This window comes from Diceros bicornis (assembly GCF_020826845.1).
Source record: "Diceros bicornis minor isolate mBicDic1 chromosome 13 unlocalized genomic scaffold, mDicBic1.mat.cur SUPER_13_unloc_1, whole genome shotgun sequence".
Classification (NCBI taxonomy): Eukaryota; Metazoa; Chordata; class Mammalia; order Perissodactyla; family Rhinocerotidae; genus Diceros; species Diceros bicornis.
Window position 1 is genome coordinate 21504427 of NW_026690866.1, and position 72089 is coordinate 21576515.

Genomic DNA, 72089 nt, shown 5'->3' on the forward strand with positions numbered 1-72089 from the left:
CACAACTCCGAGAAGCCCTTGTATGAAAACTCTTCTTGAATCATCCTAGTCTCAGTGTGTCCTCTGTATCCTGCTGAGATTCCTACTGATATGCCAACTCATTGATAGCATAAGGAAAAGACCTAATAGTGAACCATAAATCCCAACAAGATCAGGACCCATCAAGTCTCTGACCACATCATCTTCTACCACTCCTTCCCTGTCCCCACCATGATGTACTCCAGTCACACTGGCCTCCGTGTTGTGGACCTTTGCATGAATAAACTGCTTTAGCCACACAAATTCATATGACTCACTGTCCCAACTCGTGAAGGTCTCTGTTCAAGTGTCCCTTAACTAAGACTTTTTCCCTTCTTATTCCGTGTAAAATAGCAAGATCCCAATCCCTATTAACTGTCTTAAAATACTTTCATTTTCTACATAACACTTATAGTAACATATTTTCTTTATTTTTCTATAATCTGCCTTTCTCCTATTAGATCTTAAGTGCTCCAATAGCAGAAGTGGAGTTTTATTCATTGCTGCAGACACCAGTGTCTCCAGCAGTGCTTGGCATATAGAATATACTCAACAAATAGGCTGGTGGTTAAAGGTATCGACTGTCTGGGCTCAAATCTGGGCTCTACCATTTTCTAACCAGAGAGCTCAGGCAAGTGACATGCCAGTTTTCTCATTATTATCAATTATCAAGCATTTAACGGTGAATAAAACAAAGAGGTTACAGTACAGGAGATCAAGAGAGAGAGACACACGAGGTAGGAGAATATGGAGAACTTAGAAAAAGTAAAACACTTAGAAAGTAGTGTCCTAATGATAGAGCAGTCAGCTGGGTCGAATGACGCTGAGTGGTGAAGTAAAATGAGAGTAAAAAATGGCCACTGATTTGGGCCTCATAGAAGCTGCTGATGTCTTTGACAAGAGCCGATTGAGTGACATACTTGGACAAATCTGATTGAAGTGCATTGAAAAGGATGGGAATTGAGGAAGAGGGTTATTTGAACACGAACAACCCTTGCAAATGTTTGCCTTGAAGATTAGCAGAGAAACGGCAAAAGAGCTGTTGAGAGAGACTTTGGGTTTAGGAGAGACAGACTTTAAATGGAAGATACTGGAACATGTAGTAAGTAAGTGCTGGAGTCCTGGCATAGGATGTAGGTCTAAGGAATAGGTTAGGTGTAAATATATGTGAACTTAGACTTTATCCCATGCCAAACTGGTACGAACTGGATAATGGATATCTATTCCCTGAACTGTGCATGAGACCAGTTCTTCAGATAAGGGTCAAAAAGACCTAAAGGTCAGGTTGGCGATATAGGCTGTAAAGTACCCTTGAGGGTTACCCAAGGCATGGTCAATGACCTCCTCCTTGGGTATCACAGGAATCATGCTAGGCTGTTTATGCTGATTGTAATACCAGCTCTTTGTAATACTGTGTTTTGTTGGATGCAACACCTTTCAGTCAACTGCAAGAAACTGAATGTTTGCCTGGGAAAGAAAAAATCCAACCTCCGTATGGGGTTGTACCCAGAGCCTTGCTGACCCCCAGCTCTGATGACATCTCTGGCACCTGCAGTGGAAGATGTTGCCCAAACATATTTTTCACCTTTGTCTTTACCAGGGCACAGGGTCCCAGGAGCAGAGCCCTAGGGCACGGAGGCCCCCAGAGCTCCTTACTGAGAGCAGTGACCAGTTAGGCCTGGACTAGGGGAGTGACAACAAGAGGAGACCAGAAGCAACTCTGATCCACAGTGACATTGATGGAAGATTTGAGCCAGTATATATCGCTTCTGAAAATGCCCTAGTTCTGATCAATAACTAATCTTCTTTCCATGGTCTTGAATGGCAGAGCACTTTTAGACACGTGTACCCTGCACAGGAGTAAAATTTCCCTGCAGAGGGCTACACTGCAGGTCTCCTTCCAGCTCTGCTCCCCCAGTCACAACTGACTAGAGACCTTGCCTCAAGCTGGTGAGTCAGCTGAGATGTTCTTTCTGCTTCTTCTGCCCCTCCTTGGGAAGTTTCCACATTCCATGTGCATGATGAGTTATTATGATGGCTTTGATTACATAAGGCCCAGTGTCTACAAGGAAGGGGACTTGTTGGTCATTGGGTTTTCCCCCTTCTATACATTGACTCAGGATTCAGAAATGCAGCAGAAATTTCTTTGTGATTCGTCCAAGCAAAGATGTCACATTTTACCTGTAAGTTCATGTGTGTGTGTGAATCCCTCTGACAGTTATGAAAGTTGAATATAAAAGCTGTGTTGAGAATCTCCCATAAACTGTGAATCATCAGCTCCTTTTTTTCCTTTAATAATTATTTGTGGCTTCCTTTTTTTTTCCCTTCTGGAATATTTTCCTTCTAAACAGAAGACAGAAAAAAGCATCTTTTATTTTCTCCTGCCTGCCTTGGAATAATCTCCATTAGTGTTTATTTTCTGAAAGCCTAAAGTATGCAAGCTGCAGGCACAAAAAACCAAGATCCCACTGCAGTGATCCTCATGCCATCCTGCTCCTGACCCACGAAGTGGGAAGGGAGAGAATCCTTGCGCACACCATATCTTGGCTAGAAGTTAGTGCTAAGAGTAAGTCTCATCATAGTATATAGATTATTCAAAAACGAACTTTTTATTGAGATGATATTCATTTTTCTTCAAAATGCATTTACTGAGTATCCTTTATGGTCTAAAATAATTTGGAATATTCTCTGAAAAAGATGTGTTCTTTTCCAGTTTAATGAGATATAATTGAAGTTCATCGCTGTATAAATTTAAGGTGTACAGCATAATGGTTTCACTTATATATTTCGTAAAATGATGACCACAATAAGTTTAGCTAGCATCTATCATCTCATATAAATATAATAAAAAGAAAAAGCAAAAAAAAAGAAAAGATATTTTTTCCTTGTGATGAGAACTCAGGTTTTATCTCTTAACAACTTTATTTGTACTATACAGCAGTGTTAACTATAGTCATGGTGTACATTATTTCCCTAGTACTTATCAAAGATCAAGTGTTTAATATATATATATGATGAAATTTTCTAGATGTCTTTTTATTAATTGCTAGGCTAATGATACTGCGGTCAGAGAATGCACAGTGTATAATTTCAATGTTCAAAGGCTTACTTGATGGCCCAGTGCATGGTTAAATGTATGTATATTCTTTGGTGTTCATAGAATACCACCGTTATTGACATTTTTATGTAAATATCTGTTAAGCTTAAGTCTTCCATAACTTTGTATATTTTCTTCATCTTTAATTTGACCAAAGGTTGTGTTAAATCTCCAAATCTGGTTGTTCATAAATGTACTTATGCACATTGATCTATAAATAATAGCTCTTTCTCACTTTGGGGGTATGTATATTGACTGTTAGCACTCGATCTTCTCTTCCTTTCACCACATATGGTCACCACATAATGTCACATATGACATATGATCACCACCTTTGATATTTCACATGCTTTTTGCTTTGAACTCGGATTTTATCAGATATTAACGAGGATACCCATGCTTTCTTTTTGTTCATATTTAAATGGGATATCATTTCTATCTACTTTAATCACTTCTGTGTTTTGCTTCAAGTATTGGAAAGTATGTAGTTGGATCCAGTGGTAGGTGGAATGTGCCCCCAAAGGTGACCAAGTCCTAATCCTTCGAATCTGTGAATATGTTACCTCACATAGAAAGGAGACTTTGCAAGTGTGATGAAGTCAAGGATCTTCAGATGAGGAGATAATCCTGAATTATCTGGATGGGTCCAATATAATCACAAGGGTTATTTCACAAGTGAAAGAATAAGTCAAGAATGTCAGAGTCAGAGAAGGAGTTATGACAACGGAAACAGAGATTGAAGTGATATGAGGCTGTTACCTAGGAATGGGAGCAGCCTCTAGAAGCTAGAAAATGCAAATAAATGGACTCTTGTCTAGAGCCTCCAGAAGGAATGCAGTCCTGCTGACACCTTGATTTTCACCAGTGAGACTCATTTTAGATTTCTGACCTCCCAAAGTATGAGATAATAAATTTGTCTTGTTTTAGGCCTCTAAATCGGTGGTAGTTTCTCAGAGTAGCAATAGGAAATTAATAAAAGTCCTATTTGTAATCCAATCTGAGTGTTTCTGTGTGACTCAGAATTACAGCATCCCAACGTTTTGGTTTTTAAAGCTGTATTCACCAATGAAAATAATATTTTAATATTAGAGCAACAAACGCCTATGTTCTACTCTGCAATCTTCTGGAATTGCATGCTGTACCTTGTCAATTAATTTGTTTGAAAATTAAAGTTGGACTGAACTTAGATGTGCAAGAGAGGAATCAACCCAAAGATAAGCTCTAAAGCTCACTGCCTATGATGGTTTTCTAATCTGTAAAGAAATAGATGAAAAGCTGCAAGTTTGCCTTGTTCCTTGGACTCTGAATTGTTTTTACTCTTTAGGAAAAACATAGAGTCATAAATTGCTTCTTCCTCTTTATTTTCTCCCTAAGACTATCTCCTTATTTATGATGGTGCATTTCCCTGCTTCTGCTAGTATGTGTTTCCTAAGTCTGTGAGGCAGGCAGTTTTAGAAAGATATATTGCAAGAGTTTTGATGACACCATTCTATATTCGACTTGCCCTTCCTCCAAGCTTTTCTTATGCACTTCCCTGACCTAGCTAGTTTCTTTGTATGGATCATGAACTTTTGCTTCATCTCATTATACCGGCACTTGACCATGACCAACCTCATGTTGCTGGCCTGCATGAAGTAGTGCTTGACTCGTAAACAAATATGTAAATTGTCCTTTCCACTTAAGCACCCTTACAACTAACTCATTTTAGGACATTGGTCTATGTCTTTTGAGTGCAGAGCGGTAGTGCTGGATCTTCCAAGGTTTTGGGAACACCATGTGCATGTGCTTTCTATTCCAAAGTCATGAAGAGACAGTAATTGCTCTGGAATGGACAAGTTGCTTGAGTCAAAATGCCATGCTTTTCCTCCTTTTTTTCCCACAGGAGTTACTCCTAAAGTGCATGACTTGATCATTATTTCTAATACTATGGCTTTGGTACAGGCTGAACTACAAAAATTATCGTTATGTCCTGGTCTTTGTTTTTGCCTTCAAGGAGATCAACAGGAGCCCCCAGCTGCTCTCCAACCTGTCTCTGGGTTTCCATGTCTACAATTCCTTTCACAGTGATGTCAGCACCTTGGAGAACACCATGAGGTAGTCATTGGGTGGGGCCAGAAGATCCCTAATTACACCTGCCAGGTACAGAACAAGGATGTGGCTGTCACTGCAGGAACCACACCAGCATTCTCTGCCCAGATTGGGACACTGCTGGAGCTCTACACATACCACAGGTATGAGCATGTTGGGGGCATGGATCTGCAGGGACTGAAGTTTTCCTCCTTGATGAAATTCTGTGGCCACTCAAGTGGAAAAGAAGAAAGTGCGTTTGCATATCTCCCTAATAGGAAAATACCTACCACAGATAGTTCTTGATATGGTGGATTCATTATTTTGGTGTGTGAAGCTGAGAAGGTATGAAGTAGTCTGAGGCTAGCATCATTGGCTAAAGCAGACCACAGTAGCTTCTGGAAATGTAGTTGCCCAAATTCCCTCAAAGGAGTGGAAGCTGAATATTCTGAAATAAACACACCTTACTTTTTTATCTTCTCGTTAGTAAAATTTTATATGTAAACATGTACTTAAAAACCATGTTAGTTGGGCAAAAGTCCTGAACAGACATTTATCCAAAGAAGATATACAGATGGCCAACAGACACATGAAAAAATGTTCAAAATCATTAACTATCAAGGAAATGCAAATCAAAATTTGCATGAGATATCACCTCCTGCCCGTCAGAATGGTTATAATAACAGGACAGGAAACAACATGTATTGGAGAGGATGTGGAGAGAAGGGAACTCTCATACACTGTTGGTGGGAGTGCAAACTGGTGCAGCCACTATGGAAAACAGTATGGAGATTCCTCAAAAAAATCAAGGATAGAACTAACATATGATCCAGCTATTCCACTGCTGGGTATTTATCCAAAGAACTTGAAAACACCAATGCATAAAGATACATGCACCCCTGTGTTCATTGCAGGTTTATTCACAATAGCCAAGACTTGGAAGCAACCTAAGTGCCCATCAAGGGACGAATGGATAAAGAAGATGTGGTATATATACACAATGGAATACCACTCAGCCATAAGAAATGATGAAATCCAGCCATTTGTGACAACATGGATGGACATTGAGGGTATTATGCAAAGTAAAATAAGTCAGAAGGAGAAGGTCAAACACCGTATGATCTCACTCATTAAGTAGTAGATATTAACAACACCAAAAAAACACATAGAGGCAGAGTTTGGATTGGTGGTTACCAGAGGGGAAGGTGGAAGGGAGGCGGGCGAAAGGGATAATTCGGCACAAGTGTGTGGTGATGGGTTGTAATTAGTATTTTGGTGGTGAACATGATGTAATCTATGCAGAAATAGAAATATAATGATGTACACCTGAAAATTATGCCATGTTGTAAACCAATGTTACTGCAATAAAAATTTTTTTTAACAATGACAAATAAAAAAATTTTACACTCTTCAAATGCTTTACGAATAGTCACAAATTTAATCCTAATAAAAGGCAATGAAAAGGTACCATTATTATGGGAATTTTTAGAGATATAGAAACTAAGATGGATAGAGGTTATGTAACCTTCTCAAGATCGTGAAGCTAGTCATACTAGAGTCAGGGTTTGAATCCAGACAGTCTGGCTTCAAAGCCAAGCTTACACTCAATCACTTCTACCATCAGATAATATTGCTTCACATTCACAGTGTTATGGCCAAGAATATAAGTTTACCTACCTGATCATATGAATTTTCTGAAAATCTGCTTATGTTGCTTCCAGAGAACTCAATACAGAACCTTTTAACTCTTTTGATTCAGATAACCTATGGAGATATTGATCCTGTACTGAAAGGTAAGGACTAGATTTCCTCTCTATCAGATGGCTTCCAAGGACATATTTTTAGTCTTCAGAAGGGTCTCGCTGTTGATACATTTTGGCTGGACCTGGGTGGGAAATTTAGTGTCAGTTGATATAAAAAGTGAACAGTTCCTCTGGGTACTTAGAAGAGAGGTGACTATGAACGGTGCCTGCCTGTTACTAAGATACCTGTGACCAAGAGGACGTACACTTCAAAAGATTGGACCTTCATTGCCAGAATCATAGGCTCATCAGCCAATACGTTTATCATGTATGCTGACACAAGTATATTAATAAGTGTGAGCATTGCAGGAAACTATTATTTAACCACTCAGAAGGTGTGGATCACTACATGCACAATGGGATTCTATTTTTATTCCACTTCACCACTTTTTAGATACTTACCATGGGAGTCTTTCCTTTGCACACCAGAACTTTGAGATATCTGGATTTAAACACTCTCTATGGACAGTTAGCCCCTCTAAATACTAAGAAGACTGTTTCTTTACCAAATTATGGCTTGAAATTTTTAACTGCTCATTTGCAGAACCTGAATGTGGAAAATTTTGGAGTGTCTGCTCAATGCCTCCCTGGATTCTCTGCCAAAGGACAAATTAGACACGACCATGTCTGGATCCAGCTACTACATCTATCATGCTGTGGATGTGGTGGCCTGAGCCCTCCATGAAATGCTTTTGATAAAAGCAGAAATGGTGTCCATAGTGGATGCAGGCCAGCTCATGTTTCTCCCTTAGCAGGTAAAATTTCTCCCTTAAATGTGATCCCATTATTGTTTTTTTAGGAGCCGAGAGTTATTTTATTTGGGTATAGAATTGTGATTGTGACATTGTGACAGATCAGCAGTGACGTGAGCATAATGAATTTCTGTTCTTTCTTTACGGGTTGCAAGTAAATCTCTAATAATTGTAGGGGCTAATTAGCAACAGTGTCAACTCTTTTAACTAGAAATAATCAATTAAAAACTTTCTCTGCGAGAGGTAAGTTTGTAAGATAAAACTTGATGACAATTCATCCCAGGGAATTTAAAAATTCAGGGATTTGCAAAATCTACTTCTGGCCCTATCCCATGATATCTTAAATGCAACTGGGGATAGGACAATTTATTTGAACTTCCTGCATTTTTCTAGAAAGTCTACTGATAGCTAAATGAGTATTTCCTCATTGAAATTTAAAATGACTTTTGGAAGCAAGGAGATTGATCCCCTTTTTACAGATGAGAACCCCAATACGTTGAAATATATTTTAATTTCCCCAAGACCTTTTCAATTCTACTTAGATGAACCTAGACTTTTATAAATCCAAAACCTATGCATAATGTGTCTTGAAATACTTGCTCTTATGTACAAGGAAGTGAATGTGATGTCAGATCTAAATACACACATTTTATTGTGAATATACATTTATTTATGAATATAGAACTTTATATATATTTATGTAGTATATAAATATTAGTTATACATTTACATATAAATTATATCAATTAATGTATGAATATTCTTTACTAGTAGCTTTTATATCTTCTCTCTCATTTAATAAATTATTTTGTTCAACGTTAGTAAGGAGCAAACTTTCTTTCTTTGTCTCTTCTTGAGTTCAAGGAAACTCCCTAGCACCCCTAAAGCAAACCTCATTGCTCAAGGTGCTCAGGTTTAGCTCTACAGCACTCCCTGGACATGGAATCTTCAGGAATGGTTTAAACAAATCATGATGTGCTCTCTGAGGGCAGACAAGAACGCCTTCTTCCTTAAGCATGCAGAATAGTAAACACTCCCGAAATTGAACTTATTCAGAAGATGACTAATATAGAGGGGAAAAAAATCTAATTGCTGGGCAACTGAGTATCCCCACCAGTTCGTATCTGAGTTTTCTGTCCTCACTTTCCATGCTCATTTCATTTCATAACTATGTCCCCCTTTCAGCTCCACCCATTCCTAAAAAACACCCAATTTAAAAACAGCACTGGAGCTCATGTGACACTGGATGAGAAAATAAACTCTGTGTCATAGCATGAAATTCTGAACTATGTCATTTTCCTAAAGGTCTTGGACTTCAGGTGAAAGTAAGGGAGTTTGTTCCCCAGGATCCACGTGGTCAAGATTTCATCATACATGAGGAGTTGATAGACTGGGCCGTCGGATTCAAAAAGGTTGCAGAAAACTCAGTCTTGGATTAATTCTTCCTCTACATCACAAGATAGAGACCATATATGAGAATAATGGTGAAATTATTTAACTCATAACAAAATTCTCATTTATTGATATAATTTTTCTTACTGTTCAAGAGATATTGAAAGTACACTTTTAATTAAGGAGAAATTCCCAAATTTTGAAATGCTTTCTATGCTACAGCAGGACAGTGAGGCGACCAATTTAGTAGGAGGAGCTGATAAATAATTGATGATTTAAATTCCCATTTAAGCTGAAAAAGTGTCAATCTCATTGTTTGCAAATTCATTGCTGTCCATGCATTGTGCCTTGAAGACATAACAGATGCTGACCATCTAGACTTTTGATGACTTGTATATACAATTCAAATTGTCTTTGGCCATTTGGTTTTCTTCCAGAAAACAGATTTTATTCTCTTTAACTAGAATCGAAAGAATTGACATTAAGGTTTTTTTTAATATTTAAATATTTTATTAATATTCCTTATATTTCCATCTCTTCATCCCACCTGTATACATTCTTGTAGAAAAATTCACCATCAGAAAAAAAGATTCCTTTTGCTCTTCCAGGAACTACATTCTTCCTCTTCATCAGATGTCCCTTTAAAACTCAGTCCTGTAAGTCATCCTCCAAGATGCTATATTATATCATTCAAGCCTGTCCCTGTGTCTTTGGTGTATAATCTACCTGACATTAAATATATTACTAAATAAATTCAATAATTGCAATTTGTACTAATCAAACAATTCTCATGTTAATGTATTGTATGAATTTAAATATTATTTATTATTAAGGTAAAATCTGCTTATAGTTCAAAAACGTAATCCAGAAATACCATATTCAGAATCACATTTGGCAATAACAAATATGATTCATGATCAGATGCCCCATTTGCTTAAAACAAACAAGCGTCCTAGTCATTGAGATGGAAAATGTTTTAAATCATTATGTATCTTCATGTTGGGAATTTTTTTGTGCAGATTGACCTTGATTTTATTTTGCTTTCCCTGGGTGCATCAATCATGTCACATCTTAGAGGTGATCTTTGAATTTTTGAGATAATTTAAATAATATTATCAATTATTCAATATTATAAAATAATAAAATATTATCCAATTATATAGTATTGTTCAGTATTATCAATAATTCTCTTCTTTCAAGCTCCCCTCTATGGGTGTAGGATGTTCTGTCAGCCAGGATTCAGGAAAATCCCTCAGGAAGAGAGCTACCTGCTGCTTTGACTGTGTATTGTGCCCAGAGAGAGAAAAATGTAATCAGACAGGTATGAACTGGCAAAAATACACAATCACTTTCTCTCAGGTCTTCTTTGTCTCCAAATAAAATGTAAAGGGTCTGGGATTAACCAATAGCATCGCACTTCTTCTTTATTTTCTATTATTTCATTCACTCATTCAATACATTCATTTAGGTAATCAATACATCATTTCCATGTTGGGAGTTACCTTGATCTGGCTTCTTTATACTCACATTGTTAGGTTATGCTGAAGCAGCTCTTCTCAAGGGAATACAGCTCTTAAACTACATGTTGTGTTAGGCAAACACTTAGAGATTCCGTAGCACCATATACTAATCTTGATCACAGAATAACACACACGGTATTAAGATGGAAGTAAGTGTGGGTGTCTTTAGGACATGCTTCCTATTCATATCATTACACCCAAGGTGACGAGCACTGTTTCTTACAAATAGTAGGTGTACAAAAATCAGAACTAAAGATTCAATAAATGAATGGATATATTATATTATTATTGCTCTGGTAGAAGATATAAACAGTAAACCGAGCATGCAAACTTGATAAGATAAAGGCCCTGCTTTCCAAGAAATCATAGTCAGGTACATGTGAAAAAAGAATAACAGGGCAATTTGAATAGTGCCATAATAAAGGTAGTTAGAAGTTAGCAGAGTCAACAAGAGTAGATAGTCTTACTTGGATGAATCAGATAATTCTTCATGGAAAGCTGATGTTTGAGTTGAGTTTTTAAAAACATGTGGGGATTTGTCAGTTCAAGATGAAGAGGGATTCTTGGCAATAGAAATTTGGACAACAAAAGTTATGCAAGATGAATAAGTTCTGGCAACCTACGGTCCAACATGGGCCTATAGTTAACAATAATGTATTGTAGACTTAAAAATTTACTAGGAGGGTAGATTTATGTTAAGTGTTCCTACCTCAAAAGAAAAAAAGTATTTTCAAAAAGGAGGTTAAAATAAAAAAATAAAGAAGACAGGAGGAAGCATTTGGAGGTGATGAATAGGTTTAAGGACTTGATTGTAGTGATGGATTCACGGGTGTATATTATCTCCAAACACATTAAGTTGTACACATTAAGTATGTACAGCTTTTTGTATGTCAGTCATACCTCAATAAAGTGTTTTAAAATGTTTTTATGTGGTATATTCAGACATATGGAATAAGACTAGTATGGCTGGAATGAGATGATAAAAGACTGATCGTGGATGATGATGGAATAGGTAAATAATGAAAAAAAAATCCCATCATATTTAAAGTACAATATTCCAGTCTTAACAAACAAAACAGCAAGGAATTCATATGTACTAATTACCAAAGTTATCTCTTGCGATTGCTAAATGTTCTGTCCAGTAAAATAATGCATGAAATAACATATTACAGAAATAAATAAGGGCTGGAGGAGAGAGCATGTTTACAAATTATGTTTTTTGTTAGAACGCATCTGGCTATAAATTAAAAAGAAAACAAACTAAATGTGTCTTTTAAAAAATATTTATTATATCCCATAAAAAAGACCAGAGTAATTTACTACGATGATTCGTTGTGCCAGAAAAAATAAAACCACAGTGTTGCATTATAAAGATGGAGAGGGAAATATGTTTCGTTCCATTTGTTATTTACTTAATGAATATTGTCATAAATATCACTTTTCAAAAATAAAAAAAAGTGAAACAATTAAAAAAAATGGCCAGAGATAGAATGACTCGAGGATTAGAGAATTCAGCAGCTCAAAACTATAATCAAGCACAGATGATATTCTCATATTTTGTTCTATCATCTTGTGTTCCCAGCTTTCTCTTCAGGCTGGGCTCCTTGTGGTCTCAAAGGCTGAGCTGTTTAAAGTATTATACCATAGTAAGAGAACAGAAAGATTAAAGGGAGTGGACATCTACTCCCCCTAACTTTGTAAGAGTAACTCAAAAACACATCTTCCAAGTGGGGCCAATTATAATTGATTTAGAGCTGTCAGCCTCCCCTCAATCACACGGCCTCATGCAAGAAGTTGAATGTCAAAGCACAACTGAGCTACTGGTAGAAAGGGGATAGATGGGTCATGAATAAGCCACCAGTGGAATCTGCTTCAACGTTTACTTACATAATGCAAAAAATATTTTAAATTAGAATGCAAAAATATCTAATCAATTAGTGGGATCCAAAATAATGTATCAGGCCGGCCCTGTGGTGTAGTGCTTAAAATTCAGCATGCACCATTTTGGTGGCACGGGTTCATGGGTTCAAATGACAGGCATAGACCTACACCGCATATCAAACATTCTGTGGTGGCCACTCACATACAAAATAGAGGAAGACTGGCACAGATGTTAGCTCACGGCTAATCTTCCTCAATCAAAAGATAAATAAATAAATGAATAAATAATTAACTAAATAAATAAAAGATGAAATTAATGTATCAATAGTAATGATTTTCCCACATATCAATAGTAAAGTGTTTGATAATGCAGTATTAAAGTCTCATTTCTCACTCTCAAAAACACAAAAACGTAATGCACAAAGTACATTAGTTAGAATGTGTTCAGCTCAAAGTGATAGAGAACCTCATAGTGGCCTTAAATCATGACATTTGTTATTTATGTTACAAGAATTTCAGAAATAGACAGATGCAAAGGTTTTTTTTTTTTTTTCCTATCAACCTTTTGATAACAAAGACTCAGGCTCCATATAACTTTTGCTTCAATATGCTTAGTGTGTTGAATTTTATTTTTACAAGTGTCTGCCACTGCTCATCATCCACAGGGGAAAGAAAGAGGAAGAGTGAGCTATAGCATCCTATTAGATGCAGGATTTATTTAGTGCAAGAAAGAGACCATTCAATCAGATTGTCAGTGATTTAGGCCCATGGCGCATAGCTGACAAGTGAGGTGGAGCACACTCTGGGAAAAATTAGCTTAGATCTGCCACAATTGGCTTAGGTCACTCAAAATTGGGGTTCTAATAGCTAGGTATAATGGAGGAAGTGTGCTTGTAGGTAGTTGTTGTATGTTATGCGAAGCATAGTTTTAATTTTTGCTAAAAATGTGTTTGGGAAATGCAAAACAAAATGAACACAGTTAGCGCCATTAAATTTCCCAAACGGAATGTCTGAATATTACAAAAGTCTTTATCCTTTTCTAAATAATTTTTAGCTTTACCGCAATTCAAACCACTTTATCAAAGGAATTTACTTTGAAAGTTAAGAATTTTACTACGTTTTTTATCAAACAAAAATCGAGTTAGAAAAATCGAGAAACAAGATTTATATAGAAAAGTGATTCAAAAAGAAAAGCTGTAATTACGGTAATTATATTGTTCTAATATTATTTGTAGAAATAGGGACGAGAAAAGAATGCCCACTTTCAACAATAAGAATCGCTGCTTCATGCCCTGAGGTCAGAGATGAGTAGTTGTGGCAGAGACCCTATGGCCCACAAAGCCTAAAATATTTGTTCTCTGTCACTTTACAGTAAAAGTTTGCCCAATACAAATTCATAGGCCAGGGCGTAGCCCTTGAATGATGGCTGATGGGCATGCCTGCATATGTGTTGCAGCTGCCTCATCCTCAGCTGAGATGACTTGTTCTCATGTGTTCTTCTTGTCTCACAGTACTCCCCAGAGAGATTGAGCTCTAGGTGAGCACAGTGGTATAGCACTTGATGTCCCTGATGCCCTGCCTTCCTTTCCCTGCCTCACTTTCCCAGTACCTCACTGGTGTGTTGCAAAATCCCCACCACCTAAAATATTCACCCTTAAACCTTTAAGTTTTTGGAAACATCCAACTAACACAAGACCCAAACTTGGAACTTCTGGAGGTGGATTATCACCTACTTGAAGCTAAAAGCATTCTGGCATAGAACGGAACTGATTAATGTGAATATTTTTAACCTAAGTCTCTGCAACTTTGTGTCTCACAACCAAATAAGGTGTGGGCAATGGGCCCTATAATGCCAATGAGACTTTTGTTTTTTGTCTTGGGAATGTGGAAGAGTGGCTGACTGAATCACCAAGACTTTCCTTTGCTTTTCAAATAGAGATCAATGTATAGTGCGTCCAGGAAACCAGTATGCAAACAATGAGAGAAATTGCATCCTGCTGAAAGTTGTGACATTTCTGGCATTTGAAGATTCTTTAGGGAAGACTCTGGTTTTCACAGCTCCTTGCTTCTCTGTTGTCACAGCAGTGGTCTTTGGGGTCTCTGTGAAGCACCGAGACACTCCTGTAATCAAGGCCAAGAGTTGGACTCTCAGCTACATCCTGCTCATCTCCCTCACTCTCTGCTTTCTCTGCTCCTTACTCTTCATCGGCTGACCCAACACAACCACCTACATTATTCAACAAATCACATTTAGAGTTGTTTTTACTGTGGCTCTTTCCACTGTCTTGGCCACAACTATTTTTGTTGTGGTGGCCTTCAAGGTCACTGCACCAGGGAGAAGGATGTGGCAGTGGTTGGTGTCAGGGACACATAACTTCATCATTCCCATCTGCTCCTTTATCCAGCTGAGTCTCTTTGTGATCTGGCTGGAACCTCTCCTTCTTCATTGACACAGATGTACACTCTGAACATGGCCACATCCTCATCGTGTGCAACAAGAGCTCAGTCACTGCCTTGTACTGTGTCCTGGGATACCTGTGATCCTTGGCCCTGGGCAGCTTCACTGTGGCTTTCCTGGCCTGGAACCTGCCTGACAACTTTAATGATGCCAAGTTCCTGACATTCAGCATGCTGATGATCTGCAGTGTCTGGGACATTTTCCTCCCTGCCTGCCACTGCACCAAGGGCAATGACATGGTGGCCGTGGAGAGCCTCTCCATCTTGGCCTCAAGTGTGGGGCTATTAGGCTGCATCTTTGCCCCCAAGTGTTACACTATCTTCCCAAGGCCAGAGAGAAACCCATCAATAGGGTTAAGGAATACAACTGGTTCAGGTGAAAATAAGCAATATATATATATTTTTCACCAGAATTTGCATACACCTGAAAAATAAACTACCAAATTTTTGCAAGCAGACTTTAAGTACCAAGTAAAGGGCCAGCCCCTTGGTTTAGCGGTTAAGTGTGCGCGTTCCGCTACTGGAGGCCTGGGTTCGAATTCCGGGCGTGCACCGACGCACCACTTGTCAGGCCATGCTGAGGTCGCGTCCCACATACAGCAACCAGAAGCATGTGCAACTATGACATACAGCTATCTACTGGGGCTTTGGGAAATAAAAAAAGAAGGAGTATTGGAAATAGATGCTAGCTCAGAGCTGGTCTTCCTCAGCAAACAGAGGATGATTAGCATGGATGTTACCTCAGGGTTGATCTTCCTCACACACATACACACACAAATAGTACAAAGTAAATTTACCTTACATCTCCAATTAATTTATTGTTTTACTTTCTTTTGGCTTTGTACAATGATCCTCGGCATTCAAATGCACAAATACACAAATATGAATATTACCTCAGATTAATTTTCCTCTAAAATTATCTGTGGTAGATTGCATAAATGCCCACACATCAGTTCTCTCCCACCATCTGTGTGTTTTGGTAGAAACCTCCCACTTTGACTCTGTGCGGACTTGGCCTTTTAACTGGCTATGGTCAATTGAACACTAGTAAATGACAACAACACATCTTTAAGAATATATATTAAGGAACAGCAGAGTCAAGATGGCAGTGTAAGCAGACTCGGAACTAACCTCCTCCCGTGGACACAGCCAATTTACAACTACTCATGGGAAAATTACCCCTGAGACAGAACTGAAAACTGCATAAGAGGAACTCCTGCAACAATGGACAATTCTAACTGAGGTAGAAGAGGCAGAGACTCACTTCTGGAGAGGAAAATCGCCGCCTTCACAAGCTGCCAGCTTCACGGCTGCCGTTAGCAGCTCACAGGTACACAGCCTCCCTGGAGGCGTGGGGTCCTGAGCCGGGGAGGGCCCCCGCTGTGGGCATTTTGTGGACCTAGCACAATCGATATGAGAGGCATAAATCTGACTTTGCCTGCTACTAAAACACTGGGTAGTACCCCAAGAAAACCCGGTTCACAGAGAAACTAAAACTGGCTCTTAAAGGGCCCGAGTGCAAACACACCCGTTTCAGAAAGCATCCTAAAATCACCAGAAAGAAAGGTGCACAGTGCTGTGGTGAAAAGAGACTCACCTAATAGGCCCTGAGTGCATCTCGGTGAGGGGTGAGACCTCTCCAGGGACTGGGACATTGGCGGCGGACATTGCTGTGGGCAGGTGTGGGCATGCTGACACAGAAGCCATTGGAGTTCTCCCTGAGGCCTGCTAGCCCAGGTCTGCCCCGCTCACTAGAGCACCGATTTAATCCAGCTCAGCCAGGGCATGCAGCCCACCCTAGAGACTGGCCCCACCCAACAACAAGCCCTCAGGCAACTTGTGGGCCTGCATAGATTGGTGACTGGATTCTCTGCAGCCTGGCAACTGAGCGGACTTGAGCCAGGCAGGGTCTGCACAAGGAGCGGGTGGAGAGTGTGGGGCGGTGGCGGAGTGTGTGGGGCTCCCGCTGTGGAGAGACTGGGTCTGCTTGGGGAGGTCGGGGTGCTCACACGGGGCAGGATTGTGTTGACTGTGTGTGTGGACCTGTGGTCTGCAGGGCTTTTCAGCTGCAGAAGACTTGTGCTTCTCAAAGACCCACATGGAGGTTTGCCCCACCTTCCAAAGCCTGAAATGATTGGGTGATCCTGTGCCTGAGGTCAGACCCACCCAGCTGCAACCTCAGAGAGCTGACAAGAGACTTAATAGGCTAGAGGCTTACAGCAATTGTAAGGCCCTGAGCCTAACAACCTGCCATGCTGGGGGCCTACTCACTTAAAAGAAATACTGCAACACAAATGTTGTATTAGAACTTGCAGTCAACTGTGCTGGGGCTCTCCACACCTGATAAAGAAACTGAAGGGCCCACAGCAACTACAAGCAGCTGAGCATTACAACAGCTGGCCAGGAGCATAACTCGGCCACCCTGGGCGCCTACAGGGAGAGCAAACAGGCCACAACAGAAGGACACACGTAGCCCACAAGGGGTCACCCCTGGAACATTGAGAACTGAGGGAAGCAGACTGGAAGACCTCTAAGGCATCATTTACATAAGGTCACCTATCCAAGAGCAGGAGACGTAGCTGACCTACCTAATACGTAGACACAAGCATAGGGAAAGAGGCAAAATGAGGAGGCAAAAGAATACATTCCAAGTAAGGGAACAGGACAAAACCCCAGAAAAGGAACTAAGTGAAACAGAAATGAGCAACCTACCCGACAGAGAGTTCAAACTAAGAGTGTTAAGGATGCTCACTGATCTGGGGAGAAGAATAGATGAACTCAGTGAGAATGTCAATAAAGAAAAGGAAGACATAAAAAAGAACCAATCAGAAATGAAGAATACAATACTGGAAATGAAAAATTCATTAGAGGGACTAAAAAGCAGAGTAGAGGATACAGAAGAACGGATCTGTGAGCTGGACGAAAGACTAGAAGAAATTACCCAACCTGAACAGGTAAAAGAGAAAAGAATTAAAAAGAGTGAGGACAGTCTAAGGGACCTTTGGAACAACATCAAGCACACTAACATCCGTGTTATAGGTGTCACGGAAGGAGAAGAGCGAGACCAAGGGGCAGAGAATCTATTTCAAGAAATAATAGATGAAAACTTCCCTAACCTAAGGAAGGAAACAGACATCCAGGTACAGGAAGCACAGAGAGCCCCAAACAAAATAAACCCAAAGAGGCCCACACCAACACACGTCATAATCAAAATGTCAAGAATTAAAGATAAAGAGAGAATCCTAAAAGCCGCAAGAGAATGTCAAGATACATACAAACAAACCCCATAAGGCTATCAGCTGACTTCTCAGCAGAAACCTTACAGGCTAGAAGAGAATGGCACGATATATTAAAAGTGCTAAAAGGAAAAAACTTACAGCCAAGAATACTCTAGCCATCAAGGTTATCATTCAAAATGGAAGGAGAGATCAAAATTTTCCCAGATAAGCAAAAATTAAAGGAGTCTGTCACCAAGAAACCAGTGCTACAAGAAATGTTAAAGGGACTGTTTTAAGGGGAAAAGAGAAGACCACAAACAGGAAAAATTATCTATTTCCATGATATGAAAGTAATGGATACAAATACACAAAAAAGAGGTTAGATCTGATATCAGAAACATAAAAGGAGGGAGGAGGGGAGTTAAGAGTACAGCTTTCAGACTGGTCAAACTAAAGTGACCATCAATTCTGTATAGAAGAAGAAAGGAACAGAGAAGGACTACTAAAACACTGAGAAAAAAAGTTAAAAAATGGCAGTAAGTACATACTTATCAATAGCTACTTTAAACGTCAATGGACTAAATGCTCCAATTAAAAGGCATAGGGTGGCTGACTGGATAAAAAAACAAGACCCATATATATGCTGCATGCAAGAGACACACTTCAGACATAAAGACACTTACAAACTGAAAGTGAAGGGATGGAAAAAGATACTCCACGCAAATAGCAATGAAAAGAAAGCTGAGGTAGCAGTACTCATATCAGACAAAATAGACTTTAAAACAAAAACTGTAAAAAGAGACAAAGAAGGGCATTACATAATGATCAAGGGAATAATCCAACAAGAGGTTATAACACTTGTAAATTTCTACGCACCCAATGTAGGTGCATGTAAATATATAAAGCATTGATTAACAGACATAAAAACAGAAATAGACAGTAACACAATAATAGTAGGGGACTTTAACACTCCACTTACACGAACGGATAGATCATCCAAACAGAGGATCAACAAGGAAACATTGGCCTTAAACGACACACTAGAACAGATGGACCTAGTAGATATATACAGAGCATTCCATCCAAAAACCGAAGAATACACGTTTTTTTCAAATGCACATGGAACATACTCCAGGATTGATCACATATTAGGCCACAAAGCAAGTCTCCATAAATTTAAGAAGATTGAAATAATACCAAGTATCTTTTCTGACCACAACGGTATGAAACTAGAAATCAACTATAGGAAGAAAATCAGAAAAGTCACTAATACATGGAGATTAAACAAAATGCTACTGAACAACGACTGGGTTAACGAAGAAATCAAAGAAGAAATCAAAAAATACCTGGACACAAATGAAAATGAAAATACGACATGCCAGAATTTATGGGATACAGCAAAAGCGGTTTTAAGAGGGAAGTTTATAACGATACAAGCCTATCTCAACAAACAAGAAAAATCTCAAATAAACAATCTAACAATGCACCTAAAGGAACTGGAAAAAGAAGAACAAACCAAGCCCAAAATCAGTAGAAGAAGGGAAATCATAAAAATCAGAGGAGAAATGAATGAAATAGAGACCAAAAAAAAAAATAGAAAAAATTAATAAAACCAAGAGCTGGTTCTTTGAAAAGATCAAACAAAGATCAACAAAATTGACACATCTTTAGCTAGACTCACTAAGAAAAAAAGAGAGAAGGCACAAGTAAGTAAAATCAGAAATGAAATGAAAGAGGAGAGGTTACAACAGACACCTTGGAAATACAAAAGATTATAAGAGAATACTATGAAAAGCTATATGCCAACCAGTTTGACAATCTGGAAGAAATGGATAAATTCTTAGAATCATGCAACCTTCCAAAACTGGATCAAGAAGAAGTAGAGAATTTGAATGGACCTATCACCAGTAAGGAGATCGAAACAGTAATCAAAAACCTCCCCAAAAATAAAAGTCCAGGACCAGACGCCTTCCCTGGGGAATTCTACCAAACTTTCAAAGAAGACTTAATACCTACCCTTCTCAAACTCTTCCAAAAAAATCGAGGAGGGGGGGAAGCTCCCTAACTCATTCTACGAAGCTGACATTACCCTGATACCAAAACCAGACAAGGACAACACAAAAAAAGAAAATTACAGGCCAATATCACTGATGAACATCAATGCAAAAATCCTCAACAAAATACTAGCAAATAGCATACAACAATATGTTAAAAAGCTTATACACCATGATCAAGTGGGATTTATTCCAAGGATGCAGGGATGGTTTAACATTCGCAAATCAATCAACGTAATACACCACATTAATAAAATGAAGAATAAAAATCACATGATCATCTCAATAGATGCAGAGAAAACATTTGACAAGATACAGCATCCATTTATGATAAAAACTCTGAATAAAATGGGTATAGAAGGAAAGTATCTCAACATAATTAAGACCATATATGAGAAACCCACAGCTAATATCATCCTCAATGGTGAAAAACTGAAAGCTATCCCTCGAAGAACAGGAACCAGACAAGGATGCCCACTCTCACCACTCCTATTTAACATAGTACTGGAAGTCCTAGCCAGAGCAATCAGGCAAGAGAAAGAAATAAAAGAGATCCAAATTGGAAAGGAAGAAGTGAAACTGTCACTATTTGCAGATGACATGATTTTATATATAGAAAACCCTAAAGAATCCACCAGAAAACTTTTAGAAGTAATAAACGAATATGGTAAAGTTGCAGGATACAAAATCAACATAAAAAATCAGTTTTATTTCTGTACACTAACAACGAAGTAGCAGAAAGAGAAATTAAGAATACAATACATTTACAATTGCAACAAATAGAATAAAATACCTAGGAATAAACTTAACCAAAGAAGTGAAAGATCTGTACACCCAAAACTATAAAACATTTCTGAAAGTAATTGAAGAAGACACAAAGAAATGGAAAGATATTCAGTGCACTTGGATTGGAAGAATTAACATAGTTAAGATGTCCATACTTCCTAAAGCCATCTATAGATTCAATGCAATCCCTATCAAATTTCCAACAACTTTTTTGACAGAAATAGAGCAAAGAATCTTAAAATTTAAACGGAACAACAAAAGACCCCGAATAGCTAAAGGAATCTTGAGAAAAAAGAACAAAGCTGGAGGTATCACACTCCCTGATTTCAAAATATACTACAAAGCTATAGTAACCAAAACAGCATGGTACTGACACAAAAACAGACACACAGATCCAATGGAATAGAATCGAAAGCCCAAAAATAAACCCACACATCTATGGACAGCTAATCTTTGACACAGGAGCCAAGAACATACAATGGGGAAAAGAAAGTGTCTTCAACAAATGGTGTTGGGAAAACTGGATAGCCATATGCAAAAAAATGAAAGTAGACCCTTACCTTACACCATATACAAAAATTAACTCCAAATGGAGTAAAGACTTGAATGTAAGACCTGAAAGTGTGAAACTTCTAGAAGAAAACATAGGCAGTACGCTCTTCGACATTGGTCTTAGCAACATCTTTTCAAACACCACGTCTGACCGGGCAAGAGAAACAATAGAAAAAATAAACAAATGGGACTACATCAAACTGAAAAGCTTCTGCACCACAAAGGAAACCATCAACAAAACTAAAAGACAACCTAAAAATTGGGAGAATATATTTGCAAACGATACATGTGATAAGGGCTTAATCTCCAAAATATATAAAGAACTCATGAATCTCAACAACGAAAAAGCTACCAACCCAATTAAAAAATGGGCAAATGACCTGAACAGACATTTCTCCAAAGAAGATATACAGATGGCCAACAGACAAATGAAAAGATGTTCAAAATCACTATCAGAGAAATGCAAATCAAAACTACAAAGAGATATTACCTCACGACTCTCAGAATGGCTGTAATTAACAAGACAGGAAACAACATGTGTTGGAGAGGATGTGCAGAGAATGGAACTCTCATACACTGCTGGTGGGAGTGCAAACTGGTGCAGCCATTATGGAAAACAGTATGGATATTCCTCAAAAAATCAAGGATAGAACTACCATATGATCCAGCTATTCCACTGTTGGGTATTTATCCAAAGAAATTGAAAACACCAATTTGTAAAGGTACATGCACCCCTGTGTTCATTGCAGCGTTATTCACAATAGCCAAGACTTGGAAGCAACCTAAGTGCCCATCAAGGGACAAATGGATAAAGAAGCTGTGGTATATAAACACAATGGAATACTACTCAACCATAAGAAAAGATGAAATCCAGCCATTTGTGACAACATGGATGGACATTGAGGGTATAATGCAAAGTGAAATAAGTCAGAGGGAGAAGGTTAAATACTCTATGATTTCCTTCATTAAGTACTAGATAATAACAACAATAAACAAACACATAGGGACAGAGATTGGATTGGTGGTTACCAGAGGGGAAGGGGGGAGGGAGGAGGGTGAAAGGGATAATTCAGTACATTTGCTTGGTGATGGGTTGTAATTAGTATTTTGGTGGTGAACATGATGTAATCTAGGCAGAAATAGAGGTACAATTATGTACACCTGAAATTTTTACAGTCATAAACCAATGTTACTGCAATAAACAAAAAATTAAAAAAAAAGAATATATATTAAGAATAAGTTTACTAATTGTACGATCATGGATATTCTCCTGTATTGTCATCCACCACTGTTATGCACTGAGTACTTCTACTCTTAATTTTAGCCCTATAATCCATTTGGAGTGATTTACTTGTGAATAATGTTAGTCAATGGTCCAGTGTTTTATTTTGCAAAGGGATATCTTATTGTCTATAAAACAATTACTGTATCATTTTAAAATTTGATTTTAAATACAATGAAGCTGAATGATGCTTGGAAAATGGATATTATTTTCATTCATAATTGTAGTATATCTCTCCATTTCTTCAGAGCTTTTATGTCTTGTGGTATCTCTTTATAATCTTCTTCATTTATCTTACACAACTTATAAATTATATAACTACATACAGCATCATGCTGCATAAATCCAATTATTTCAAATATTTTATTTCTCCTAAGTCTAGAATAATTACTTATATGTTTAAATTAGTTCTTGGTAATAAAATGATATTTTTTATATGGTTATCTAGTATCTTTTCACATTAGTCAACTTATTTAAAATTCTAAATTTTATAAGTTATTTCCCACTAAAATAATAGATTTTTCTCTTCTTCTTTCATATTATTTACCTTATTCTTTCTATTCTCATTTTTAAATGACTGGGCTCTCTGGTGCCACACTGAATCACAATAATGTTTGCCAGGAGCATCTTCCTCTTCTGAAGTGTAGCCTAAACACCAGATAAATTATTTGTCAGGGCAAAGCAGTCATCTAAGAGAGAGAAAACAAAAACGTGAAGGGGAACCATTTCTACCTGGAAGTCAACAGACTTCCCTCTCTTGGTTATTTAATGCTAGATATGTTATGACAATGTACCCACTGAGAATTAGAGGACCTCACTCTAGTTCCAGGAATTAATCTTGGTCAAATAGTTTAACCTCTTTAGACTTTCTTCATCTTTATTATGAAGAGCTTGAAAAGTGTTTATAAGTTTTAATGTCCTATGATTCCAAGGTATCCTTTACCCAGATGCACCTGACAAAGAACAGAGTGAATTTTCAGTTATCTACTTCTCCATCAACATTATCACTTGGGAAGGAGAATGCCCCTGAGCTAACATCTGAGCCAATTCTTCTCTAATTTTTCTCTGTGGGTTGCACCACTCCTCAAGAATGGCTTGAGGAGTGGTGCATTAAGTGTCTGGTGGTGCATAGGCCTGTGCCCGGAATCAGAACTAGTGAACCCCGGGCCACGAAAGTAGAACACGGGAACTTGACCACTACGCAACTTGGCCAGGCCCCAATATTATTTTTGTCTGAGGAAATGGATGTATGGAAACACTTAACTAAGGCTTGTAAATAGATAGTTCATCGAGGAATTTTGTCTGAAAGAATGAAAAGAGAGGGTACATAGTTGCAATATGTCTTTGTAAGTAAATATCTAGATGGAAACTGAACGTGGCTGCACCAACGAGGGACATGACAACATGATACATCTAGAACTAATACATCTACGCATACAAAGAAGAAAAAACCCCACTATGTATTCGATCGGGATACATAGCATTAGGCTAGACTTGTTCAAAGACATTGAAACACTGACCCCAAATTCTCACTTCCTCCACCCTACAAGGGATCCAGCTTTGGGTCATTCCGGCGACCCAGAAGTCCCAGGTCCAGCTGTTGCCCAACTTGGAGGGGCTCCACAAAGTCCCTTGACTTGTCATCATGCGGTTAAGGGTAGGAGTGTGCTAGACTTCGGACTAGGGGGATAGGTATGGAGACAATGGATCTCAAAAAGTTAGCAGTTGTCCTAGCATCTTTTCGATGGACTAGATGCTGGACTTCCTGGTGGCTCAGAGTCAGGCCGTCAATGGAGCAGTTGTGGCTGCACCAGAAGTGAACCAAGACGTGCACCGGAAGTGGACCAAAATCAGCAACAGAAGGTGAACACAGGCTTGCAAGTGGGAAGTGGAACATGGCTCCCACCAGGATGAATTGTGTGGCAAGTGGTACCATCTTAATGTAGAATGTGTGTGTGCCAGGAGTTGGCAGGAAACTGGAGTGGTGGGTTTGATGTAAGCGCTGAGTGGAGGGGATTTTTGAGGCCTGGGGGGACCAAATCAACCCATAACAGTAGCCTTGTCTCAAGTCAGAGGAGGTGGGTTTCAGTGTGGTAAGTCATAATTTGATGTGGTGGTTGCAAAACCTAGAAACCCTTGCCTCTGCCAGAGTCTCATGTCTGTGTGTATTGGATGCATTTTTCAATTCCCTACTCAGTAGTCATGTATACTTTAATATTTTTATCTTAAGAATATATTTTACTTGACCCAGTATGTCAAGGACTATTATGGTCTCAATGTATAATCAGTATAAACATTATTATTGAGATGTTCTATATTCACTTTTGTCATACAAATTTTTTTTATATCCATTCATATTTTACACTCATAACATACCTGAATTTAGACTAACCATATTTTAAATGCTCAATAATGACATATGGCGAGTGGCTACCAGATTGGTTAACAAAATAATTAATAAATGTTATGTTTTTGGAGCTCTTTTAGATTTATGGAAAAATTGAGATGAGAGTATAGAGTCCCTGTATACTCTTCCTCCCTGCACACACGCACACTTTCCATTATTATTAACATCTTGCATTAGCGTGGCATATTAGCTATAATTCAGGAAGCAAGATTGATACATTATTATTAACCAAGAACTATAGTTTACGTTAGGGTTCACTCTTTGTCTTGTACATTCTGTGGGTTTTGGGAAATGTATCCTGTGCCCACCGTTACAGTATCATACAAAATAATCATTTTCCCTGACATAAAAGTGCACTGTGCTCCAGGGCCAGATAGATGTATAGATGTGGCCCTTGTCATTGATGTTTGGGGTGATGGGAACATAGGTGTTTTCCAGCATGTATCCTCCACTTTAGGATGAAAAAATAAAGGAATTTCCCACATAGTCCCATGTTCTCACAACAGCATAAATAGTGGAGGAAACTAATCCTGAAGGTGTGGAAGTGGATCATCACACCATATTGATTCCTGGGAGGAGGGAGGAGGGTGAAAGGGATAATTCGGTACATGTGTGTGGTGATGGGTTGTAATTAGTATTTTGGTGGTGAACATGATGTATTCCATGCAGAAATAGAAGTACAATGATGTACACCTGAAATTTTTACAATGTTATAAACCAATGCTACTGCAATAAACAAAAAATTAAAAAAATAAATAAATAAATAAAATAAAAAGCAGCTTTATCACTGAGATCCCAAAAGGCATCTCCATGTGCAGATGCACAACATTCTCTCTGACTTCGCTCCTGGTCCGATTTTCTCACCTAATGTTGTTGATGTTTGTCTTCCCCAAATAGTTTTTCTTTATCAGACTTGTCTGAATGATGCCTATTTTATTGAGCTTCCCCAAGAATCAGAGTGACTGATTACTTTTCCTCTGGACTTATTTTATACTTGTTTTATACTCTTATTTCTGCTTCTATCTCTCTTTCTAAATTATTTTTTTATGTTTTCTTTCTCCGTTCTCCTTGTTTTGAGTTGAGAGTTTAATTCACTCGTTTTCATTTTTATTTACTATTCAAGATATTTAATGCTCAGATATTTTCTTTCAGAACAGACAGTTTTCTTCTCTTCCTCCTTTCTCTCTCCTCTCTCTCCAGGGCTCCTTGCTACCCCTTGGTTTGATTTCCTGTTTCACCAAAGAGTTAGTCATGAGAATGATTAGTGGCTTATAAATTGTCTGATTTGTTTAAGATATGTTGGCAGTTAATGAGCATTTTTGCGTGCAAGTTGGTTAAGGAACTGGATTTCAAATCTGCCTGTTCCTCTGATGAGCTATTGAGTCAGAATTTCTGTGGTTGGCCATGTATCTCTCTTCTGGTGGCTTCAGGAGATGATTACTATGTAGAAATTGCTTGCTGGACGAAGATAGGAACTAATTTTATAATAATATTATTTCTTTGCTTCGGAGTAGGACGTTTGAGATTTATATGCAGACATATGTGTGTGTGTGTATGCTCCAAAAATAATTAATGATAAATCAAGATTAACAATATATACGATTCCTATATTGACTTTTTTTTGGACAAAGGCTGAGAAGTTGACTAGTCTTACTATGGTTGTAGTTAGGTTCACTTTACTTCATATTTTTAAAATCCTTTTTTTAATATATGATTGAACATATACTTTTTGACTGCTAACCACCTTTTAGTCCCTAAATCTTTTGCCTTCAGATATGTGTACCATTATACACATTCATATATGAAAGTTTCATATTAGTTGTGGCTTTACTTTTGTGAGCATGTGTATGGACTATTACTGACAATGCCCTTTCTTTCAGCATCTACGTTCAGTGTTAGTTTCCTATGTCTTCGTGGAATGTAGAGTAACATTCAATATTGAAAAGGTGATTTAAGTAACTTCAGTATAGTATAACTGATATACGTAGCATTATCTCTCTGGTTCTATTTTTTTGTACTTTTCTTTTTTTCTTTTTTCCTAGTTTTGCTCCGTTTAAAGTAATTTTCCTTATTAAACTTTTCTCCACTGTGTTGGATATATAGATCATTCTCACATTCTAGTTTAGATTTTTTTTTCCTGAGGAAAACTGGCTCTGGCCTAACATCCATGCCCATCTTCCTCTACTTTATATGGGACACCGCCACAGCATGGCTTGATGAGCGGTGCATAGGTCTGCACCAGGGATCCGAACTCATGAACCTTAGGCCATCAAAGCAGAGTGTGCAAACTTAACCACTACAACACCAGGATGGCCCCTATTTTACAATATTTTTAATTTGAGAAATAAGAAGAACCCATAATCTGAAGTCTTGCTTCACTGACTCCTCAATGTTAGATGAAAAATTAATTAGTATTTTACTGCTTTTCTTTTTCTCCAAATCCAATGTCTCTAGGTATAGATTAAGCACTTGGTTCAAGATGGTTTTAAATTTTATGCACATTTTTTAAAGTTGTTGGTATTTTGCATTTTTTATAAATCACATTAACACAAAGTACTTAGACAATTGTTTTACATTTTCAGTGTTCACTTCTTTAGTGTGGTGCTTTTTTTTTGAAACCTGTCATCCTCAAGCTTGATTAAGGATCTGAATGATCTGCAGGGCTTGTTAAAACACAGAAGGAGTCCTGGACCCCACCCCAGATATTCTGATTCAGTAGGTTTTGGGTGGGCCTGAAGGACTGGCATCTCCATATTGTGATTGGAAGCTCCCCTGCCTAATATTCCTTATTTTTTTTATTTCACAGGCAGTAAAATCCGTGTCTCAGTGTGAGGGCTGTCCCTCCCCAATCCTTTGATTCTTCACAGGTGTTATGGTACAATAAACTTCTTGTACTCCTAACTCCACCTCAGCAATTGGAGGCCCCAACTTACACGCAAAAGTTCTTCATTTTTCCTCAGAAAGGGGTGTTTTATTTTCAGAAAACTCACACAATCTGCAATAAGTTTAATATGGATGCTGCTCTCTGCTCTTTAGATATTGCAATGTATTTTTACAACACCTGCACCATTTTTCATTGTTCTCAGCATTTAACGCTCTAATATTGGAAACACCTGGGGCTTCTGGACATTCTGGACATTCTCCCTTCTTCAAGTTTAATTGAACATATCACATCTGAACTAAGTTGAACTACATTTGGCCATATCATGGCTTGTCACATGACCATCAGGTATATGTATAGTATGTGTGCATCTCACAGAAACAGAATGTTCCTGGAGTGTGTCTGTCAATGATTTTTCTCCTAAAACTTGATTAAATATGTTCTAAATAGAGGTTTTCAGTTAAATGTACCTAATCTATACATACATTACTGGTCTGTACAATGTTCTACATCATAAACTTATTTTGTTGAATAGCATGTAAATTATTTCTATGCCCCCAAGCTCACACATTTGATTGTAACATTTATTTTCTTTTCAACTTAAAGGAAGAATTTCTATTAAAATAAAGAAATCCAAAGGAGTATCCTAAAAAATGAAATACTATGAGTATATAGGACTAGATATCTTGAAGGGGTTTCCCTCCACATAACAATATCTTCCATAAAATATAATTTTATTACATTCTTGAGTTCACATGAAGTAAGCCAAATCTCAAAGGACAGAAGAAGGAAACTGTAAGCACTAGACAAATTTGGATTCACCCAGTGATCTAAGGTCAGTACGATCCTCTAATGAAAGGAGTTGTTCTTGTGTCACAAGTGACTTGAGACAATGAATCCGGGAGTCACAGATTAGTTGTGAGTCACACAAAAATGTCACTTAGCTTGGTGTCAACGAGCATGACTGTGAGCCGAAACCAGTGACATTCTTTTCTGGAGGAAAGGATCTAAACTAAAACCTTACATTCTGTACACATTAAAATCATACAAAAATGAGCTCATAATCAAAGTTCACCAAACAAATAAGGAATACATGTCATTGTCGATAAGTGTCATCAGCACATAAGAAAATTAAAAATAAAACAATAGATTTAAACAGTAAAACCTCAAATATGAGATTTACCAACTTCAAGATATAAAATAACTGTGTATAAACTGTTTATAAAAAATGGAACCAGAAAAATGGGAATAACAAAATCTAACAGGAGACTCTAGAAATTATCTGACATATTTGCCAAAGGGCCTTATAGAACTTTAAGAGATGAAAAAGACTTAACTGTTGAGTTTCAAAACTCCACAGATAGGTTCTACAACAGAAGAGAGAATACAAAACTAAATTTGAATTCTGAAGGAAACAGAAAGCAGCATAGAAAGACAAGGAAGTAGAAAACATGAAAGATAAGGTAGATATGGAGATGATGAGAGAGAGGAAAGGAAAAGGAGAAATATAATACTGTACAACAAAAACAAGTGAGTCATGAGGGTAAAACTGAAAGTTAAAGGGTCTATAAATTTCTCAGGAGATGAGAAATTATATCCACTTCAGGCAATGTGGGCTGGTGGTAAAATAGAAGCAGAGAATATAACTCTGACCCAAATAGAGGAGATACAATAGAATATGGAAGCAAGCATAAATCAATAAATTTTAAAGGGAAATAAAATAATAAATCTTGTGGAAAAAATAGAAGGAAAACATATAGATAATGGGGGCAAAACAAGGATATAAATGATCACAACAAATGTAAATGAAATAAATTCTGTAGTTAAATACAGATTGTTAAATTTGATGGGACAATGACAAACGTAACTGTATCTTGTTTACAAGACTTGTGAAAACTAAAAAACATGGAAAACTAGAAATTCAAAATAGAATAGAACATATAAACATACGCTAGTAAAATACCAATCAAAAATCAACCCAGGGTAGCTGTAATAATATGAGATAAAACAGATGAGGAAAAAACCATCATTAGGAAGTAAGTGGTTAATTCCCAATGGTATATAAGTTCAACTGATCATGAAGATATAGTAGTTGTTATACTACACACGATGTCATGTGAAGATAATATAGCCTCAACTAGGAAAGGAAGGAGGAGAAGGAAGAGGAGGAGAAGGAGAAGAAGGAGAAGACAAAAAGAAACAAAAGGAGGAGGAGGAGGAGGAAGTATAGGAGAAGGAGGCAGAGGAAGAGGAGAGGTAGAAATAATATACCTTCATAGTGAAGAATTTCAACATTCCTCTGAGACAAAGAATAACACATATCTATTAATAGAGTATTTGAAAAACCAATTAGCAAGTTTGATTTAGTGGACACATATCGAAACCTATACCCAACAAATGAAGAAAACCTATTCTTCACAAGGACACGGGGAGCATTAACAAGCAGTGAGCATGAACTAGGGTACTAATCAATCCTCAAATAATAGAACTCTTGAAATAAGTACAAGTGACTGCTCTATTTTATTCTTGATGGTGTTACAGATGCCAGGCAATAGAAATGCAAAGAATTTTCTTTGGCTTAGGAGTTATTTGTGTAGAAAGTCTGTAGAAAAGATGAATATAATATGGGCTATCAGGAATAGGTACTGTTAAAGATGTTAAGGATTAATTTTAATTTCATATTTTTTTAACTAAGAAATGGATGAGAAGCTTTTTAAACTTTACAATGCTGTCTCTCTTAGATTCCAAAGTGTTTCTAGTCCTTTCAGTTCTTCTTGATTCTTTCAATTGTTCCTGCCTGTTGATGATTCCTCGTTCATTGGATCTCTGAAGTTCACCTTAGTTTCCTGGTTTTTGATGGTGGCAGATGCACAGGTTTGAGGAGGAAGAGGCTTAGGCAATTTGAGGGACAGCTTTCTGTTGCACCATTCTCAACCTGCACATGTCATGTGTCTAAGCTTGTCACGCACATGTCAGTTGCGATTATTCTTCCTCCCAAGGGCTATCCCCAATCTCATGCTAATATTGTTGCTTTTCTAGGAAGGAATTAATGGTGTGCTCATATAAACAAGCATTTTGCCTCCTGAACCAAACAGCCATTTACAAATCTAATCTGAATGTGATCTGTTTTTCCATTCATTGTACTTTCTTTTGTGTACTTAACCAGTTACCTTCATGAGTGTGGAATTCACTAAGGACCTTCCACAGCTGGAGTCATGTTATTTTCTTTAGTTATAAATTTTAAGGCTTCAGGAGAGCCATCTGTTGCCACAGACGTTCGAGTCAATAGCAAATTCATTTGAATGAAGTTATTGTATTGCATTTGAAGGAAATCATTTTGAGTATTTTCCCTAAGGATACCTATCCTTCTATGCAGGTTTCAGTACAAGATCTACCAGTATGTTCTGGCCTTGGTTTTTGCCATTGAGGAAATCAATGAGAACCCTCCTATTTTGCCCAACATGTCTCTGGGATTTGATCTCTATAATGCCCTGCCCAGTGAACGGAGGTCATTGGAGAGGTCCCTGATTTGACTCTCGGGGTTGGGCAAGGACATCCCTAATAAAGACTGCAGGAGAGAGAGCAAGTCTCTAGCGGTCCTTACAGGAACCACATGGGCAATTTCTGCCCAGATTGGAACACTGCTGGATCTGTACAAATTTCCACAGGTAAGACTGGGTGGGATGGGGAGAGATGAAACCATGTCTCCTTTGGTGCCATTCTCAGGTACCTAAATAGGAGGAGAGGAGAAGACTGGGTTTGTGTATCTCTCAAAGGATATGATCTCAAAGGGCACGTGTACAGGTCCTTGGTGGGGTATGACATTTCCATTCTTTGGAGTAGAGAGAAGGCTGAGGGGGAAAGAGATAAAGCAGTTTCCTGGAAGTCTACTGATCTTATTTTCTAGAAAGCTTTCAGGGAGTGGAAAATGATTAGAAAATGAAATGAGCTATTGTCCCCTTCTACCACCTCCAAGTGTTGTTGAACAACCTTCAGTACTGAGAGTGTGGTTTTTGCCAATCCTCATCCTCATATTGCTTCCAATTGTCTTTTCCTTTTAGCTTACATATGGTCCTTGTGATCTTATCCTGAATGATGAAGAGTAGTTTCCATCTCTCTATCAGATGTCCCCCAGGGACACATCTCTAGCCATTGGCATGGTCTCTTTGCTGCTTCATTTCAGTTGGACCTGGGTGGGGCTGGTCATCTCAGAAGACAAGAAAGATGTTGAGTTTCTCTCAGACTTGAGAGGAGAGATGGACAAGAATGGAATCTGTGCAGCCTTTGTGGAAATGATCCCTGTCACTGAAAGGTCATATTCCTCAATGACCTTGCCATATGATTTACAAGTAGAGGAAACAGAAGGGAGTGTGGTTATCATTTATGGTGATGCCGACTCTCTCGTAAGCTTGAGCTTTTCTACTTGGGAGTATTTAGTGATATGGAATGTCTGGGTCACGACATCAGAGTGGGATTTTATCCACAGTGAGAGAGATTTCATCCTTGACTCATTCCATGGGACTCTCATTTTTTGACACCACCCTAGTAAGGTCTCTGGCTTTGAAAATTTTATTCAGACAGTTAACCCTACCAAATATCCAGAAGACATTTACCTAACTAGCTTGTGGTACCCCTTTATTCCTTGCACCGTTTCTGAGCCTGACTGTAAAACACTGGAGAATTGTTCACCCAATGCCTCCTTGGGATGGTTGCCTTGGCAGATTTTTGGTCCGACAATGACTGAATGAAGTTACAATGTGTACAATGCTGTGTATACTGTGGCCTGGAGCCTTCATGAGATGCTTCTTCAACGTGCAGAAATTCAGCCAATGGGAAGTGGGGAAGATCTGGTGTTTTCTCCCTGGCAGGTAAAGTCTCTTCCACTTAACAGCATGTACCCTTGTAAAAGTGACTTTCTTATGGGTTTCCACAGGTGTTCAAACCAAGAAGTTAGGATTCTTTCTCCATGAAAAGCAGAGGAGTTTCTGTACTTGTTTCACTCTCTAGGAGGTAAATCTAGTCCTGGGTAGTAAGTCATCAACAAGAAGGTTCTAGTGGCAACGAGGAAGTGAACTATGAGTCAAAATCAATGTTTTGTGTTACAAAGGATCCCAACATCCTGCTTGCCTAATGTTTCAATAGGGATTATCCAGCCTTCTCCCATGCAGCTCCTCAATGACAAGAAGAAGAGAACTTGTCCTTTACGTGTGACTATCTGGTGCTGAACATCATGGTGAATACTTTACATAAATGATCTCATTTAATTCTGCAACCACTTTAGGTATTGCTAGCATCATTTTGCAGATTGATGGTCTGGGAAAATTCAGAGAGTGCCTGAGGGTGGCTGGATTGGACTTTGTACTTGAGATTTGTCTGAATCCTATCACCACTGGTCATCTTGATATTCTTGTCTTTAGGCATTTTCTCTTGAAACTACCTGATATTTTAGAAACATTATGATATTGTAGTTCTCCATATGATTTCATTTGCTTTTACTTCATTGGATACTTGTAATAAAGTTACATTATGAAACAAGGATTACAGTCAATGAAAGGCTGTCCCCAATTCAGGGTTTTTCTCTTTAACACCTGGGCCTACTTCACCGCAGGATGATGTGTCACTTCTAGCTTCACCCCTTTCTGAGGAACATAGAATTTAACAATCCTGCTGGTGACTCAGTGAATTTGGCTGAAGGAGGAAAATCAGATTAAGAGTACACCATTCTCAACTTTTGGAATTTTCAGAAGGTCTTAGACTTATGGTGAAAGTAGGAGAATATTCCCAACATGCTCCACGTGGTCAAGAAGTGTCTTTATCTGAGGAAGTGATTGAGTGTGCCAAAGGAATTACTGAGATGGGTTGATCCCAATCACAATTACTTACACCACACATAAATAACCAAAATCTTGTTGGGGTTTTGTACCCCCTCAGAGCTTCATAAAAGACCACATATGGGAATTTAACAATTCACTTCCAACTGAAGTAATTTTTTCTTTTACCAATAATCCAAGATCGAAGCAAGACATTCACAAGCAAAAAGATTGCAAGTTGATGAATGTTCAGAAGGTGGCTAGAAATTTTTAGGAATAATTTAAAAAAATTAAGTTATGTACATGTTTTTTAGAGATAATGTTTTTGCCCACTTAGTACACTACAGTATAGTGTAAACATAGCTTCTTTATGCACTAAGAAATCAAAAAACTCGTGTGACTCACTTTATTGCAATATTTGATTTGTTGCGGTGCTCTGGAAACAAACCCACAATACGTCTGAGCCGTACCAGTCTTTTATATCATACAATAAGCATGACATCCAACCAATGAATTGGATTTAGATATTTCAAGCTTCAGTTTGTTAAGGTCAATACTGTAAAACACTCTAGTTACTTGAAAATTAAGTAAAAGTCACACTGTTACCAAGTGTTATCTGATTTTCTCCAGACTCCACACTCTGTATGCAGTGAGAGTTGCACTCTGGGATTCAGGAAGAGCCCTCAAGAGAACAAGGCTGCCTGTTGTTTTGATTGCATTCCTTGCCCAGAGAATGAGATTTCCAATGAGATAGGTGAGGATATGCCTTCCAGCCACATTCTCCACTTCTATTTTTTTTTTGAAGGGAAACATTTGTCCTGAGCTAACATCTGTTGCCAATCTTCCTCTTTTATTATTGTCCCCAAAACCCTAGTACATAGTTGTATATCCTAGTTGTAAATCCTTCTAGTTCTATGTGAGCCATCACCACAGCATGGCAATTCACAGAGAGATGGTGTGGTTCCATGACCAGGAAACCAACCGGAGCCACCAAAGTGATGAGCACTGAACATTCATCACTAGGCCATCAGGGCTGGCTCTCCACCGCTGTTTTGTATGCACCATTCTCCCAAAGAAACGGAAAAGCTCTGGATGAGGACTGCAGGGTCCAAATGTTTCCTTCCTCCATTTAGTAATTTAACTTTTATAGCCAAAAAAGCCAACTTTTTTATCATTCCACCCAAAAGGATACACTCTCTCTCTACATTGAACTAGCTTGCTTGACTCATTTTAACATCATTTCAGGCATTATCATCTCAAGGAAACCCTTTTTGACCACTCCACAGGATCCTAACTTAAATCTCTCTCATGTAATCTAACACATGGTATCATAAGTCCTTACTTTTCATCTTCTTTAAATCTACATTTAGATCACATTGAACAAATCCTTATTTTTCCAGAGTCTGGTGCTGTTCTTGGCACAGAGCAGGAGCTCAGAAAGGTTGTGTTTGATTTAAGGGGTAAGTATTTACATGGTATGCAACGTGCTTAGGGTACAGCTTCCTTCAATGAGTACATACATCTTTTGTCTGATGTCCTAGAGTTCGCAGGTGAGTAGAGGTGACAACATGCAGTGAAGTGAATTCAAGGTGGTGACATAGGGCTGCAATATAGGTATGCAGAGACCCATGGGATGCAATAAGTGATAGTATATATATTTGTGGAGAGGGAACTGTCATGGACTTCTTCATAGAGGCAGTAGCATTAGTATTATGTCAGACTAATGAAGGCGGATTAAATTCTTGGTGGAATTCTTAGAAATGGCAGAAACTGGCAAATAAGCCCTGCATTTAATATTCTAGGGAGCTGAGAAACGTTCAACATGAGTAGAACACAGACAATGTGGGTTTGGCAGTTGGATCATGAAGTAGAAGAGGGACAGAAAACCAACACTGAAGATTTTTCATACCATAATTAACATCTTGGAATTACTCAGATTTATATTAAATGGTGCAATGCTGGAATCCCCTCAATGGTGGCATTATCTAATTTTATTTTTGTGATTGATATGAAGCTTAATTTCACAACATCTTTTGTATAATTTCAATTTTTTTGAAATGTACTGAGATTGATGATATAGTCTGGCATATCGTCAATTTGGATAAAGCTTTCACGTGCATATTTGTCGTGTGGTAAGTTTTGGTATAAGTTCCATATGCACATCTAAAGAACACTACGTCCACTAACTTCAATTCCTACATGCTTGGAGATTAATAAATACACTTGTAAACAATCGATGATTAATTAGTAAACTATCATGGAAATTAGAATGTATTTCCAATTAAAAATACTATTTATCTAATCTTATGTGGTGGAGTTAAAACTATACTTAGAGAGAAATGTATAATCCTAGATTATATATATTTATATATTATTTTGTATATTTAAATAAAGAAAGGTTGAATTTCTAAGTTGTAAGCATTCATCACAAGCTAGAAAAAGAGCAGAAAATTAAACACAAGGAAAAGAGAAAACACAAAATGATAAATATTAGAGGAAATGTTAACAAAATAAAAGACAAACATCAAAAGGATAAATAAAACTAAATTAGATTCTAATAAATGACAAATATACTCAATAAAATCCTAGTACTAGTGTTCAACAAAAGAGAAAAATTGCAACAAAAACATACCAAGGCTGAAGGGAGTAATCTATGCAGATCATATGGAAAATTTTTAACATGAAGAAAACATAAATAACATCACGTTGATACAATGAAAATTTAGAGGAAACTCACAAATTACCAGGCAAATAAAAGTTACCAAACCATCTCACGAAAAAATGAAAAATCTGAATATTGCCATACCTATTACAGAAATTGAGACCATATTTTAAAACATTTCTACAAAATTTTATTGTAGGCTATTTATTTGGTACAAAGCTGATGAATCTTCCCAAATATTCAAGAAAGAAATAATATACATCTACTCAAACTCGTCCAGAGAATAGGAAAAATAGAAAACTTTTTGACTCATTATGAGAGGCTAGCTTAACATTGGTACCAAAATCTAACAAATCCATTGCAGGAAAGGAAATTACAGGCCACTCTCTTTCTTGGATTAAACTCATTTATCCTAAAAAAAAATCAAATCAAATCAATGTTCCAAATCTAGCTATATTTTATAAGAAGGACATATCATGACCAAATTAGGTTCATGCAATGTAATTCAGTACACTAATCTCTGAAAAAAGAGAAATAATAATCGCAATAACTGTAAGAAAAACTAGTAAAATTAAACACCTATTCATATTTTAAAACAAACAACAACAACAGAACAACCCTTACCAAATCAGGAACAGAAGGAAACTCTCTTACTCCCATACACAGTAGTCACAGAATGGAACTTTAAGGTGCACTGTTGAAAGCAAGGATAAGAGAAGAATGTTCAACATCACTGCCTCTATTAGAAGTTACACTGGAGGTCCTGCCTGATACAATATTGGCAGGAAAAGAAATAAAAGGAATAATTTACTTCAAAGGAAGAAGTAAAATTGATGTTATCTTCAGATGATATTATGGTATAAATGTAAAATCCATGTAAATCAATGTATTAATTGAGCTTAGTGGTGGCTGAATACAAGGTTAATATAGAAAATTTTGCTTCCATCTACCCTTCATAAGGCATCCAAAATTTGAATTTTAAAAAATGACATTTACAACATCTTAAAGTATGAAGTACCTAGAAATAACTTTAATGAGACTTTCAAAAGATTTCTGTCCATAAATTTGTAGAACAGCATTTAGAAAAATAGACGAAAACTGAAAGAAGTGGAGGGATAAACCAAGTTCGTGACAGAACAGACTCAAAAGTCAACAGATATCAAAACTGTCTAAATTAATCTACAGCTTCCACAAAATTGCAGCTAAAATGCTGACCCGTTCTGTGGAAATTACAATTGATACAATTCTTATGGAAATGATAAAGGAAAAACTTAACTAAGAAAATCTTGAAGAAAAGAATAAAGTGGGAGTACTTACTCTACCTGACATCAAGTATTATAGCATCACAATAGAGGAGGTTCATCAAGAGGATAAACAAGAAAATCAACGGAACCAAATGGTAACTTCAGATACAAGCTGCTCATATATGGACTCATGTATAGACGTCTGATTTACAAGGAAACACTGAGGAGGAGTGGGCAAATGAAAGACTTTTCAATAAAGCATGTTGGGTAAATTGGCTGTCTTCATGGAGAAGACAATGACTCGCCAACCTGAACTCACAGCATCCACAGAAATCATTATCAGGCAGATTGTAGTTCTAAACATGAAAAGTGAGAAAATTTAAAGGGATGTAAAGAGGAAGGAGCAATGCCCCTGTAGAAGTAAAAACATGTATTTATACCTGCAGGGATGAGTGGGCACGGAACAGTTTCAGAACCACAGGAAGATTTGGGAATCTTAAAAATCAGAGCAAAGGTAGTAGAGGTAGGCAAGACCAAGGTTATACAGTCTTTTTGGTCTTCTTTAGAGTTTGTCGGATTTTTTAATGGAGGCTAAACATGATCTCACTTACATGTAGAAGTATCACTTGTGATGCAGGACAAGGGCAGGGAACCTGAGTAAAAAGATCTTATGATAACATAGGAGAGAAGTGACTAAAATCTTAACAGAAGTGGTGGAAGTGAAATCAAGATGAAATGTTTTGGAGATCATTTTAGATAGTAGAAAGGGTCTCATTTTGAAACTCCCTAGGAGTGAGGTCTATGACTTTGTCATTTCTGTTTCCCTAGAACGTAGCATATTATCTGCCTCATGGAGGTTTTCCAATAACTGCTTGCTCATTGAATGAGTAAATCTAGGCCATAGCTTACTGGGGTATAGCTCAGAGAGACAGGGAGCACTTCTGGTTTTCTGCTGAGAAAAAAGTGCTTTCAGGATTATGCAAGATAAATACTGAGAAGCATAATAGCTTTGTTTACTTAACCATAAAGAAGATGGGCACTATTAACTGGGAACGGTTCTCTGTAGAGTATTCTGTTATTTGGTGCATGGAGCAACAAAGGAAAACAATTTTCTAAACTTACCCAATGTCTTCTTTGGGGGCATGCTAATAAGAGAGAGTGACTGAACCTGGGCTGAGGACACTTTGCATCTCTCCTCAGACATGGATCAGTGTGTGAAGTGTCCAGATCATCAGTAGGCCAAGAGAGAGCAAGATCGCTGCCTCCAAAATGCTGTGATCTTTCTGGCTTATGAGGACCCCTTGGGGATGGCCCTGGCCTGCACAGCTCTGTGCTTCTCTGTCCTCACAGCTGTGGTCCTGGGGGTCTTTGTGAAACAGCAAGACACTCCCATAATCAAGGCCAATAATCAGACTCTCAGCTACATCCTGCTCATCTCCCTCACCCTCTGATTCCTATGCTCCTTACTCTTCATTAGTCGTCCCAACACAGCCACCTGCCTTCTTCAACAAATCACGTTTTTACTGTGGCTGTTTCCAGTGTCTTGGCCAAAAATATGATTTTGGTTGTGGCCTTCAAGGTCACTGCACCAGGGAGAAGGATGAGGCAGTGGTTGGTGTCAGGGAAACCTAACTTCATCATTCCCATCTGCTCCTTTATCAAGCTGAGTCTCTGTGGAATCTGGCTGGGAACCTCTGCTCCCTTCATTGACACAGATGCACACTCTGAACACGGCCACATCTTCATCGTGTGCAACAAGGGCTCGGTCACTGCTTTCTACTGTGTCCTGGGACACCTGGGCTTCTTGGCCCTGGGCAGCTTCACTGTGGCTTTCCTGGCCTGGAACCTGCCTGACACAAAATATCAAATAGGATTTATACTCAAAATGATATTTCCACTCAAATTGTGTTATTTAATGTGGTGTGCTTTGGGGCAGGTCAGTTACTTCTTCAGAGACAGTGGTAATGATAGACTGAAAAGTATTCTATAGAGATTAAATGAAACAAAGTATGAGAAACTGCTTTGTAAATTGCAAAGCAATCTATTTCAGCTAATTTTTCTAAAAATATTTTCATTTATACAATCCTTTTTGACTCTACGCAACCTACCTAGACTGAGTTTTACAATTTACTCAACAATAAAATGGGTCAAAATGCTTGAATATTAGAAATTTCATATGGTTCAACTTAATAGGCCATCACAATATTTAATTTGGTTATAATTACAGCTAAATTTTTCATATTGCCTTACCATGTGCCAGGCACTCTAAGCATCTGACATGTAGTCCCTCACTTAATCCTCACAACGATGCTATGGAGACAATACTATTCACCCCTATTGTATGGATGAGGAATATTAGAAGTTACATAATTGACCAAGGTCACACAGCTGGTACCCAGGCAGTCTACCTCCAAAATCTCTTTTAGGGATCCATTAGAGGTCATGGTGCTTACATTGTAAAAGGATCACCCTGGTTCCTGGTTGACGAATGGACCAGAGGAGACTAAGCAAGAAAACACATGGGTACTGAAATGATCCAGTCAAGCAATTCTGAATACAGGATTTCGTTCCTTTTTAAGGCTGAATAATATTCCATTGTATGGATGCCCCAAATTTTCTTCATCCTTTCACCCACGGATTCACAATTATGTAGTTTCCATCCTTTGGCTATTGTGAATAATATTGCAGTTCATTTTGTCAAACGATTTCCTGGCACTAAGTGAGTTTGAAAAAAATCTTCTTATACACATTAGTTACTGTAATGAATTACCTTTCCAAATGTCTAAAGTTTAAATATTTGTCATTCTACAGAAATACCTTGCCTAATCATGATTTGTGTTGTTATCAGTTCATGAATGATCTAAGATTTTTGTACAAAAATTTGCTATAATGCCTTTTTTGCATGTATTCAGGAACTTTGCATAATATGGGTATTCCCTGATTCTTGATTTTTAGTAGAGTTTTCTAGTAAGCCTTTAGGATAGGAAGTATCTTCCTAGATGTGAGGCAGAGAGCCGAAAAATAATAAAGTGATTGCTATACTTAATTATATCAAAAGAAAACTGTCGTTTTGCTAAATTGTTTTTACACATCCTTTGCTTATTTGTAAGAATGGCAAATATCATTTTACTAATGAAAAGAAAATTCAATAAACAATTTTAACATAAAACAAGATCTATTGAGAACTTATATGAAAATTTTAGCAATATGCTGTCACCAATTTCCTCATCTGCAAAATGGAGATAGATAATACCATCTTCCTTATGGGTTGCTGTGAAAATACTCAAGAGTAATGTATGTAAAATGCTTATCACCGTGTCGGTGGGAAAGTGATGTCACATTCATTTTTCCACCGGGATGATGACAGCTTTTTTTATGTTTGAAGTCTGTAGTTTTCAAAATATGTTCTACTGTTGTAAAGTGAATCCTTTTTACAAATTATTTGTAGAGTTAAATGATCCCTTCGGAATACAAATTCAGGCTCCCCTGAGTGTGCGTGTATGTGTGTCTATACGCACATCTCTCAAATAATACTTTAAGCCTTATAACGAAAAGCTACCTTCCCCACTCTTGACTCTGGTTCCAAAAACAACTTCTTTAATTTTCTGGTTGAAAATCTATATTTCTAAATTAACTACTCATACAGCTTTTTCATTTTTCAGCTTTTGACTATTTATAGTTTCTTCCTTCTCTGAAAAATCCAGCATGAAGTGTTCTTACATATGTTAAAAACATAATTCCCCTTGCCCAATATAACTATTTAATGAACTAGGATAAATCAAAATTCAATGTCTACTGTTTTATGACATAAGTGTTTACCATTTTATAGCATACAAATCTTATCGAAAGATGTGCTACATCAGATATTATGAATACATTTTCTTTCTCAATTTTTCCTTTGACCATTTAAATGGTAAAATTCTCTTGTTTCTTTGTTGTCTTCCTATGGATTCATCACTGGTTCATCTCCTTCCACCAGAAACTTAAATCTCTTCTCAGTAACTTCTGATGCATGAGACAATTCATGGGCTTCAGGTTTTGCTTGGGGACATCCCTCTTCGTCTTGAACATATACACAGGCCCACATATACACAGTATGTCTGGAAGGATAGAGGAGGAAAGGATGTTTATCTCTGTGAAAAAGGACTGGGAGACAGTGGTAGAGGGAGAATATTTTACTGACTTTGTACCACTCTTTGAAGTATTCCTATATGTGTATCTTCGACGTATTGGCATCCCTCTTCCCAGATTTTTAAAATTAACATAGCGTTATATCCTTATCTACTGGCTTGGGACTGCAAGTTGTAGAGAAATGTGAATATATGATCCAATTTTTAAACGAAATTAAGAACAACGAACACGCACAAAAATTTAGAATTCTAAATATGGGCACATCATTCTATTAGGCTGTATAAACGTGGGGAAAGGATTGAAGAACAGCTGTTCAACATCCAGCTACCTGTACAGTCTAGGGTCCCACGGAAAGCCCCGCCTCCAGCCCCACCCGTGGAGCTGATTTCCTCCCCCTGTGAAGTCTGCCTGACTTATTCCAGCCCAACCCCCGCCTCTTCCCGCCCCTCGAACTGGTCTCCGCCCACAACGTTCGGGCCTGGCTCCGCCCACAGCCTTGCCCACACCCACAGCCTGGTCCTGCTTCATTGCCCCACCCGTACCCTAGTTCCCGCCCACAGAACCGCCACCCGGGCCTGGTGTGACTCACACCCTTGTCCCCGCCCACAGCCCACCCTTAGAACTGGTTCCCGCACACAGCCCCGTCCCTAGATTTTGTCCTTGTCCCTGGTGCTCACCCAGCCCGCTTTCCAGCTTCGCACTCATTCTAGAAACTAGACACCTCCCCCGAGGCTGGGGTGCCCGGCCTGACCCGCTGGCCGCCTCAACTCGGAGCCCCCAAACTTTTGTCCCCCTTGAATGCCCGCCTGAGATCAGAAGCGGAAGCGCTGGCGGCGCCTTGGAGGGATGGGGCGTGTTTGCGCGGTGTGTCCCATCTTCTGGGCTCGAACCGGATTCCCGTGGACGTTTGCCCTCAGGGGCGGGGCGCGGTGAGTGGCAGACGTCCCGGCTGGATAGGGGTCCAGGGAGTTCCTGTGCTGCGGGCAACCCCGTCAGGGCCCAGCGTCCCTCCGTCCCCCCGCAGCCCCGTTTCACCCGGGCTGTTTGCTCAGGGCACCCGAGGCTGCTGTTCCTCCTGGTTTCGGGTGCCGCCATCCTCTCCTCAGAGTCCCCGTCACCATCCTCCTTTTGATTTTGTCCCCAGGGGGCTTTAGCTGCTTCTGGAGGCGGTGTTTGGGTTGTTACTAATGGGGGTGCTCCTGGCGTCTAGAGGGGGAGGCAGGAATGCTGCTCAGCGTCCTCCAGGGCCCAGGGCGGCCCGACAGAGAATTATCCGGCCCCAAATGTCAGTTGTGCCAAGGTTGGGAAATCTGCTCCAGGGCCTGAAAACCTCCTGAGCCCTGAATGAAGTGTGGAAAATGTTGACAAGTCAGCGAGTCATTTACAGGGTCCTTAAATGACAAGCTTGTTTAAAGGGTCCAGAGTCACCAAAAAATATCTGTCCAGTCAAGTGAGTTGAGCGACTCAAGTGCACACAGCACGAAGCTGCTTTCTCCCATCTTGGGCAGCAGGTGGCTAGATAGGAATCGGGAAAATCCAGTCACAGCCAACAGTTACAATTAAATCAGTAAACACAAAAAAAGAAAAGTGAATGGGGTGGCCTTTCCATCCAACACCCTATAAAAGGCCTCAAAAGCTGGTATGCGCCTTATTTTCCCCCCTCAGACACAAAAAGCATCCGTGGAGCTCAAGTTTGAGGTGAAACCAGGCTCAGGGTCCACCCGTCCTCGCTGATCCATGGATTTCTGTGTGACCAGGTGAGTACCCTGTGGACCTGGTACCAATAGGTTCCGGCAGCCTCCGCTGTGCCGAAGACCTGCCAGTGGGCTTTCCTGTGCTCGGGTTGTCACCACATGGAGTCACTGAGAGTGAGGGTATCTTGAGAAAAATTATTGATGTTTGATGGATGGAAAGATGGTAAGCTGTGTGTGATTCTGTGTGGTAAATATTTCAGTAAGTACAGTTACATGCAAATAAGAACATATGAAACAAATGTAAATAACTGCAAATGTGTATTATAGTAGAAAATATAGATTTACTTGCATAATAGTCAAAAGTCAGAATTTATATATAATATAAATACAGAAATGTTTTGCGTGTGTATGTAGTATTAGAAGACATCCCATGAAATATTAGCAGGGATACTCAGCAACATTCCTTAGACCCATTCAATTTGACTTCTAAAGTCCTATAAATCCTCCACAAAAATTTGAAATAAAAGAGCATTCAGGGAAAAAGATGATTGGAACTTTGTATTAATAACAAATTTAAAATTGAATTTGCCAGTAGCCAGATTTATTTTGAACATTTTTTTCCTTATGACATTTCAAATCATTTGGAGGTATACTAAGCAACACTGTAGATTGAAGGGAAGGGCACTAGTCTCCAAAAAGACTATCTTCTCCACCTTGACTTCTAAAGGGAATTAACTTTGTTTCCCGAATCTTTTCTTGAAGAACAGTCTGGTGATTCATGTTGCAGAGAATCTTGTTAAATGATTTTGTATTTAGTTGTTGGCCTCTACTAATTGTGTTTGTGTGTGTGTGTGTGCCTTTTTCATTCTAGCTTTCCTGTGACGTTCTTGAGGGGAATGTGTGCTTGTCATGCAATAGATAGTCTTTGAGTGTATAAGTTATGGTGACCCACCATCCTCGTTTATTCAGAATGGATGGGTTTTCCCGGATACAGGATGTTTAGTGTTCAAACCAGGGCAGTCCTAGACAAACCAGGATGTTTCCTCATCTCATAAGCCAGGACCTGGGCCACATGCATGGGTTCCTGGAGAACCAGAGAGACCTTGTCCCACCTCCATGGAATTTATATTGTATTTGGGAATTTGGATTTTAGACAGTAAATGATGAGAGTGATGTGGGAGTTTGGCACAAGGGGAATAAACCTGAGGGGGTAGGGAAGCCCTCTTGAGAAGGACTGATATTTAGCTTGAGAGCTAGAGTTGGGACTGGATTTAGCTGGTCTGAAGGGTACATTGGAGTGAGGGTGTGGGAGTGTGTTCAAGAGAGCATTTCAGGTAGAGGGACCCGCATGAGGACACCCCTGAAGCAGAGAGCCTGTTGTGTCCATGAACTGAGAAGAGGGATGGATGAGCGGAGTCAACACAGGGGGAGAGGTGTGAGCCAGACCAGCTAGTGGGACATGCTGGACCAGGTCAGGTGTGACTTGGGACTCTTTTCTAAGACCAGTGGGAACACTCTGGAGAGATGCGAACAGATGGCTGATGTGATTGGCGTTTGGTCTAAGCACTTTGGTTAAAATGGACCTGAGGTTTAAGATTGAATACTTAAGAGGCAGGAGGTGTTGGGAAGAAGATTACGAGTGAGGTGATTGTTCCCTAGGTCTGGGTGATGGCTGTGGAGTAGGAAAGAAATAGAAAGAAAAGAGCTTGGAGTGTAGAACCGAGAGTATGTAACGGTACGTTCTTGCCTGCATGTGTCCGATGGCACAGGGCACAGACTTTTCTCCTCGCTGCTGTCCCTGTAGACCTGCAGGCGTCCCCTCATCCAGGTCTGTGTGTTCATCCCACTTGGCCACTCACAGGCCTCCTTCCGCATCCTAAAGGAAGTCAGGCCTTACTTGTGAGGGGGTTGTCTCAGACGGGAGACACTGAGGAGAGCCCCTCCACACATCAGAGCAGCCCATTCAGCCTCTCCCTCAGCCTCCTCCCTTCCACTCTCCCACTTTCCACACCCAGAAGGACACCTGCTCAGTATTTCACAGCCCCATGTTCTTCCTCCACCAGGCTTGAGAAGGGTGGGGCAGCCAGCGGGGTGGACACCGTCTGCACCTTCCACTCTGAGCCCCGCAGGTCCTGGGCTGGACAGAGAGCGACTCTACTGGGAGCTGAGCCATGAGAACCTGGGCGTCACCTACCTGGTTTCCCTCACCCTGGACGGGGACAGCTTCTACGTCAGTGGTGAGGGGCTGGGCTACAGCCATGCTCTCTCTGCCAGTCAAAGTTCTGTGTTGCCTCCGTTGCTCTAAAGTGAGTTTTGATCCATCTCTCTCTCCTTCTGGTCGGGGTTCAGTCTTCTCACCACGGTGTGACTGCTGGGTTCAGCCACCTTCCACCTAGTTGCCACCTCCTTGAACACCCTCCCATCTTCCCCTCTGCTTTTCCCTCTGCTTTTCTCACAAACGTCCCTACATCCTCCTCACCCTTAATCCTTTATGTTCACCCCAACACTTGCTCAGCTCCTCTCGCCTTCTCTCCACAGGTTATACCTATTAAGCCGCAGCCCCGACTACCACCAGTGAGTATTCCTGGCCCTGATGTCCTGGGTCCCATCGCATTTGGGGTTGGGGAGCACTTGTTCTCCTTCACCCGCTGTCCTTGGTGAGGGAAGGACCTGGAAGGGCCCTAACTCATCCCTTCTCTCTCTCTTGGGTTCTGGTGGAGAGTCCCATCCCAGGGTGAGAAAGCCTTAGACACAGACAGGTTCTCCACCACATTCTGACCCCACATGGTTTTCACTTTTATTCTCCTGAAGCCCCACCCTTGGTCCTCCTTTTCCAGGTATCACATCCGTCTGTCCAGTTTTCTGCCCATCCATCTGTCTCTCCTCTGTGTTCAGTCTCTCTTATTCACCCATCTCACTCTCTTGGGCTCCTCTCATCCACAGGCTTGCTCATCCCTCTACTCACACAGGGACCCGTCCCCTCACTCTCATTTATGCTTCACCTGTGAATGGTGGTCCTGGGACAGCCACTGCTGGAGCTCGGGTGAGCCTGGAAGCTCCTCCCACTCTGTCCCTCCCTGATGACAGCCCTCTCCACAGCTCCCTAGCCGGCCACCACATCCCTGCATACTTGATCATCACCTGTGCCACCAGAAGCCACCACAGGTATCTGGGGGTGCCTTTTCCTTCCCAAGAGAAGCTCTCCAGCCCCTACTAGCCAGTTGTGATCCAGGAGCTGGGAAGCCAGGGTGTGAAATTTTGGTTTTAGGACAATCATGATGATCACAAAGATTATACCAACGATTCAGTCAAAGGCCAGGCCTCAGAGAGCCCCTAGTCTTGTGAATTAACACACCATTATAACACAATGTGGGAGGTTTTGGGGAGTGGCACCTGGCATAATTTGGAGGGGAAGAGCTTGCTAGAGAAAGTTTCACCAGAATGGAGTCTTTAAGAATGAGTAGGACAGACCCTGGCAAATAGAGGATGAAGAGTTTTCCTGGCAGAGGGGATTCCATGAGCAAAGGCTCCAGGCAGAAACAACATGCCATATGGGGAGAATTGAAACAAATTTGGGTTGTGTGAAGCATGAAGTTTAACTCGCAGTAGATGGATAAAATGAGACTGAAAGGTCAGCAGGAGCCAGATTGAGTAGAGCCTTGAGTGCCAGGTCAAGAAGGTTGAACTAAACACTGAAGGCCATAGGGAGCCATGGGTGGTACTAGAGCAGTGGTGGCCCTAGTGAGGTATTCATTTCAGAAAAATTCTTCTAGTAGTCCATGTAGAACATCGTTTAGACAGAGCATCCATTGTGCCTGCTAGGGTGTTGGTCTGGGTGAAGAAAGTTAAGACTTGAGTTGGGACAGGGATGGAGTGTATGTGAGGACGAGTGTGAAAGGTGAATGAGTGTTACTGGGAGGGAGGAGGAGCTGAGCAGATATGCTGGTTCTGACTTGGGTGACCACACGGGTGGGTGGTGGTGCCACTGTGAGAGAAGACGACAGATGATAATGAGTGCAGGACTCTGGTGTGGTCTCAGGCCAACTCTCAGTGATGGCCTTCGCTCTCCTTCTCATCTTGCAGCTTTGCGGCACAACCTGAAGACTCTCACAGTCAATGTCACCATCTCCACCTTCTGCTATTCATCAGACAGGAGCAACAGCTCAGCCACGTTCAACTCCACTGAGAGGGTCCTGCAGAGCCTGATGAGACCCTGGTCCCAGCAGCTCCTGGTGGGTTAAATCCCACCCAGCCCTTCCCCCAACCCCTGTCCCTCCTGCCCATCCTCCTCCTCCTTCCTCTCCAGCTGGACCCTTGTTCAAGAAGAGCAGCCTGGGCCCCTTCTCCTTGAGTGGCAGACTGTTCTCCCTCAGGTAAGACCCTCCCTTGAGCACTTGCCCCTAATGACAACTTTTGTGACCATCCCTCTCTCAGTTTCCCCACTCACGTCCCATTTCCTCCTTCCTGTTCTGGCCCAAACTCCAGAGGTTTCAGGACCTCTCTCTAGATTCACCACGTCCCTCTCTCCCCAGGCCTGAGAAGGATGTGGCAGCCACCAGTGTGGATGCTGTCTGCACCCACCACCCTGACCCCGTGGTCCACCATGCCTCTGTGCTGGGAGCTGAGAGTCTCCACCTGTCGGCTCTTCCTCTCAGTGGCTCCAGGCTCTGCACCCTGGATTTTATGCATGCAGAGAGAACACCAGCTACATTTCCACAGCATCAGCTGGACCCTCAGCAACCCGGAGCCCACATCCTCGGAGTACACCACCCTGCAGAGAGACACATAGGACCAGGTGGATTCTCTCCTTTCCAGTCTCTCCTTGCCCTGAGTGCACCCTCATTCCTCTGCCTGACTTACATCTGTTACATTATTGTTTCAAACCTTCACTTTCCCTGCATGTCTGGGTTTTCTCACTTTCCAGAGGTGATGTCCTAGCTGCCTTCCCCATTTCTCACGTAGGTAAACTGAAGGTCAGAAAGGGGAGTATTTTGCCTAAGGTCACACAATGAGTTAGGGGCAGAGCCAGGATTTGAAGTCAGGTCTCCTTTGCCCCAAGGTCTGTGATCTTTCACTGGCGCCAGCGGCCCCCTGAGTCCCCAGGAGATATCCATCTCACCCACTCTCCTTCCCATTTATTCTACGTCACCAAGCTCTACAGAGGCAGCCAGCTGTGAGACATAATCCACTCCTGCCTCGTGACCGACTTGATGTAGGTTGAGGAGATTGGAAGCATTGGTTGAGCTGATGGCTGATGTCTCTGAGCTCCCGGGACACATCCTTGATCTGGAAGTCAATTACATGGTGCCCATTCTCCCCCACATCCCTGTCAGCTAATCCTACCATCTCCATCCATAGGTTTTTGGGGGTTGAGAAAAGCATTAACATTTGAGGCCACCAACCTCCAGCATCCTCCTCCTCCCCCTCTTCTGGAGACTTTCAACAAATATCAGCAGTCTAACTGTGCTCTCCAATAGTGAAGCCACTAACCACATGGGGCAATTTAAATTTTTTATAAACCGTTAGGAAAAGATTCACATATTGTCTGTGGGGGGGGTTGTATTTTTTAGGTTTTTGTATATACAATGTCTTCTCCTCTGCAAAACAAATAGTTTTACCTCTTCCCTTCCAATCTGGGTTTCTTTTATTCCTTTTTCTTGCCTAATTGCCCTCATTAGAACCTGTAGTACCTCTTATTAACATATGAAATGAGGGAAGACATCATTGTCTTGTCCCTGGTCTTAGGGGGAAATTTTCAGCCTTTCACATTGAATATGGTGTTAGCCTTGAGTTTTTCATCGATGCTATTTATAAGTTGAGAAAGTTTTTTTCTATTCCTAATTTGTTGTGTGTTTTCTTTTTTAGGCATGAAGGGCGTTGTATTTTGTGAAATTCTTTTCTATATATATGGTTGAAAATACGTGGTATTGGCCCTTATTCTATTAATATGGTGTATTATATAATCAAGTTTTCAGATATTAAGCCAACCCTTCAACTAGAGGTGAGAGATTAAGATGTTCTCAAGTCTGTCCTGGGCCTGCCACATCCCTGAGCCTTTGTGGCCTTCTAGATGCCCACAAATACACTGCAGCTTTCAAAGCCCCCTGTGGACATCTCATTCCCCCAATTTTTCTTCTAAGTTTTTGGCTCACCTCTTACCTGCCTCAGCTGGAATCACTCCCTCAGGCCACTACAATAGAAAACAATTAGCGCTGATTGTTTTCACCAAGTGCCTTGGGGACCAACTTTCCACCATGGGCAAGCTCTGAGTCAAATAAGGACAAGCCCTGAACATGGCGATTTTCAGGGAGCTACCAGGCAGGTCAGCTAGTGACAGTTCGATGGGGATGGTTCTTTTCAGAGCTCTAAACCCATTATGGCTGCTGGGCTGCTGGTTGTCTCAGCTACCATGGTTCGAAGACTGATAGTTTTCAAAGTTATGGAGGATATTGTGAGAGCAGGATGGGAATAGTGAAAGTTATAGTGCCACAAAATTTGCTACCTTTATCAAGATTCCACCGTGTGTCTTCACTAAACCCTCCTCAGATTCTTACAAGCCGTTGATTAATTTCTAGGCTTCTGAAAATTTGATTTTGACCATTTTTACCAGTGTTCTCATGGTTTTTATGCATTTTCAAAAGTCCTTACTCCAAAATTTCAAAAATGTTCTCCCTGTGGTTATTTATTTATAAATTACTTACTTGAAATTAAATTACATGAGAAATTCAGTTCCTCACTCACACACACTAGCCACATTTTAAGTGCTCGATAACAACATGGGGCTAATAATGAGTGTATTTGGGAGTGCAGACTTATGTTTACATTACTGCAGAAAGTTCTCTTGGACAGGACCCAGAGGCAGGGTACGTAAAATCAGGGTAGAATTCCAGACACCCTTGTTCATCCTTTGTGCCCTTCCAGGTCTGTCCCCCACAGTAACTACACTGGAGTAGACTCCCTGTGTACCTTGACACCTTGGCACAGAGACTGGACAGAGTTGCCATCTATCAGGAATTCCTGTGGCTGACCCAGAATGGTACCCAGCTGCAGAGCTTGACCCTGGACAGGGAGAGTGTCCTTGGGGATGGTAAGGTTCCCTGGTCATTGGGAAAGGAAGTGAGACCTTTCTGGGGACTCTGGATGCCTGGGGCTGAGAGAGCATTGAACTTTCTCAGGCTAGCAGGTAGTAGCACAGTCTCCCAGTCTTTCCCCACCATTGAGAGAGAGAAAAGGACACCAGTGTAATATAGGAGGCCCTCACCTTCTCCTAGACAGCTCTGTGACCTCAAACTAGTCACCGCCCCTCTCTAGACATTTGTTTCCTTATCTCTGCACTGACAGCCACTGAGCCAGATTGTCAGTGAGGGCCTCCAGCTGTGTGTGAAGCAGACTTACAGGTTTGGGGGTGAATGTGTTTCCTGATCCACAGGCTATAGTTTGCCAAGTCCCACTCTAGATGAGCACCAATGCTCTAGAACTTTCTGCAGTGGTGGGATGTTCTATATCTGTGCTGTCCAGTGCATAGCCTCACGTGACTGTTGAGTACTCGAAGGATGATATTGTGACTCGTCTTTATTGTTACTGATTTTTAACGTTACTGAGGTACTAGAATTTTTATTTTATTTAACTAAAGTTAATTTTAATTCAAAAAGAGACTTGTTGCTGCTGCATATCAGACAGCACACCTCTAAGTGGTTGTCTGGGTAGAGGTACACGTAGGGAGACCTGCACCCATCCCCCCATGCCCACTGGGTGCTGTGTGTCCTCCCCTCCTGGATTTTATGTTGTAGCTGGCAATAACAAGAATAGAGAATTGAAACTTATCAATTATTTGATGTGAACAAACTCATACTTGCAGGCGGAAATCAGAAAAGACTTCCTGCAGGAAATTACAGTGTAGGTTAATCCTAGAAAATGAATATTAAGCAAATAGATAAAGGAGAAGGGGCTGATGTGTTTCTAGGCACAGAAGAACACTTTTCAGTGTGAATTTACAAATTTAGAGAGATCCCATATGCTTGCCAACTGTGATGACCCATTCTCCCCACGGCCGTTGTAAGAAAGTCCATTCAAATTCAGTCCTCTGTGCCCAGAGGTATGAATTTGGTTTAATTAATTACACTTTTGTTCTGTGATAATGGCCTTGGATTTTGTAGCAAAGTGTGCTCACTTTTTAGAGATGGAACTAAAATGGGGTGAAACATCATGATGTCTACTTGACTTTAATATTTCATTGAATACGTGGGATGAATCAAATGTGGCAAGTGTTAATAATTTATACATTGATGAAATATTGTTTTAATTGGATGGAATATACATTGGTAAATCTAGATGATGGATGTTTATGAGACTGTTCCCTTTATTTTTCTGTGTGTCTAAAAAGTTATATTAAAAAGAGTGAAACACACTGACATGCATTCTCCATTTTATTCACTTCCAGAATATTCTCCCAACAGAGATGACACCTTGATTGTGAAGCCTGGTAAGCCTGCAGGAAGCCCCAGCCCAGGGTAGGAGACGAGTACCTTGAAGCTGTGCCTCATCGAAGAGAACCATGTGAACAGGTTTTTGGATGATGAGGAAAGTTGGCCAATCCTTGTCAAGGATGGTTGAGGCACAGTGGGGTCAACAGGAGTCCTGGGGTGATGACGGGAGGTGGTTCACCCCACCACTTGTCTCCCCAGACCTCCTTTTCTGGGCCCTCATCCTCATCTTCTTGGTGGAACTCTTGGTGCTTATACAGGCCTGACCTGCTCTCTCCTGGTAAGACATGACGTGTTGCTTGTCTTCTTACTATTAGGTTGTAAGAGCTCTTTATATACTATAAATACACGTCCTTTTCTAGGGATATGTTTTGCAGATATTTTCTCCCAGTCTGTGCTTGGCTTGCTTTCTCCTTCACAACTAGAGTCATTGGGGATATGTAAGTGACAGTCATCATGAGATTCCACCACACTTGAGAATGGCTATAATTAAAAAGACTGACTATAGCAAGAGTTGTTGAAGATGTCAAGTCACTGAAACTCTCATCGAGTGCTGGTGAAAAATAGCTTGGATGCGGCTTTAATAATTCCATACGTCTACCCAGGCATTCCTCTCCTAGGAATCCATCCAAGGGAAATAAACCCATATGTCTATACACAGGCTTGTACACACGTGTTGATAACAACCTATTTATAGTAGACAAAAACGGAAAACAACACAAATGTCCATCTACTGGTGAACGGATATGCAAAGTGTGGTATATCCCCACCTTGGAATACTATTCAACCATAAAATAGAATGAATTATTTTTTCTTTTTTAATTATTTTATTGAAATTATAAAGGGTTTTAACATTGTATAATTTCGGGTGTTCATTATTATTTGTGACATTCTGTATAGACTGCATCGTGCTCAGCACCAGTAGTCTAACTTTTATCCATCACCATGCATATGTGGCCATTTAACTCTTTCACTCAACACCCAGCCCCCTTCCCCTCTGGAAACCACTAATCTGTTCTCTTTATTCTTGTGTATGTTTATATTCTACATATGAGTGAAATCGTGAATATTTGTCTTTGTCTGGCTTATTTCATTTAACATCATACCCTCAAGGTCCATCCAGGTTGTTGCAAACAGGACAATCTTGTCTTTTTTTTCTGGCTGAGTAGTATTCCATTGTATATAATACATACCACATCTTCTTTATCCATTCATCTGTAGCAGGGCACTTGGGTTTCTTCCATGTCTTGGCTATTGTGAATAATGCTGCAGTTAACGCAGGGGTGCATAAATCTCTTTGAATTGTTGATATCAATTTCTTCGGATAATACCCAGTAGAGGGATAGCTGGAAGGTATGGTATTTGTATTTTTGTTTTTTTGAGAAATCTCCATACTCTTTTCCCTGGTGTCTGCACCAGTTTGCACTCTGACCAGCAGTGTGTGAGGGTGCTCTTTTCTCCTTATCCTCTCCAACATTTGTTATTTTTTGTCTTGGGAATTATGGCCATTCTAACAGGTGTAAGGTGAACTCTCATTGTAGTTTTGATTTGACTATCCCTAATAATTATTGATGTTATACAACTTTTCATGTGTCTGATGGCCTTCTATATATCTTCTTTGGAAAAATGTCTGTTCATATCCTCAGCCCATTTTTAGATTGGATTGTCTGTTTTTTTGTTGTTGGGTTGTATGAGTTGTTTATATATTTTTGAGATTAACCCCTTGTCAGATATATGATTTGTAAATATTTTCTCCCAGTTGGTGGGTTGTCTTTTTGTGTGTTTTTTTTTTTCCTTGTGAGGAAGATCAGCCCTGAACTAACATCCGAGCTAATCCTCCTCTTTTTTCTGAGGAAGACCGGCTCTGAGCTAACATCTATTGCCAATCCTTCTCCTTTTTTTTTCCCCCAAAGTCCCAGTTGATAGTTGTATATCATAGTTGCAAATCCTTTTAGTTGCTGTATGTGGGACATGGCCTCAGCATAGCCGGACAAGTGGTGAGCCTGTGCGCGTCCGGGATCCGAACCTGGGCAGCCAGAAGAGGAGCGCGCGCACTTAAACATTAAGCCATGGGGCCGGCCCTGTCTTTTCGTTTTGTTCATCATTTCCTTTGCCTTGCAGAAGGCTTTTAGTCTCATGTAGTCCCATTTGTATATTTTTTCTTTTCTTTCCCTTGCTGGAGTAGACATGGTATTGGGAAGTGTGCAGCAAAGACCGACGTCAAAGACTGTACTGGGTATATTTTCTTCTAGGAGTCTTATGGTTTCAAGTGTTAGATTCAAGTTTTTTATCCATTTCGAGTTAATTTTTGTGTATGGTGGAATATAATGTTCTACTTTCATTCTTTTGCATGTGTCTGTCCGGTTTTCCCAACAACATTTATTGAAGAGACTTTCCTTTCTCCATTGTATGATCTTGGCTCCTTTGTGAGAGATTAACTGACTACAGATGTGTGGTTTTCTGTCTGGGCTTTCAGTTTTGTTCCATTGATCTATGAGTCTGCTTTTGTGCCAGTACCATGCCATTTTCATTACTATAGCTATGTAATATATTTTCAAGTTAGGATTATGATGCCTCCAGCTTTGTTCTTTCTTCTCAGGATTGCTTTGGCTGTTTGAGGCCTTTTGTTATTCCATATATATTTTAGGATTCTGTGTTCTATTTCTATGAAGAATGTCATTGGGATTCTGATAGGGATTACATTGGATCTGTAGATTACTTTAGGTAATATGGACATTTTAACTGTGTTTATTCTTCCAATCCATGTGCATGGAATATCTTCCCATTACTTCAGATCATCATTGATTTCTTTCAATAATGTCTTACAGTTTTCATGGTATAAGTCTTTAACCTCTTTGGTTAAATTTATCCCTAGAAACTTTTTTCTTTTTGTTGCGATTGTAAATGAGATTGTATTCTTGAGTTCTCTTTCTGTTAGTTCATTATTAGAGTATAGAAATGCGACTGATTGGGGTAAGTTGATTTTGTACGCTGCAACTTTGCTGTAATTGTTGATTATTTCTAATAGTTTTCTGATGGATTCTTTAGAGTTTTCTATATTTACAATCATGTCATCTGCAAACAGCAAGAGTTTCCTTTCTTCCTTTCCAATTTGGATTCCTTTTTTTTTTCTTTTTCCAGCCTAATTGCTCTGGCCAAAACCTCCAGTACTATGTTGAATGGGAGTGGCGAGAGTGAGCACCTTTGTCTTCTTCCTGTTCTCAGAGGAATGGCTTTAAGTTTTTCACCATTAAGTATAATGGTGGTTGTGGGTTTGTGATATATGACCTTTGTTGTGTTGAGGTACTTTCCTTCTATACCCATTTTATTGAGAGTTTTTATCCTAAATCGATGTTGGCTCTTGTCAAATCCTTTCTCTGCATCTGTGGAGAGGATCATGTGATTTTTATTCCTCATTTTATTAATGTTGTGTATCACATTGATTTGCGGATGTCGAACCATCCCTGCATTCCTGGTATAAATTCCACTTGATCATCTTATATGATCCTTTTAATATATTGCTGTGTTCGATTTGCTGATATTTAGCTGAGGAATTTTGCATCTGTGTTCATCAGCGATATTGGCCTATAATATTCCTTCTTTGTACTATCCTTGTCTGCTTTTGCTGTCAGGGTGATGTTGGCATCATAGAATGAATTAAGAAGTGTTCCATCTTCTTCAACTGTTTGGAATAGTTTGAGAAGCATAGGTATTAAATCTTGTTTGAATATTGCGTAGAATTCTCCATAAAAGCCATCTGGTCCTGGACTTTTGTTTTTTGGGAGTTTTTTGATGACCATTTCGATGTCTTTATTTGTGACTGGTCTGTTCATTTATTCTATTTCTTCTTGAGTCAGTTTTGGGAGGTTGTATGAATTTATCTATTTCTTTTAGGTTATCCAATTTGGTGGCATGTAAGTTGTTCAGTGTATTCTCTTACTGTCCTTTGAATTTCTGTGGTATCTCTTGTAATTTCTCCTCTTTCATTTCTAATTTTATGTCTTTGAGCCTTCTCTCTTTTTTTCTTAGTGAGTCTGGCTAAGAGTCTGTCAGTTTTGTTTCAATCTTCTCAAAGAACCAGCTCTTTGTTTCATTGATCCTTTCTACAGTATTTTTAGTCTCTATTTCATTTATTTCTGCTCGAATTTTTATTATTTCCCTCATTATGCTGATTTTGGGCTTCATTTGTTCTTCATTTTCTGGTTCTATTAGGTGTAGTTTAATGTTACTTATTTGGTATTTTTCTTGTTTGTTGAGGTGCGCTTGTATTGCTATGAATTTCCTTCTTAAAACTTCTTTTGCTGCATCCCATAAGAGTTGTTTTGTTGTCTTTTCATTTTCATTTGTCTTCAGGTATTTTTTGATTTCTCCTTTGATTTGTTCATTGAGCCAATGTTTCTTCAGTCGTGTGTTCTTTAGTCTCCACATATTTGTGACTTCCCCATCTTTTTTCTTGTAGTTGATTTCTAGTGTCATAGTACTGTGGTCAGAAAAGAAGCTTGATATGATTTCAATCATAAATTTATTCAGTCTTGCCTTGTTTCACAACATATGGTCTATCTTTGAGAATCTTCCATGTGCACTTAAGAAGAATGTGTATTCTGCTGTTTTGGGAGGGTATCCTCTCTCTATATCGATTAAGATCATCTGATCATATGTTTCATTTAATTCCACTATTGTTGCCATTCTCTGCATCATCTATCCATGGATGTAAGTGGGGTGTTCAGGTCCCCTGCTATTATTGTGTTGCTGTTAATTTCTCCCTTTAGGTCTATTAATAGTTGCTTTATATTCTTTTGTGCTGCTGTGTTAGGTGCATACATCTTTATAAGTGTTATGTCCTCTTGGTGGAAAGTCGCATTTATCATTATATACTGCCCCTCTTTGTCTCTCATAGTCTTTTTGATCTTGAAGTCTGCTTTGTCTGATATAAGTATGGCAACACCTACTTTGTTTTATTTGCCATTTGCTTGGAGTATTGTCGCCCATCCCTTCATTCTGAGCCTGTTTGTTTTTAGAGCTGAGATGTGTTTCCTGGAGGCAGCATATTGTTGGGTCTTGTTTTCTAATCCACCCCACCACTCTGTGTCTGTTGCTTGGAGAATTCAATCGATTTACATTTAGAGTGATTACTGATACATGAGAACTTAATCCCACCTAATCCATATTTCCATTGTTTCTCTTCCTTTGTGTTTCTGACTACCATTTCATTTTGGGGGTTTTCTGTGGAGGTTTTCTCTTTTTTTATGATCTATGGCTCTGCTCTGATTTTTTGTTTGCTGGTTACTGTGAGGTTTGTATGAAGATTTCATAGATGAGATAGTCCATATTCTGATAGGCTCTTATCTCCATTAGTCTAAGCAGGTTCCATCCCTTTCCTCTTCTCCTTCTGAGTTATTGTTGTCAAAAGTTATTCATTTTTGAGTTGTGCATTTGTGACTAATTTGAAGTGTTTATAGTTACTTTTGATGCTTTCCTTCCCTTCTTCTTTTAAGTTATAATTAAGTATTTGTTACCCTTTTGTAAAACACAGCTGTAGCTTTCTGATTTTGTCTGTCTATTTATCACTCTGGTCAAAGATTTGTAGACATTTGTCTTCTTTTTGTTTCAGGTATGAGGGCATTCTTGATCATTGCTTTTATGGGAGATCTAGTGGCAATGAAATCCCTCAGCCTTTGTTTATCTGGGAAAACTTCTATTTCTCCATTGTATCATAAGGATCATTTCACTGGATACAGTATTCTTGGCTGAAAGGTTTTGTCTTTCAGTATTTTTAATATATCATTCCATTATTTCCTTGCCTGTAAAATTTCTGCCAATAAATATGCTGAAAGCATGATAGGGGTTCCTATGTAGGTTAGTTTCTTCTATCTTGCTTCCCTTAATATTTTTTCTTTGTCATTGGCTTTTGCCAATTTTACTATTATATACCTTGGAGAAGGTCTTATAACATTGATGTAATTAGGCATTCTCTTGGCTTCATGTACCACGGTTCTTCCCCAGGTTTGGGAAGTTCTCATCTGTTATTTCTTTGAACAAGCTCTCTGCTCCTTTCTCTCTCTTTTCTCCCTCTGGAATACGTATAATTCTTATGTTGCTTTTATAATTGAGTCATATATTTCTCCAAGAATTCCTTTAATTTTTAAAAATCTGAGTTCTCTCTCCTCGTCCACTGGAAGCATTTCTATATTTCTATCCTCTAAATCACTAATTCTTTCATCCATAATATCAGCTCTGTTTTTTAAGGATTCTAGATTCATTTTTATCTCATTAATTATGTTCTTCACATCCAGAATTTCTGCTTGTTTTTTTTAATAGTTTCAGTTTCTTTAATGAAGTATTCATTTTCCTCATTAATTTTATTCCTGAGTTCATCAAACTGTCTGAACATTCTTGTAACTTGGTGAGTTTCTTTATGACAGTTATTTTGAATTTTCTGTCATTTAGATTGTAAATTTCTGTGACTTCAAGGTTCATTTCTGGAGATTTGTCATTTCCTTCTGCTCTAAATTGTTAGTGTAGTTTCTTATGGTGTTTGATGAACTAATCTTTTGCCTGTGTGTTTGTGGTAGTATCAGGTCACAGATTTCACCTGCTACCGCTGTGGGGGAAGCATGAGCTGTGTCTCTGATCCCACCCCATATGTTGGAAGTTGTGTGAGTATAGTGGCTGTTCCCACCCGTTGGGAAAGCATTCACAATGGGCTCAGAGCTGCCGCTACACAGAGACACGTACCCAGTTGTGAGACTGCTGCACTACTATGGGTATTTGTGCCATCTCAGAAAACTTTTGCATGTGCGCGTATATCTGCTGCTGCCTTTTCTTATGCTCATGCCAGCCTCTGTGCTTGGCTGGTGGGGCTTCTTCATGGGTTTTGAGCATTCCCCAATCATTGGGACTGCAGTGACACGGTGGGATTTCCAACCATCCACGAAAGCATTCATGTGCAGGACCAGGGCTGCTGCCAAACCCTCCCAGAGTTGCACCAAGATGCATTCCTACTTTTGCGGATGCAGCAGTACTATTGGCTCTCATGCCAACCTGGGAAGCACTCAGAGGTGTATACAGTGCTGCCAGGGAAGTCTTTGGGATAGGAATGAATTCATAGTACATGCAATGACAAGCATAAATCTCAAAATAATTATGCTGATTGAAAGAAGCCAGTAAAAAATGAGTACATAATATATGATCCCATTTATAAAAATTCTTGGAAAGTACAGGAAAATCTATAGGGACATATACCGGATCACTGGTTGCCTGGGAATGAGAATGTGTTTGCAAACGGCAGGGAAGTAGGAATTAAAATGAGCATGAGGAAATTTGGGATGGATGGGTGTTCCTTTTCCTGATTGTGGTGATGGTTCAATAAGTTATAATCAAAATGTATCAAATTGTTCACTTTAAATGTATGCAGTTTACTGTATGTCGTTAATACCTCAATTATGCTAGAACATGTAGGGGAAAGAGAGGGAGAGAGAGCCAAAAGAGGGAAAAGGGGAGGAAAAGAGGACTGAGGGTGAAAAATTAAGTGGAAAAAAGGAAGAGGGAGACATAGGAGGCATCGGGTCTCTGTGGCTTTGGCATCTCCTTCCCCTGGAGTCTCCCATACTGGGCAGCTGACTGGACCATTCTGATGCGCTCTCCTCACCTCACAAGTCACTGTCTGTCAGCGGAAGAAGGAGGGCAACTATGAGGTCCAGTGACGACGCCTGGGCTATTACCTGCCTCATGGCGACCTACGGAAGCTGCGATGACTAGATGTGACTAGGTCTGATGTCCTGTTTTCCCAGGTGGTGTCCAGAGGAACTTGGCGGGAACACAACGACCCTACATTGGACGGACACAGGCTCCGAGCCTTTCTAGACTTGGCCCCTAACTGGCTTAAAGGGGACTATGCTGAAAGATTTCACCTTCCTTAAGTCCTGAAAATGACTACAATTTCTGTCTTGTGGTGTCACACCAGTCCATCCCTCAGGGACACCAGAATTGGTGAAACCAACACAGATAGTGCCATCGTGTAAAATCGAATCCTCACTTCAGTGCAAGGTTTCCCTTCTTAGGAAACTTTGAAACATCCCTCCCCTTGACTCTGTGCAGCCATCACACCCCTCTCAGTTCCTCCATATTCCTCCCCCACTGATGACCTGGCAGTCTCAGGTTCCACTTTTCTGCTTCATTCTCTGAAGCTCAGATTCACCAGGACTTCCAGATCAATCTCCCTCGATGGCACCTCTCCCCACTCATGGGTCCTCCATGATGGGAAACAGGCCAAGTTAGGAGGAGTGTGTGAGACATGACTCTGCAGTCACCTTGGGCCTTGGGAGCTGAAATGACTAGGTCTTTGGGAAGCCTGAATCCCAGAGTAACACCAAGGCTCTGGGAAGAGAGTATCTGCTCTGGATGTAAAAGTGAATAAAACTCGGGGGGAGAAAACTGAGGGAAAAGAGTCTTTTTTCATCTTTCTCTGTACAGAGTCCAATTAGCCTCACAGCAGAGACTCCCCAACAAGCAGTCTATAGCATTCCAGGCATGAAGCAGGCTGTGCTATTCTGCCGTGGGTCTGTGGGAACAGATTACATTATCTTTACACACTGTGCAGACGACCACAGCTGAAGATACCGAGGGGCTGAGAATTAAATTCACAGTCATACCACTCTCTCATACTTTTTGTATGTGAGCTTCACATTCTCAATCTTAAGCAGTGATTCTCTGAGAATGCACACTTGAAGATTATAATGATTAATAATATTATTAATCATTGCATACATTATACGTTATACATTGTAAATTATAATTATAAATTAATGTTTAATTATTATTATATATTACATTATTATAATAATATCATTATAATGATTAATAATAGTTATCATTATTGACTAATTTCTGCTAAGCAACATGACTGGCAAGCTCTGCGTGTATTATCTCAGTTACAGTCACTATTTTTAGGGTTTTATTCCCATTTTAAGCTAAAGGTATGGAGGCTCAGATATATTAAATAACTTGACAAAGAAGGAAAATAATTACTACAAAGCTTAAATAAACACCTATTCAAACTATGTGTCAAAGAAAAAAAGACGTTATCTGACCTACAAACAGACTCAAAGTTGACCTCCCACAGGCCCGCAGTGAAAGAAGCGGTAAAGAATGTACATCAGGAAGAAGAAATGTGAACCCAGGAAAAAATAACAGGAGTCACGAGGAAAGGAAAAAACAGTCTGTCTAATTTAGTATTAATTTTAAAACAAGACATTAAAAACACATTAGAACCAAACTTCCAGATGATTACCACATGGAAGAATAGAGAAGAGAAGATTTAGCTAAAAGATAACTCATTTCTTAGGGAAGATATAAATACTAAGATACTCTATTATTGTTTAAGGCACTGCTCTCAGAAACTGATAAATCTGTGGGACAAAAGTAAGTAATGATAAAGAGGATTTGAAGAGTGCAACATACTCGATCAGGCAAATAGACAAATCCCAACACACTGGCTTATTGTGAGACTTGTGATGCAGAAAACAGTCGTTCTCCTGACAGCATGATACCGCAATGGCATATCAATTTTCATGTATGAAATTTCCAACACATATAAATCTAAAAAAAGGGACAATCCAGTATTTCGTTATGTGTGGCTGTGATTCAACATGCAACAAATACCAGAAAAATAGAGACCCAGAAGTAGGTGTCTTTTTTGAGAAGACAGATATAACAGCTCTTTAGTGAAATATTATGTTGGAATCTATTGGAATATTACACAAAAAGGACAATCCATTTGGACTATGTAGGTTTTCTCTGTGACTGTGAGGGCAAAACTCGAAAGAATCCACTGACTGTGATAACTCTCTGTTGATCTTAAAATACAAACGCATAACACTCAGGAAAGGAAAATGAGAGAACAAAATGAGAAAGAAAGATCTCCTTTCTCTCCTCACCTGAAACCCAATCTCTCACCTCAGAAGTATCACTGTCTGTATCTTCTCTGTTATGCAAAGTAATCAAAGAAAAGAAAACTATTGGTACATATTAAAGTTTCAAGAGCTCAAAGCAAGAAGACATCAGGACCCCTGCAGAGGCATTAATGTAGTGTGAGCTCCATGTCATCTGCACAGTTTTGTCTTTTCTTCATCGTGTTTGTCGGGATGTCCTTCTTGGCCCCTCACTCTCCCTGCCTCGCTAGCAAGTCTGTCTGCATGAGTGCTACCGCCAGACTCTCTCTTGCTGTCTTCACTTTCTCTTCCTGTTTCCTGATATCTTCCTCAGTCACCAGAAGTTGTTTGCAAAGGAGCTGTGGGATGTACAGTGCAGCTCCTGGGATCGTCTCTGCTGAATCTGAAAACCAGGCAGGGGTGGGCATGGGACTGGAGTTCGGACCACCTGTGAGCACACCTGACAGTGATGCACCTGTGCAACTAGGTGCAAGATTAAGCAGGGCTTTGGCAAGGTCCAAAGGACTTAACATTCTCCTGCACGCTGCAGAACTGGAGACCTTGCAGTCTCTTCTGCCCGCAGAGTTGTTGGGGCTGCTCCAAGGTTTCCTCCCTTTGATGGCATCTGACTTCATTGCCAGGATAGGATGAGATTCTAGTAACTCGCCTCTTGAATATGTAACTGGACATCCTCAAAGGGATGGAGATGCTCAAACAGGCTTTGGGTTGGATTGGTTTCCACAATCATGTCGCTTCCTCTGTGATGATTTGATCATCATACTTCTTTTCCTCTTACCCTATAAAAATTAATTGTGAATGTGGACCAGACTGATAAACAAAGCCTGTCTTCCCAGGACAATTATGTCAGATGCCTTGTACTTCTACCCTCCCTCTCTCCCTGTGGGGATTAATCTGACCTGTGTCCTGGGACATCATCAACGAGATTTGGGTCAAGAACAGAAAGCTCGAGGTCAAAACTCAGGACTACTGCATGTCATTTCTTCTCCCCCATGTTGTTAGACACTTATGAGTATGACTTTATTCTCATTTTGTCCTTGTCAGTCTCAACAACAAAATCCCTGGTGCTCCCTGTCAGGACACACTGTCCCCAGTTCTTTTCTAAATCCCAAGTCATACCATTCTTCTGTATTATATGACTATTCATTTGATTGGCCCATTGAACAGTTGGTGTTCATAGCTCCATTAGAGCTTAAGTCACTAGTGAAATTATCATCCACTCCACTCCTAGTGACTGTTATTTGACATCTGTGAACATTAAATCTCAATACAGAGAATATATCTGAAAAAACTCAACTTACAAATGGAGATTGTGCTGTAAGTGGGAAGTACACACTGGATTTATTAAACCCAGGAAAAAAATGTAAACTCTCTCATTATGAAGTTTTGTGTAGAGTGCACCCACATTGATGATATCTTGGTTATAGTGGGTGAAAAAATACTATTAAAATTAGTTTCACCTGTTGGCCTTCATTTTTTAAAATGTGGCTATTAAGAAAAAAATTAAATTCTATAATATATAGTGCTTAATGTTACTATTGGACAGTACCGTTGAAGCCATCAGTGAAAATAAAGTCCAGAGACAGTGGTTAGGGAAATTCTTTCCTTAGAAAATGAGTCTACACTGACCCACACTGCAAGATGCAGCAAAATCTGTCATACACACATACAGACACACAGACACACTGACAGAATGAAAAAAACCTCCTCCTAGAGTCCCACCTCTTCTCACATGGCATGAGGTTGCACTCATACTTAGTCCTAAGTGGACTAATCTCAAGAAAGAAGGCAGAAGTCAAGGTAATTTACCAGTTAGGAAGATCTAAAACCAGAGACTAAAGCTCAAGATATGTGGTGAAATTCCTGTCCTGGCTTCTGTTATTAATTCAATATGTTAGGGAGACTTTTCCAAGGAGGGATGTTTTAATACTCCCTTTTTCTTTACTATGTAAAAATAGACAGGCTATGTAAAGAATAATTACTCTAGCTAATCAATCAAAAGGAGATGATAGAACACGAATACCCTTATTATAAGTCACTACTGGATTAAAGAGTCAGGGAACAGCTGACATTGGGTTAATTTGGCCTTAATTAGGCTGATTCTGATTTCATGACCGTCATATTGATTGTATTATACTAGAACCTATGAAACTTCCCAGCCCCACCTACTATTTAACCACCAAGGCCCACCAACCAGACCAGTCCTTGCTGACACATCCCCTGCCTCCATCCCTTCTGACAACACCTGGAGGATTTTCCCCAAATCCCACTCTGTCCCTGAGCTCTTCAACCTGCCCCAGGGCCAGGGAATCATTTTCTCCAAGGCTCAGGCTCTGCGTGTGCCCAGCTCTGGGGATGGCACTTTTGTCTCGAGTGAAGACAAGGATCAGAGCGCAGACCCTGTGAGCTGCAGCAATTGGACAAAGACTGGGGTTTGCTGACAGATAAAACCTTTAGTGGGCACCGTTACCAGGGTCCAAGAAGCCCCAGTCATTCCTCCAGGGAATGTGATGCAGGACAGAGCAGGTATGTCTGCCTGTGTTTCGGCTTGGGAATGCCTGTAGGGTGACATAGGTAACACTGGTAATGCATTCGCCAATGTTGTTCATTCATTTATTCATCATATGTCATGGAGTGCTTTCTGCGTACATCCAGACAACAGGCTCACCCTCTGGGGCTCACAGGCAGTGTCAGAAAAATTTCTAAAATATAGGTACAGTACTGGTAATACACTAGGTGTTTCAAGCATTTTCCAAACATTAACTCCTTTAATACTCTCCATAAACCTACAAAATATGTATACTGATCATTATTTCAAACTGACAGATGAAGAAACTGAGGCACCAATCAGGTAAAGAACTCAGTCAATACAAATATCTAATAAGGGATTGAGCTGGAATTTGGACGTGAGGAGTTAGCTCCATAGTCTGTGCTATTAACCATGACATTTACTCTCTAAAGACTTCACATCATGAAAAAATTTGATCAGTTATCCATTTTCTTGGTGCATGGAGTAGCCACACTATTTTATCTGTGTCTGAAAAATAGAATACCTGCGTAGAAACTACTGCACATACACACTCAAATTACATCTACCAATGTCTCAAGTCCCTGAAAATTAATGCAGAGAACATTTCAGAATGTTTCTTGCCCAGGTTGGGAGGACTCTGAGGAAATCTCAGTGTTTCTATAAGAAGCTGAGGACAGGCTGGGAGTGGGTCTCAGTGGAAAGGTGTCCTCAGGAGTCACCATTGAATGACAACATTGATGGGTGAGTCTCAGCAGTGACTGAATTCAGGATCTGGTGGTGATATAACCTGGTGTTTATCATCTGACTGTGGGTTTATGGTGATGCAGCACAGGGAGAGGGGATGGTTCACTGTGTTCTTGGGGAAACCAGACCCATGAAAGAGAGGGAATGACGCTTTCCTTAAACAATGGACTCGTGGTGGGAAAAATTCGGCTTGGAAGAGACAGTCCTCTGCCTGGTATAACCAGAATGAGTTGCCTCTGCTTCAGCCAAAGCAGACAGCCCTTCCTCATGCACTCATTTTATCTCAATGGGAGGAAGGAGGAAGATATCATGTAATGCTCATCTGGATGTGAGATATGTGATGGTAGAGACTGTGCTAGGAAGTTCTGAAAGGCTGCCCTGAGGCATTTCAGACCTTTGCTGTGACCAGAATGACAAGTGTAAACACCTCTTCTTATGTCTGGGGAGAGTTAGTGGTTCAAGGAGAAGGCTCCCTGTTGCAGAGACTCACAGGAAGAATCGAGTTTGACCAGGGAAGGTCAGAAATGTGACCAGTGTGGCTGGAGGGAGCCTGAGAAGAGAGAGGAGTGGAGAGAGGAGGGTGATCAGGCTGGATCCTGGGACATGGTAGACTGTTACTTTCTGTTCCTCTGTGACAACATTACTCCAAAACCTGCCACCTATAAAGTACAAATATTTAACATCTCACAATTTCTGTGAACCAAGCATCAAGCATGGCTTAGCTGGGTGCCTCTGCCTCAAAGTCTCTGTGAAGCAGAGGCTGTGGTCTCCACAGGGCTCCAATGGGGGAAGATTTCCACCCAAGATCACTCACATGGGTTTTGTCCGGATCCATTTGGACCGAGAGTCTGAGCTCCTGTCTGTCTGTTGGCTGGACACTCCCTCAGTTCTCTCCTATGGAGCTTCTACCTAGTGCAACTGACAACATCAGCACTTGCATTCCCAGTTCTGGTGATTTGATAGAGAACGATAGTAAGAGCGAGAGAGAGAGAGAGAGATGGAAACTTAAGGAGAGAGGTAAGTAGGGAACCCAAGTAAGTCAGTGAGTGGGAAGTCACAGACGTTTTGTAATTAAAACTTGGAAGTGACATCCCATCACCTTGGCTGTGTTCTGTTGTTCAGAAGCCAGATACTGACCACTTAGTGGTGGCAAAATGATGTGCACTCCAGGAGGCAGGGAGCATTGGGAACATTGTGGAGGCTCCCACCACATAGACCAATATGAGGCTCTTGGGACTGATTCTGAGTAAAACGGGACCATGGAAGGCTTAATGCCAGTGGATCACAATGTCTGAATAACCTCTAATTTCAACCCCTTCAGGATGCAGACCTGAAAATGAGGTTCAGAGCGGCAGTGACTTACCAAAAATCACACATCTGGGACCCAGAGAAGTTCTGACTGGTATTCTATGGGATGTCCTACTTCTTGTACTTCCTCCATCTCTAATTGTGTGCATTAGACACATGTGACACCAGCCCACAGGTGTTGTACGTATTATCGCATATACACCTGATGAGGTCCCTAGGAAGCTGTTTTTAGCGCAATCCTCATTGTGCAGCTTGGGAGACTGGGGAGATCTTGAGAGGCACAGCAGCTTTTCCAGGACACAGAACTGGTAGGAACAAAGAGGTCTGACCTCATCTCTGTCTCCTCAAAGCTGGGGCCTGGATCCACTCCCAAGGAGCTGTGGGGAGGGTGGTGATGGGTATTTGTGTACTGTGTTGGAGATGACATGGGCAAGGAGGGAGAGCAGCCAACATCCTAGCGCGGGATTTGGGTGCGTCTCATTGAAGGAAGGGGTCAAGTAATAGAACCTTGAATAAGTGACCTCACTTCCTTGGTGACAGCCCCCAAGAGAACTTAGAACTCTGGTTACCAGGCACCCACATTGTAATCACAGACTCCTGTCCAGTTCAATTGAGTGGAGACACTCGACAGAGCAGGATGTTCTCGTGTTGTCCCATGAATTTCCGAGGCTCTGGCCCCCGGAAAGCCCAGAATGAGAGCGTGTTAAGTCACTTTAGACGTTGGCTCAGCCCTCACCTCGAATGTGTGTGGCCTTTTGGCAGGAGGAACCATCAGGTAACAGTTAAGGCCAGGGCAGGCCACTCTAGGTCAGGCCAGAACTGTGATCCCAAAAGGACAGCCCCACACCCCTTGACCCTCATTGTGTGTTTGTAGGGGGGAGGTGGAGTTAGGGAAGTTGGGGATGAGGAGGATCCAGGCTGGGCAAGAGCAGGAAGCTAGATGGTGGGAGTCGAGCAGTGTGTCATGTTGGTACTCAAGATCTTGGTTGCAGGAGAGTCACGTGAGTGCTGGGGACCAAGCTCCTCTATTCACATGTGAATGCCAGGACCTCAAAGTGAATCGCATTCCTTCACTGTTGGAGTCTGTGCAGATGCCGCTCTGTGCCTGATCTGTGTTGGGGTTTCCCACTGTGGCAAAGTCCAGGCAGGCCCCTGATCCGCCCTGGCCTGACTGTTGCGCACTGTCACTGCAGAGCTGCACCCAGGAGATGGTCGAGGAGCTGGTGGATGCTTTCCAGTTTGCCATCTCCCTGGAGTGGACACAGGTGCACCAGTCCATCAATGACCAGGGCTGGTCTGAGGTGAGTGTGGGTGCAGAGGGGTCTTCACACTCAGGGCCCTGAGATTATCAAGGCAGTACTAGAATCCAGACTCAAATCTGAGATTCTGCTGGGAACCGCTGCCCCAGAATTTTCTCACTAGAGTGCCCCACAGTACCACTCCCAGAGAAATCTGGACCTCCACTCCTTCCCACAAGCTACACAGGAGGGTAGAAAGTCACCTCAGTCATCCTGGTGGTTCACCATTGTGTCACTTGTTGTATGTCCCTCCTCCTCTCCCCCAGTGTGAGCATGAGTCCACTGTGAATTTAAATGAGGCCTGCAGGATGCGTGCCTTCCAGGCAGCGTGATCGAGAAGCTGACAGATTCCATGGCACAAACTTTCCTGAGTAGGAACATCTCCAGCTTCACCACCTTCATGGTCAACTAATCAGCCTCAGACACATCCCACCGGGTCCTGGACCAGCTGTTTACTAGGTGAGTAGCCACTCCCTCCTCAGCACAGTGGTGACTCTGCCCTCTGCCAGCTGTGTACCTTGGGCAAATCCCTGCATCTCTCGGAGCCTCAGTTTGCTCTTCTGAAAAGTGGGGGGGGATAAATTTCATGGTGATCTTGTAGGGACTAATGGGATCAGCAATGGCAGGTGCTTACCTGGTGCCTGGATCTGCAGAGAGAGCTGTAGACATGCTGTGGTTCTTCATGGTTATTATTTCTCTCTTTGTCACGAAAAGTAGTCTGCATCATCCTTTTCTGGGATGTGGCCTTTCTGAGTTTGGAAAAGCACATGGAAACCACCCTGTCAAGGAGGTGGAGATTCTGTCCAGCTGGTCCTGGTCGTTTTCCTTGTGGTAGCCAATCAGGGATCTCTGTGGCAGCAGAGGAGCCCCAGTCCCACTCAGGTGTCTGGGATGGTTCTGGTTGGACTTCAATCATGCAACCATGTAGATTAAGCACCTACTACATGCAGGACTTTTGGAGACACTTAGTAGAACTCAGTGAATAAAGGAGATACAATCGCTGGGCCTCAATTGTCGTCTGAGAGTCAGACAGTCACATTGGACATCATTCGCAGGTCCTGTCCTCCATTGCACATCCCAAGTGGTGCCTTGATAGCCTCCTTTACATCTAGAGGCATCTTTCCTTATTCCATCCAGGAGGGCAGAGCACAGGACCATCTGAAAATGTGAGTGGTCTTTGGGTCCCGAAGAACGGCTTCCTGTCTCTACAGAAGAAAGTGTGGAGGGAGAGATGGGAGCTGTGGCTGGGGCGGGCCTTTCAGAACCCACATCTCATGCATCTTTTGATTTCCGTGGGAAGGCCGAGGTCTGGTGGCTTCCAATCCGAAAGGGCAGGACTCAAAGAGCTTGGATGGGTGTCAGGACCCCTGGGAATCAGAGGGGTGGCTTGGCTGAGTTGTCCCCAAGAGACCCATTCCCACCACAAACCCATCAAAATCTGCCTCCCCACATCCACCTCTTCTGAAATCAACCTCCAGGCCCAAGATAGGAGATGTGTGAGCAACCTGCTCACAAATCTGCCTCAGTGCTCAGTCCAGTTATACAAGTGCATGGAGGGCTGGGCTGGGCTGTGTCCCAGCCCTTTGGGAGAAGAGTGTCAGCGAGAAGAGAGTCACGACAGAGTCTGTGTTCAACCTGCTGTATAACCAGACCTGCCACTGCCTGGATAGCCTCACAGGGACCACTGCTGCCGTGGGGCTCTCCCTTGGATGGGAAGGGGCAGGCATAGGGGCCCAGTCCCAAACCAGGTGCCTTGGGGGAGAAGTGTGGAGGGAAAGGCCAGGCCTCTGACTCTGTTGCCCACTTGCCTCCCCCAGTGCCATCTCTTCTCTGGTATGAACCTGCCTGGACCCAGGGCAGGATTTCTGGGAGCCCCTCCACTATCCCTGCTTCACGGTGAAGCTGACCTCTCTGCATGTCAGCTTGCCTGGCTCAGGGCTGCAGGGCCACGCGTACCTTCTCCAGGTCCAGCTGGAGCATCCACGGCTCATTGAGGCAGAGCTGGAAGGTGAGGTGACAGTAGTCTTGGAAGAAAACTTGCTGAGTGTTCAGAGGCTTTGTTCCCTTCAAGGCAGTGGGGTCTTTCCTGTCTTTGACAGGCACAGGGGAAGTCAGCTACGTGAGTGACACTGTTTCTTTCTCCTGCTGCAGTACCATCTCAAGAGCTCCCCCCAGCTCCAAAGCCAGAGCAAGGGCCAGCTCCACGGCTAGATCCAGCTCCAGCTCTAGTTCCACCACCTGTGCCAGAGCTGGAGCCAGTGTCACCTCCATCAGTCCCTCCAGGGCCAGAGCCACCACCAACATCAGCTCCAGTCCCAGTGCCAGCTCCTGAGCAGGAGTCAGATGGACCATTGGCTCCAGGGAGAATCCTCCTTCCACCTGGAGAGATAACAGCAGAGCCAGATCCAGACCCAGAACCCACCTGCCCCTGGGACGTGACCACAAAAACCTTCTGAGGGAGGAGAAGCCTGACTTCTTGGAGTTCCCTCCCTGGCTGGTGGCAGATCAGTTGACACTGATGGATGTGGTGAGCAGTGGGGCTCTCAGGGCAGGTGGGGCCGGCCTTCCCTGTGCCATGAGCTGCCCCACACCTGCCATTTCCTGATCCAGAATCCTGTGATCTCGGTCCAGCTTCCTTGCTTACCCTCATGTAACCTGAGCAGCCTTCTTAACTCCCAAGCCTTTGCTGTCCTCATGTGGACAGTAGAGATGGACACTGAGAGCAGCTGCCATGCAGAGTGGCTGTACAGATGGATGAGGTGGAGCAGAGAGGAAGTTGGGCATAGTCTGTGCTTTGGTGAGGGATGGGAGCACACTGAAGTGCTGTCTGGTCCTTGGGTAGTTCACTCATTTGCCCAGGAGGCCTCAACAGGCTCAGCACCTATTAGGCACCTCAGGTGTACATGACTACATGGCAGACAAACAAAGCCCGTGGTTGTTGCTCCCTTGGGGGAATGTGCATCTGAAAGAGGAGTCAGACCTCAGGATGATCAGAATGGTTGGAAGATGCCCCTAGAGATGGTCAAGCAGGAGCCGAGTTCTGGTACTTGGACGAAGTGAGACTGGACGGTGAGCAAATGTCATTTCCCTGGGTCACAGTATCGGGTCCTGGGTCATCCTGTGCTGGGTACCCTCAGGGGACACAGGCAACACCCAGGGACTCCCACAAGTCTCAGGCCGCATTCTCAGCATCCTGAGCTCCAGCTCTCATCACAGACCCGGCCTGGGACTGGGGGCTGCGGACGCTGAGCTGGGCTGTGGCAGGGCTGGGTGACACTCCCTGTCCTCCCCAGGAGCTCTTCAAGAAAGTGATGCCCCACGACTTCCTGGACTCCATCTGGTCCCAGTGGGAAAATAGGGCCAATGAGCACCTTGCACCCACTATCCATGCCACCGTGACCCACTTTAGCAGAGTGGTCAAATGTGTCATCACCACCTGCCTCGGGGACCCAGCATGACGGCCCAGGACAGGGCCAGGGTGGTGGAGCTCTGGATCCAGGTGGCCAAGGTAAGATTTGGGAGTCCCTGGGAACCCCTCTCTGGAGTCGTGGTAACCGTTCCTTCTCCTTACTCAGTTCTCAGGATTGAAATCTGTGGTCTGAGCCTTCACACAATCCTTAGGCCCCTCCTGCCAGGGCCTCGATGACCTGACTCCTGGTCCCAGTGGTAGGAAGCTCACCCCATCCTGGGCTCTTTCCTTGGCTTGAGCTAAAATCCTCCTCCCTGGGAGTGTTCCTCCTCAGGGTCCAGCTGTGCTCTTCCCGGGTTTCTTGACCCTTGTCTCATCCAGGACAGGAGACGTCCATGAGGGGACAGAAGCCAGAGGAAGCAGGGCTCCAGCTCCCCCTCACAACACATTCTCTTCCCTTCCCCAGAAATGCCAAGGCCTGAGGAACCTGTCTTCACTCCATGCCATCCTCTGGGCAATGCTGAGCCCCTCCATTCAGCGTTTAAAAAAGACATGGAGACGGGTGTCCAGGTGGGTAGACCTCTCTCCATGAGAGCACCACCTGGGTGGACCAGACACCCCCCACAGTGCTGCCATTGCCCTTCAGTAAGCTGGGATCTCCTG